At 39.5% G+C, this 72,089-nt stretch overlaps 1 protein-coding gene across 23 annotated transcripts; it reads right to left on the reverse strand.

Annotated features, from left to right (window-relative positions):
• Positions 1 to 20,274: 20,274 nt before the first annotated feature.
• Positions 20,275 to 54,509, reverse strand: tle3b (TLE family member 3, transcriptional corepressor b). 23 transcript variants are annotated; one of them, XM_077228716.1, is made up of 22 exons: positions 54,444 to 54,509; positions 52,747 to 52,949; positions 51,940 to 52,040; positions 51,501 to 51,564; positions 49,910 to 49,954; positions 39,891 to 39,953; positions 39,692 to 39,796; positions 35,067 to 35,099; positions 33,121 to 33,325; positions 32,964 to 32,980; positions 28,363 to 28,482; positions 27,568 to 27,618; positions 27,307 to 27,459; positions 26,755 to 26,887; positions 26,369 to 26,544; positions 25,811 to 25,902; positions 24,786 to 25,035; positions 23,775 to 24,022; positions 23,522 to 23,669; positions 23,079 to 23,229; positions 22,682 to 22,758; positions 20,275 to 21,846 (listed from the first exon to the last, which is right to left on the reverse strand). In XM_077228716.1, the coding sequence occupies exons 2-22, from the start codon at positions 52,768 to 52,770 to the stop codon at positions 21,739 to 21,741; spliced, it is 2,364 nt and encodes a 787-aa protein (XP_077084831.1). In that variant the 5' UTR covers positions 52,771 to 52,949; positions 54,444 to 54,509; the 3' UTR covers positions 20,275 to 21,738. The 23 variants fall into 23 exon arrangements, with proteins under 23 accessions (XP_077084831.1, XP_077084830.1, XP_077084840.1 ...); XM_077228715.1 differs by having other exon boundaries at positions 52,747 to 53,034; positions 54,444 to 54,508; XM_077228725.1 differs by lacking the exon at positions 54,444 to 54,509 and adding an exon at positions 53,444 to 54,342 and having other exon boundaries at positions 35,067 to 35,096; positions 39,722 to 39,796.
• Positions 54,510 to 72,089: the final 17,580 nt, after the last annotated feature.

Raw genomic sequence — 72,089 nt, forward strand, 5'->3', positions numbered from 1 at the left:
AATACATACACCTAAAAACCAATTGGTGCACAAAAATAATGCCATATATTCTACTCACTGACAGCACTCCACGTACACAGGAACACAATGCAAACAGACTCCTGGACCAAAACACAACAGAAAACAGGACATTCTCGGGATTATATGAAACATAACCTGCATAATTGTGGTGTTAAATTAGACATAACACATCCCCCTTAACAACCTTCCCCTAACAAACCATAACACAGTGAATGCCAAAACCATTGCTTTCCCATCTCATTTAACAATGCCTTGTCAAACACACACATAGTACAATGGTAAAACGTAAGGAAAAGCATCCCCGGATAGAAAAAGAGCAGCATTCTACTGCAGTGGAGAGTCAAGTACATGCTGTTTTTAAGGTGCTGTAAAATATTGATAAGGAAAGTGTGTGGTTTTTTTATTTTTATTTTTTGGCTAGCACCAGCCAAACCAACATGAGATGTGCTACTATTTTATGTTGAGTAGAAACCAGGGACTCCATCTAAATTTGAGTGTTAATTGCAACGTAGGAGACCACAGAGATGATCTCAGAAGAGGGTGAAAGGGATTGTGGGTAAACAGAAGGGCCAAAGGGCAGCTAATTTCTTCATGAAAAAGTCTGATAGTGGATGTGTCTTGTTACAGTGATGTGGGCTAACAGTGTCAGTTAGATATTTTATTCATGCTCCTGAATATACACTTTAACATGGCTGCTGCTCCCAACTGAACCGGAGTTAGTGTGTTTTATTGGACGGAGTGGACACCTGATAGGGGCTCTGAACCATTATCAGCAGCACTATCACAAGCTCTTACCACTTTATCTTACTCATCCAAGAGCGGTTCTCAAACTGCAACTGATAAGAGGTCAAAGTTGATGCGGATCACAGAGGAGACATTAGAATGAAACTTGAGATGGCCTGAGCTGCACAAAAGATGCTTTGCTGCACTTAAAAGCATTGAATATGATTTGTGCTTCATAGGCAGGGAAATACATCTAATTTATCTTCATTATCTATGTGCATAGACTACAAGCGATCATTGTGCACAAAGGTATTCAGAGAGCACAAAATGTTATCTTTCTCTGCAGCCTGAGGCAGGGGTACAGGATCCACACTCACATACACACACATAGATAAGCCCTGCCATTGACTACTATTAATCCTGGCTGATTTGCATTGTCAGAGTGCCTGTGTTTGAACAATGCTGTTGTTTCCTTGTTTGCTAATTTAGGAACAAACATTTGCCTGTGCAGCAAACAAGCTCTCCCAGGATGTGTTATTAATAGGCTAATTAAGCCAGCGGTAATGAGCAGGATTACAGCTAATTATGACAAGATTTGTTTTGGCGTTCCGTCTGGGAAGAAGCAGTGGAGTGTGTGCATCTACCTGGGAGTTCATTACTGCCATCACCGTGCACCTGAGTGCACAGAGTACACCGCTGGGGGAGTGCTGTGTGTATTTATGTAAAGGAGGACGAGGGGAAAGGAAGCATGAAGGTGTGTGAACGTCAGTTAAGGTGGCGGTGTCCTGGGCAATGATATTGATAGCGCATTCACAGTACACGCCTAACAATACAATTGTGTTGTTTGGTATTCAGTTACTCACCTATTGAGCATTTCAGCCATCTTTTTGTTGAGAGACGCGACTCTTCTGTTAGTGTCGCTAACGCAGACGAGCTTTACCGAACATAGGAATGAAGTAGGCTTATATTACAGCAAACAGCGCAATATTTTAAGTAGACATGTTGATGGCAACATTCAAAGGGGGCGGAGCATTCAGCAGGTGATCACAGGGGATTTGTGAGGTCATGCCCTTTCTTTGACCTTCGATTTTCGGTAAAATGTGGAAATAAAGTGGTGAAATTTGAGTGGATATTACTGAGATTATTTGTGACATTGCGAATAATCAGATGTATTTCTTATCAGATGTAAGAATTTCTTAAAGTCACCACTCAAAGTTATACTCTCAAACTCTTTATTTTTTATGGAGTGTTGTAGTGTTTATTATAAATGACTTAACAAAACAAAAAAATATCATAATAATAACAATAATATGAGCCCTCCTAATCTTTAATCAAAAACATAAACTTACCCTCACAACTAGGCTACATCCCTAAATTGTTTCTCATTCGAGAAGACGTTTCATGCAGATCGTCACAATCCGGGGAACGGCTGTTTCACACTAGCCTAGGCCTACTCCGTGTGCAGTGCGTATGCGTTGCGTGTTGCGGCGCAGGAGCAGCATGCGCTATTGTGCTTTCACACATGCTGCGTTTGCAGTGCGCTACTGATCTACGGTTGTACCACAAACACAACATTTATTCCCTATTTTTATTTCAAATCACTATTTTTATTATCAGCGTCTTTTATATAATACTATAAAAAAAAAGTACTTATAGGTCTACACTCTTTCACAGACGTATTCAAGTTTAAACTCAATACACTTAAAAAACATTTTTAATGCATTACTTCTGTATAGATGTATATATTTGCTCAAGCAAGTGGCAAAAAATTTAAATATGTATGCCTTATGTTAACACTGCAAACTTTTTAAATTAAAACATACAATTGACAAAAACAGCTCTCTCGTACCTTTTCTTTTGCATTTAAATCTTTTTTTTACAAGAAATATTGTGAGTCAAGTCAAGTCAAGTCACCTTTATTTATATAGCGCTTTTTACGATACAGATTGTATCAAAGCAGCTTCACAGTGATAACATGAAAATAATATAACAGAGTTTGTTTCTAAAAGAAAATTGAGTCAACGTCCACCTTAAATAAGGCAGATCAATAATATTATTGAATATTAAATGTCCCCAACTAAGCAAGCCAAAAGCCAAGGCAACAGTGGCAAGGAACCAAAACTCCATCAGGTAACAGAATGGAGAAAAAAACCTTGGGAGAAACCAGACTCAGTCGGAGGGCCAGTTCTCCTCTGGCCAACGAAAGAACAGTGCATGATTTATGATTCGGGCAGCATTACAAGGGAGATTGGATCGGAACATTTAGAATATTTATCCATTTCCATCTTTTGGAAGTCCAAGTAATCACGCCGGTGTTGAGACGAGTTGTTGAGGATCAGTGCCGTCCACCATAGAGGGTCCATATCGCCGGTGTTGAGTCGTCTCTTCACAGGCTTTGTGAGTCACAAATAACTTGTTTTTATAACCTCCACGAAGAGACGAGTAGGCTATCCATAATGTCCCGTTGTTGAGGTAGGCCTACTATGTTTTCCTTGCTTTAATTACCCCGGGCTTAAAAGTTAAAAAGGAAATGTCTGACATCACGTATCACAGTTTCCAGATTGGTCAGTTGCATAAAATGTATTAGGCCGTGTGGCCACCAAAGCGTTTTTTTCGCTATGAGCATAACGAGCCGCTGAGCGTGTATTTAACGCTCAAGCGCTGAGCGCCCGCCATTTTTTACTGGTCGCCAAGAGTTGAAAAATGTTCAACTTTGGGTAAAACGCTGTACTCATCACTGTCACTTTTTACACAGCTATCCAATCACAGTGGAGGAGGGGCGGGACAAAAACCACACCGACCAACTGTCACAACATTCTTTCTGTACAACGACGTCAACCAGCAGAGCTAACCGAACAAAATGGATGAAAAATAAATTTTTAGTATGAAACAAATTATCTGCGAAATCAGTTACAAGAAGCCTAAACTGTGCTGCGGATATTCTGTATCATAGCAACGAATCATCTCAACTGAGAAAACGCAGAGCAGCCAAAACGCTCTCAAGCGCACACAGCTATGCGTTTTCAGTAGAGCGTCCAGCGTTTTCAGCCGGCTAAAAACGCTTTGGTGGACACACGGCCTTAGGACGGAGCTTAGCAAATGGTCATCAATAAATTCAAACTTTTGCAATTGCACACACCAATACAATTTCTGATCAGTTGCTTTTTGGCAACCGTGCAATAATCTGAGACATCAGATACACATATTTTATGTTGCAAATGTTTTTTAAAGCTTTAAATCTGAATTTTTGTAATACCCCATGAAAATATGTGCCAGCCAACATCCCAACAAAGCCTACACATTTCTGTAGCTCAGGATAAGAAAGCTGAGATTGGGATTTACAACTAAGCTTCATATTTTCACCCTCGTCTCTCTAAGAACAGCCAACACAAATCCCTGCACCTCATATGCACAGAAAGGAAGAGCGAGAGAGAAGGGGAAAAGAGAAATGAATATACTTATGAAATCTCCATTTGAACAGGTGGATTTATTTGCCTGGATCAAATATTAGGTCACACATATAACCTCGGAAATGATTGCTCACATTTTTCCCAGCATTGAGAAAACATAAATCAGACACACATTTAACAAGCCTTCTGGACTTTCCATTAACCTCTATTGTTCTTAAATCAAGTTCATTATAATTACTATAGTCCAAACCCAAACACTAACAATAAAAATTTTCTAAAATTGAAGAGGAAAAAAAAGATTCCCTTTACGAGGTCTTTTTTTGAACCTATATCTTCTTTAAAGGATTTCCAGAGTTTTTTTTTCTTCTTGTGGGGACATTTTCAGAGAGAAAATGAGAGAGAGAGAGAGAGAGAGAGAGAGAGAGAGAGAGAGAGAGAGAGATAGAGAGAGAGAGAAAATTTACATGCTAAACTTGGACAACAGTTTCCCCAAATAAAACTGCTTTTATTCTTCTCGACATGTGTTCATGAAGATTAGGCCACTGTAATCTTACAGGGTTTAATAATACACAGAGAGAGAGAGAGAGAGAGAGAGAGAGAGAGAGGGCAGAAGTTAAACAGAAAAATGAAACAAGGCTACACTGCTTCAACAGATGACTTTAATCCTGTTTATTAAATTATAAAGAATCCGTGAGGATCAGGAATAGAGAGTCAAGGATTTAAGCGATTTGTGGATTTTTTTGTGGAGTTATTTGATGAAATGGGATTGTAGTGAAGTAGGGGAGCTTTGTGAGTGTGTGACAGCAGACGTGAACTGGGATAAATCGCTTGAGAAACAGAGCACAACCGACAGGATCAGACGCAGACCTTTATTTGTTCCAAATTCATGAAGTATTAAAGGGAATAATTCACTCACTCTCACACAGAGAGAGGCAGATCCTAGAACAGTATGATTGATGGAGTACTGACGGCCTATAAAACAATCAGAACAAAAAATAGCAATAATCAAATCAGAAATCTGCAGGCTAAATTTTATAATTGAACATAACACAGGAATCTAAGGTTTATTAATGAAATTCTATGTTTATGAAATAAACTCAGTTTTCAAAGTGAAAGCACAGGGATGTGCTGAATTACCAGCCCATTCTCATCCCTAGGCGTCATGAAACTGACGCCTTGGGAATCATTTTGACCATGCTTCAATATTCGACGCTTTAGGCACCCTTTAGCGTCAGTTACATGACGCGATCCTAGGGCGTCATCTTACTGACGCTTTACCTTTAACGTCAGTTAGATGACGCTATCTAATCCTAACCCTACCCCAGACCTAAACCTACCCGCGTCATCTAACTGACGCTTAGGTAAAGCGTCAGTAAGATGACGCCCTAGGATCGCGTCATGTAACTGACGCTAAAGGGTGCCTAAAGCGTCGAATATTGAAGCATGGTCAAAATTGTCATTTTAGTGACGCCTTGGGGTGAGAATGCGTTGTGAATTACAGAGACTCATTTAAATGGCTAATTTTCTTGCCACTGATTATAGGAGCACTCAGATATCTCATTGACACGCATTTAGGAACAATTGCGGAGGTAATTTGTGACCCCAATAATCTTCAGAGCGCTCTTTGTGATGTCTTTTAAGAGATACTCAGAGGTTGTGATTTGGGAAGATTAGAGCGAATGAGAATTAGCTGGGTGGATTCGCCCGTGGCTCTTGGGGACCTCTATGTCTCTGATAACTTCCACTGAGCTGTTTGCTAAGAGGATAGAACATGCTAATCCAAGTCAGAAGATATACCATGTGTATTACATCTCCAAACAGATTACTCCACACATAGATCAGGGTGAAAGCAATAAATCTTGTCATATCATTCTTCATTCTGGTATACGCAGGAATTAAAACTTGCAGATGAAGTTGAAATAAGTTAACATATTCAATTCAACACTAAGCAAAAAGCCATGAGAAAATCATCACATGCAGGTGTGAAAATTTGATTAGTAATCTGAAGTGCAGTAATGCTGGAGCATTCTTTGGTTTCTCTCAAACACTCTTAACAGGGGTCATCGGATGCAAAATTCACTTTTATATGGTGTTTGCATAGGGTGAATTGCCCTAATGTGGGACACTGCCTAATGTGGGACACCTAAGGTCTAGTGTTTGTAGGTCCCCCATAAATACATGAATGACAGTGAAACTATGGGTTAGACAAAGCTGTGGTGTCATGTGATGAAAATCATATGACCTCTCAAATGTCCAATCATATTTGAGGGTGGAGCAATCATCAAACAGGGGACACCTTGTGTGAAAAACATATGAAGGTTAATGACATGAGTTTTAACAAATTTGATGTTAAGGAGTTAAATAGATTTTAAACAAAGCAATCCTGCTACTTTTTAGTATAATATGCTTATGAAATGTTTGTCCATCAAATAATAGTGTAACTTTATGTGTATAAACTATATATTTTATATTTTGATCAAATTTCCTAGTGTCCCACATTAGGAAATGTGGTTTCCAAATCCGGGACAGCATGATCAGCCTAATGTGGGACAGTACTTCAATGAGTCAAAAATGTGTGGTGGGGCATGGTTTAATTATTATTTTTTTGTTTTTTTAAATTTTAATACAAATATTAATAATGTTTATATTAGACAAATATTAACTAAAGAAAAAAATGTTTCACCTAAGGCATTGATGAAATGGAAACAGGATTTGCATACCTTTTTTCAGATTCTGTGGTCAGATATGAATAAATATGTAATTCCTAATAAATAAGTCAAAGAAACTCACTTTAAAATAATAAATAGATATTATCCATGTAATGATTTTATCAGTAAGTTTAAAAAAGGGGTTTCTCCATTATGCTGTTTTTGTAAAGAGGAAACAGAAACAATTTTACATTTATTTTTGAGTTGTAATTATACCAAATTATTTTGGTCCAAAGTTTCTCTGTTCATTTGTTAGGTGTTTTAGAAATTCATCACTATAACTGATATAATGGTCTTGTTTATGGGTTGTGATACTAGTTTACTGGAAATGGATAATATAACTAAAAATGTTGTTATTTTAAGTTTCATCCATTCATAACCAAGACAATTACTAACTAAGATTTAAAAAAGAATCTAAAATAAAATAAGATTATACTATTCTACATTTATCAATGTGATTTTTGGTCTTTTATCATAGATTTGTCAGTGTCCCATATTAGGAACACAACTGTCCCACATTAGGAAGCTGCAGATTTTTTCACACAACTTGCAACAAGAGCACTAATATGTCTATAATTTCTCTTATGAATGGGTTATCTGAATTTTCTCTTTTGATTTGATTGACATCACAATATGTCACAGAAGTTTGAAGTGCAAAAAATGTCCCACATTAGGGCAATTCACCCTATACATGTGTCTTTGCAGTGTGTGGACACAACCACCATACAATGAAAAAAAAAAACATTCATTCCTTTTTTTTAATGATGTCATATTGCTCATGCTCCACCCACGACCACTGACGGACTGTCCCGTATTAAGATATTTCAGACATTTGTATACTGTCCACCAAGGCAGGTTGCCAAGGCAGCACTTTATGTGTCCTGTGTGACACCCCTCATAGAAGAAAGGGGTGGGGTGAGCAGTTGCTCAGTATCATTTAAATCAGAGGTCTTCAATCCTGCTCCTGGAGGGCCACTGCCCTGCAGAGTTTAGTTCCAACCCTAATCAAACACACCTGAATCAGCTCATCAAGCTCTTCAGGATCGCTTGAATATACAAAGGCAGGTGTGCTGAAGCAGGTTGGAACTAAACTCTGCAGGACAGTGGCCCTCCAGGAGGATTAAAGATCTCTGATTTAAAGAGACCGAAACGGGTCACTGTGAAAAGAGCTATTTTTGAGGAGGTAAAAAGGGTTTTGTTTTACACAACCATTGAGGAATTTTAACCAAAGTATGTTTAAAAACTTTACATGAAGACCCTAAAGAATCATACCAGATTGTGGAATATGGGCATCCGATGACCCCTTTAAATATTTTTAAGCAAGTATCAGCATTTATTTGGCTAGATTTGCTAGAAATTGGGACAAGTTTTGTCTAGTCTACAATGTTTTTGTATTTATATTGTATTAAGAGTGTGTTTGTACTCCAGAAGCCTAAAGGAAGGCTTTATTTTGTAATTGTTTGTTAAGATGTCGAAGCAATTTATTGTCTTGAGGTGTAAGAGGAAGAACATTAGGCTTGAGGCCCTAATATACTTCAATCCAAATTGAACAGACTGGTGGGATGTAATTTCAAACAAAATCAGGCCAAAACAAAGTTAGTTTTGTGTTCGTTTCGGGAGGTTGAAACCGCTTGACAAAGCCAACTTTCCGGAAAAGTTTGCTCTGGCTGGTAAACACGATCGAACTACCATTGGTCTATGGCGATGATGTAATAGGTAGGTGTGGCTCTGAGACTCCGCCTTCTTTAACTTGGAAATCTTGGGTTCATTTCTTGTGTTCAGTTCAGTAGAAACTGAAGTTGTAATTTTAATCGAAAGAGACACTGACACGGTTTGTTCATGTAACGTGCTATTTTTTAATGCAAAACAGTAGCATCCTCAACAGAAATTTAGGCGCCTATAAATGGGGGACGGAAAGTAATTATCTTTAGTCTTTTGTCCTCTCACACCTCCACTCTCCTTGCACTTACGGGTTTGAATCAAGTGAGAAAGAAGAAAAAGATGTAAGACGGGTGTGTAGTATTGTCTGTCTTGAGCATTTGAAACTGTGGCACCCAGGGAGTTCCCGGTGCACACATTGGCATAGATGAACACAACACATACCCACAATGCATGTGGTCACCTAACACCCCACCCAAAAAATAGCTTCACTATTAAACACTCTTTCTTTTCCACCTGTGAACGTGAGGAAGACAAAAGGGGAAGGACAAAGAGAGGAGTAAGAGGAGGTGTCAGATAGGCATGCTATAGGTCATCAAGATTCTCAAAGGCATTTCATCCGTCACACCTGGGTCACACGCGCTGGCATTCTGGGACTGTGGAGAGCAGGTGTGTGCGTATGACTGCATTTATGCGTCTTTGTGCAACCACATTGAGCAGATGGCGAGAGCAATAACTGACAAACCCTGAGAGGGAACTGAAAGCACCTAATAATTATCCCTGTGTTTTCTGCCACAAACACGGCAATTAGAATCCCAGCAACACCTTGCCAACACATATGTTTCTATGTCTGACACTGAAACCATGTGTACAAGGATACACTAAACACGCTATTTTGAACAAAGGGCTATTGTTTACACTCAAAGTAACTGTTCTTTCTTTCCTTTCTTCTCGGTGTGTTTCGGTCTCTCACTCTCTTGGGTCTCTAGGGGGTAAAAGCAGAGATGTAGCTGTAGATCCCAACAGATGGAACACTTGTTTGAACAAGAAGTGCACTTACAAGACCCACTGGGCTCCCAGAGGTCCTGCTTCTCAGACTCAACATTCAGATTCAGCTAACAGCAAAGTTCACACTGCTTTGTCGAATATAAAGCTGTCAGTATTTTAACATGCATAATTGAAATCGGGTTTTTGTGCGGTCAAGCTACAGTCATGACACAATGCATAATCAAATTTGAAGTATTACTACACACTACTACTATTTCTACTACTGTTTTAGTCCAGCTAAGATCAAACTTTTGAGGATCCAGCTCAGCTTTTGAAAAGCATTTTAGACCAATGGGCCACTGAAGATAGTACAGTATGTTAAGGTCTTTTTTTTTGTTTGTTTTTTGTTGTTGTTGTTGTTGTTGTAATAAATCACATATTTAGGCAAATTTAAAAACAGTGAGATTATGTAGTGTTTGAGGTAATTTAAGAACAGACATTTTTAATTATGTAACAAGCAACTGATCAATAGGCTACTTAGTCAATTGAGGCATATGGCAGGAAAACGGCTTGAATAACAAGACTGGAAACACAGCATTATGGAAAGGAAAACTGAATTATTTACAGACCAATATTGTGAGCAGAGTGCAGCTCTGGACTGGTGACATGGACAGTGAAAGGCCAGAATTTGGCCTATATGAGTTATATGAGTTACTATGTGAGCTAATCCAAAAAGGCCAAAAGCAATTCCACTTGTTCTTGGCTAAGCAAATAAAATAAAATGATTGATAATATAATAGATTGCTAAGAAAGTCACACACACACACACACACACACACACACACACACACACACACACACACACACACACACACACACACACACACACACACACACACACACACACACACACACACACACACACACACACACACACACACACACACACACACCTAAATCCCTATAAATAATTACAACTGCTCTCAGACATTCAGAAACCCACTTAAACAGATTCAATCAGATTAAATGACCTTTCAATATTTATTTGGTTTACTCCTCATCAAATTGTTCAATTGTATAAAGACAAATTACACACCCGTTATCTACAGAATACAGAAATTGTAGGAAAAAATTATCACTTAAAAAAATATTTTACAAACTTTTCTTTGCCCTAAAAACCTCCATTCTCAGAAGATTTTACATGTACATGTCTTCTATTTGTTCGAGATTTAAGCTCGCATTAGAAAAAATACTACTTGAGTCTGATCTGAAAGAATAGCTTCCCACCACCTAATCAACCCGAGGCCTGTGCTGTCTGTCCGCCTGGGTTCCTTGCCTTTGTTGCTCCCTGAATAGACGCTAAATATCCTCCCAATCTCCTTCCTGGCTCTGGCTGAGCTCTCAGGACCCGGGCTATTCACATGCTAATGTAGACAGGCTTGATTCCTTAATCACAATCCTGCTGAAATCCAGGAACAAGGAGATGTAATAGGGAACCATTTTCTCATTGTTATTTCATTTTTTCCCTCTCTGTAATTCTCTTACCTTCTCAGTTTTGCCATGAATTGCAAAGCAGGGCGATGAGAATGGAAAAAGTTGGAGTCTAAGATGAGCCGTTCTTTATTTTAGCGTTGGATGCTTAGTGGCAGCGACTCTCCGCATCAATTCAGTGGAGGATTTGATTTGTTTCTGTTGACGAGCTCTGTTAATTTCCTCTCCCGCCTCATTAAGCTCTAACTGCCAATTAATGTCTTTTGTTCTCAGTAATGGCTGCCTCCCAAACAGAGCTACACACACACACACACACACACACACACACACACACACACGGACAAGGGCTTACACAACAATAGGGGAAAAGTATCAGTAGTGCACCCCTACAGACGGGAAAAGAGAGCGAGAGAGGGAGTCGTTGATTAATTGGGAGCTCAGTGGAACAGCCGGCAGACAGGATCTCTCATTAGCTCCTCTCCAAACTCCACCAACACTCAGACACCACTCATAGCCCCTCAGGACATGAGGTCACGATCTCCCATGGCAACAGTTGGACAGACTAACAACGCCCTAATTGCGAAGACCTAAACAATAACACCATAAATTTATAAGTTTGCACACATAGACACATAGATACACCTTTGGACTATGAAAGCTTTGGAGAACAACATTATACGTAGACAATGGTTTAAGACAAAAAATAGATGGTTTGTGTAGTTTGTTTGTCTATGAGAATAGTTGTGCACCGCAGCACTCATCTCTGCGTTGAGAAAATCTCAACTATGGTTCCATTATTAGCAAAGAGTGGCTTTTTTGAAAAACAAGGCTCTTAGACTGAGTGTGGGGGAGAACCACGCTTCACCCTTCAGTCCATTAAGAAAGAATGGTTGTTTTTGTTCCGGCCAGGGAATAGAGATATACTTTCTGCAAGCGCTCCTATCGGGGCTTTTACGGGAAAATATGATTATGTTGTGATTCGGTTTTCAAAGAGATCCATCTGAAAGGTTTTTGAACCTTGCATTTTCAAGATGACCTTAATGAACTTTGGTCAGCCCAACTTCTGAAGTACTGAGAACAGTCATCAACTTTTCATTTGAGTCTGAGAGAGAGAGAGAGAGAGAGAGAGAGAGAGAGAGAGAGAGAGAGAGAGAGAGAGAGAGAGAGAGAGAGAGAGAGAGAGAGAGATCAAAAGAGAGAGAGTTCATACATTTTTAGAGCATTTTTATGGACCTCTAAGAACGAAGGCAGTGATGAGTGTGTGTGAGTGAGTGAGTGAGTGAGTGTGTGTGTGTGTGTGTGTGTGTGTGTGTGTGTGTGTGTGTGTGTGTGTGTGTGTGTGTGTGTGTGTGTGTGTGTGTGTGTGTGTGTGTGCACGTGCGCACACTGCAAAAATTTTATCTCATTCGTACGAAATTTCATTCGTAACCTGCTCTCATCAAACACAACATTCACCAAACCATGTTCTTGACAACAACGCTGTAAATATTGCATAGCCTTGCATTGCATTTTAAAGCTATATACATAATACTGCATATAGAAAGCACCAGCCAAAATGGCTGTATCAATCTTTCCAGTACATTGACCACTTTGACATACACAGTCACACAGTACAGGAGAAGAAGACAGGCTACTGATTAAAAAAAGATGAATGGGAGAAACCATAATGTTCAAAATGGCGGCTGTTTTCACACATTAACTGGACCAGCTAACAAAAATACAGCTTTATATCGCACCTATTAACACCCCATTAGGGGGTAGTTGAGGAGAGACCCCTGATATGATTGTAGAGCCCTTTGGGTGTACATAGTAAAGCACTATAAAAATCCATCCATCCTTCCATCCATTCATTCATTGAATTTATTCTTACCAATATATGCCAACAAAAAATGTCACCTAAAAACATATGGAATGAATCTGCTTTGATACCACGTGTTAAGTATCTCCTCACTGGCCTCATTTGATACTATTGGAGACATTAATGAGGCACAAGTGAGTGAGGCTTCGTGTCACTAAGCAGCTGTTGCTGTGTTTACATATCAAACTGCTGCATCATTAAACCCCTCCAAAGCACTCCACAGAGAGAGACTTACTGTGAGAAAGGAAGCTTTAAAACAGAAACAGAACACGCTTATGGCAGTACAGAAGCTTGCATTGGAAATCAAATACAGGCAGCTCTAAGCGAGATGATTTGTTTAAGTGTGTGAGAGCAATGCAATGTTAATGAATGCTTCGGCAACCGAAAAAAAATATTTTCTCACCCTTATGTCATTCCAAACCTGTATGACTGACTTTCTTCTGTGGAACCAAAAGAAGATGTTTTTTCTTTGTACAATTTTGGGAATCAATTGTTCTGGACACAAATTTTTCATGGTATGGATAAAAAATATCTTTAAAAAAAAGTCAGATTTGTAACACATAACGGTGAGCAAATAACAGAATTTTCCGCTTAATGGGAGAAATAAACCTTTAAGAAAATAATACAAGGAACATAGAGACAAATTGTTCATCTATAGGCTAACACATACTTTACCACATTTCAACTATATTTATTATTAATTATTTTTTGAAGAAGTTTTTTGGAGTTTCATGGAAGACTATCTGAAAATAAATGAAAGTTAGCTACTGAAAGCAAAACAAAGCCCGCAACTAAATCTCCAGTACAAGCATTCTCACATCCAGACACCCCTCTCACCCATTCTCTATCTCCACCACTGATCAGTGGATTACACTGATCAAATGAGACAGACAATATGCCCAACATGGTGGCAAAGCAGACATCCTGCTGTGCCATGGACTGACAGAACCCACTCACTCGCCTCTGCCAACCCATAGAGGACATGCAGTCTGGGGCTGGCACAGGTTCTGTGCCCTGACCACAGCAGCTTCACACTCATTATCTCTTCCTGTTAACACACATGCATGAAGCAAAAAGCACACACTTACACACTGCTAGCATTACCAAGAAAATACGTTGGCCTGCTAACAGAGTGTCAACAGAGCAGAAACAGAAATATCCATCTCTCACTTTCACGAACACACTGTTCTCACTTGTTCTACCTGGCTTTATTTACATACACTCTGTTTCTGCACACTCCTTACCACTACTTACAATACAATAAAGCCAGTGAATATTTTGAAACTTTAACAATAAAAGTAAAAAGTTGGTTATTATTAATATCATACCATACAATCAATAATGAAGCACAGTATAATAACATTAAACATTTAAAACTACCCGTATTTAAATTGACATTTGGCTTGCATTCAACCCTGCCAAAGTTATCGAAACAGTTATTTTATTCTCCACATAATTCCGTTTGGTGGGATTAACTGCTGTCATCAGAACTAAAGAACGGTCACCCATCTGTTTTCCATTTTTGAAATTAAGCAATTAAACTATGCAGTTAAACATTTATAGTGGTTAATTTTGTGGTCCATTACAAATCGGTGCCCTGTTTCATCACTTAAATTAGATAGGTGAAACTTTGGGTAAAACGCATCTGAGAGCATAGAATTTTTTTCGGAATATTTGGACATTATTTCATTTGTTTGTGTGCAGGTATTTGCTGAATATTCTTTTTTATTTTAATAAGCATTTTTTTAATGATAACGAAAATGATTTTTCTTTTTCTTTTTTTAAAAGGAAAATACTTTATTTTTATTGACATTTGGCTTGGCCTGTATACTATCATCATACATACTATTCAGGTTTGCATAAAGCTAAAGTGCTGGATACACAAAAACAAGGATCTGCCCTTGCAGCCAGATTTCAGACGTAAAGCAGTAGTACTGAAGATGAGCAATTATCCAAGTATCAAGTCTTCATTTACATCCTCACCTGACAAAGCAAAAGTTCAACCAGAACACAATCAACAATCTCCTTTTCTCTACTCACTCAGAAAAGAGGAGCACTTATCCCAGCGGGTTGCCAATGATCAGTTTATTCTTTCTACCACTTCCCTTTGCCTCGTTCACTCTTTCAATCTCTCTATTTCAGTCCTCTCTCTGCCGTCTCCTCCCTCTCCTGTTGGTAATGGTGTATAGGGATGGAAAGATGTCATACTGTGCAGTGGGATATTAAAGCTAAACATACTGCATGATTTCCTTGGCTTGTCTTACTGTTTTAGGTGCTGAAGGTAGGAATCTCCATGGTGATAGATTTCCCTGAACACACAGGCTTGGTTAAACAGGGAAAAAGGGAAACCTGACTGTACAGTGGCATGTTGTAAAATAATTTTAGACCTAAGCCTGAACATTTTCATTTCAATTCAAAATTACTTATAGCACTTCTCAGAATACATATGACAGATTTTACAGTTCCAATTTTATAGTGGGTTTTACTGTGCAATGGTAGTTTTAGTGCAAAAAAGATTAGTTTTCTTTTTACTGTCATTTCATACAGACCCTAGGCCTAGACCCCAGTTTGAAAACCACTGCTCTGACCATATATAAAATGTATGCAACATAAAAATAAGAATTTTACTCAACTTACTTTTCGGAACATATAATTTAGGATTTTCTCTTTCTTTACAGTGTTGTTAGTAAAGTAGAATAATCCAATGCTAAACTGTGCACATCAAAACCAACTTTGCATTATGTAAGACAAAAAAAAATGCCTTCATCTGCATGTAAACTTGGGAAATTAAAAGTAATACACAGTCGAGCTTATGAATGGCGTGAAGGTGGAGAGTATTTACAGACAGAAGCAGTTGTGCACCAACCCCGTGTCTCACACACACACAAACATCACCATCTGCTCCTGTGTGTGCTGTTAGCCCGACGTGAGAACATATTAGCGTTGTGAAATGTGTGTGTAGGTGGGTCAGCTCAGTCACGGCAGAGATCAGGGACAGAAACATTTTATCAGATTAGGAAGAAAAAGGCTTATGGTGTCAAGAAGTATGAATAACAACCAGGCCCATCTGTTATCACTCTCTCTATGTCATTATCATCAACTCTCTAATTATTCTCATTACGACTATTTATTTAGAGTCACAGTAGTCTGTCTCACATAGCAGCGTCATTCACAACGATCTCCAAGGGCATGACCACCGATGCCCCGCCGGTTCTGATATTCATCAATCAGAGCTAGCGTGAGACAAACAGGTCATTCTTTACTGGACTACTGAGGCTGAGGTCTTCAAGAACAACCTGCAACTGAAAATAATGAAAAGAAGATGCTCATGAATATAAAAACATTACTCTTTAAGGATTTAATGGCATTTTTGAGGCAGCATTGGCAACCGCTCAGTGCACCAGTAACCAAAGGAAATCATTAGCAGTGAGAGCTCATTTCAGTCCTGCTCCGTCTGATTGAGGAGCTAGAGGAGAACTTCATAATCATGTTAAATTAAAGGTCCTTTAGATTTAATCTCACCCTTTCCAATCTCTTAATTACTTATTTGTCCCAATTATTTGCTTTACTGAGCCCATTAACAGCCCTTCTCACCTCAGAATTAACCAGTAGCAGCTGCAATCATGCCAGAGTGAAGTCCTCTTCATTAGAGCGCGCGCGCGCGCACACACACACACACACACACACACACACACACACACACACACACACACACACACACACACACACACACACACACACACACACACACACACACAGGAACTTATCAGAGGAAGCTCTCACACTCTTCTGATGAAAACCAGCATTAAAGTCACTTCAGGTGGCGTTTCAGAGGAAGAACCCAACTGTGCTGAGATGATCTGTAGCTGTCATCACTCTCCTACACAACACACACACTCATCCCAGAATATAAATCATCATCCAATGCTCATGTTCCACTCTTTGTGTGATGTATCACTGCATATGTAATGTAATTTATGTGCAAATAAAATATTTTCTCAAACAGTCACCTTCTCAGCATGGTGCAAATCTTTCATATCTGCGGTGAATCATTCTGAAGATGCCTGCCCCGCTCACTCTGCCAAAACAGTATATTAACAATTAAAACAGCACCAATACATCATCATTTCTCAACACCCCTAAAATGTTGGTACATGATAGACATTTATCATTGTAAGAATGAAGATATGAACTGCATATGCAGCAATGATAAATCATTGGCAAAATGTGTGATGATAGCGTAAACTCTGCAGTGTTAAAAACCAAAGAAAGGAAGATTAATGTCATAGCGTAGCATAAAACCACTTCAAAAACATTGTCTGAATGAGGATTAAGGGGAAACCTTCCCAACTTTATCGGTCCATCTGTGCAGAACAGCGTGCACTGGCCTCCTGTGGTTATTACATCTGATTTTGTCAGAGAGATGAGCCACAAAATTGTTCAGGGCAGGCCGTTCAAGAATGAACGGTTTGTTGGCGCTGCTGCTAAATGACTTTAGCAGAAAAAGACTGAGCTCTTACACTTCTAATGACCACTGCAGGAAGTGTTCCCTTAATCCTGTCTGATTGCTAACGTTATACATTTCCACTTCCAACAGGTTAATGACCATTATGAACATACCTGATGATTAACCTCATAATAATCACTTCCTGCTTCTTTTACCTCTTCTGTCCAGTCTGTCAGAGCTCAATGATGGATGTAACTCTAGGGTACAATAGGATTTGTGCACATGATCCATCGATGAAATGGGTAGAAACAAAATTGTGAAGTGAAAAGTAATCACATTTTATTTCCCAATTTGATAGTTTTCACTGTTTTTGGCCATATAAATGCAGCCTTGGTGAACAAAGACTTCTTCATGAATCTTAATGAAGTGGTCTGTTTCTATTATAATGTCTCAGACTGAATAAACATAACACTGAACTGAAAAGAGATGTGGTGAGATTGCCATGTATAAGTTTTCGTCACGCATTAACTACTTCAGCCTCCAAATGCAGATGTCAGCAAGAAACTCACGTGAACATCACATACACACTAAACTGCCCTCTCAGTTTCTAATCAGATCGGATGAAACTAATCTTCTCACACAGAGTTCTCCTCCAGTTCAGTAGGAGTCTCCTGAAGAGCCGCAGGAAAGATTCCTGAGCACGCTCGTCACGCAGGAAGAGAGAGAGAGGGAGACTGCAGCGGAGGATGAGCGAGGTTACCGTTTCATCTGGCTCAGTAAGCCTGGACTAATTTGAGGCCTGAGTGGAGAGGGCACTTGTGTGCAGGCCTGATGAAAGCTCTTCAGAGCAGAGAAAAGAGTGGAGGATTGTATCAAATCGCTGATCGCTCTCATATAGAAGTCCTTCTCGATCTCTCTCTCTCTCTCTCAACAGAGCCTCTTTTCTCTCTCTCTCTTCCTCTTCAGCTGTGCCACTCAACAGGACAACCCTTTAATCTCCACCTATTCAGCTGCTCCCTTATTAAGAGTGAACCTAGGAAGAAACAAAAACACACCTTGTCAATGTACAGCTTTTTCACATCAGAGCAAAAGAAATGAAAGAGATGAGAGTGAGCGAGAGCAGAACGAGAGACTGCAGGAAAATCAGTGTGTTGGGATTTGGAGTGCATCTCTCCCTCTCCTTCATCCTCTGAAGCACTCTTTCTGAGGAGAACATCAAACTCAGGGCTGCCAGCTAAGAAAGGTAAGGTTTAGAGAGACCCAAGGAGGAAACCCAACAAGCAACCAAGAGAGAGAAGAAAAGAACAGGCTTCACAATTGCTAAAAGGCGCTCTGTCAGTCAATTTTAAACAGCCTTCACGGGAACTGAATTAGCTCTGCGTTTTGGAAATTCGAAAAGGGCTTTTGGACAGTGTGGATAATGCAGACGCCCGACTCTCCAAACAGGGAAATGGAGCAGGTCAGTCCGTCATCGTCTGAGGAAGACAACAGAAATCTGCAGAGATTAGTGCAAATCAATAACTCCCATTTGATTTACTGCCATAATGCACAAAGCCGGCAGCTCATTTAACAGGCTGGTACATCAGTCCAGGGCTGAATCACGAAATCTGCTGCTGACACTCCCTTTGCCAACAGCAAGAACAAGTTCATCATCCAGCATGGTTTATTCAGACAAGAAAGCCCATATTAGCAGCTCATGTTCAAAAAAGCAGTTCAAAAGCTGCCAGTGAGAGAACACAAGGTGTAAGGAAAACATAACGGGGGCCTTAACACTTCTCTGACACCTGTGAATAATCAGAAGTGGCATCATATAGACAACTTGTGTCGACCTACGCTAATCTCTATTTAAAGTTTATTTTTCTCTTTTGATGGCGGGACAGTAAAGGCCGGTTCACATCAAGGACAAAAACTATAGCGTTTTAATAATCTTAAAATTCTATGAGAATTGTGTGCCCACTACAGTTATAATTATAACAACACATTGGAATGATATCATTGAAATCACTTTTAGAATGATCTTTTTCCCCTGATGAAAAAAAAAAAAAAAAAAAAAACATTGACAGCCAATCAGAATCCAGCTCGGACATTTAAAGCAACAGACTACATAACTGCAAAATGCACTTATAAACAATGTTGTCATACGCTGGTGTGGATGCTAATGTAGTTATCGTTCTTGGTGTGCATGGACATTAAGAGAGGATCAACAGAGGAGGAATGCAATTAAAAGCTGGAGTCAAACTTGCATTGCCCAAATGAGCATAACCAAGAAATGTTTTGGAGCACATGCACTGATCACCACATAGACCTACGTGGATTCTGTGACCATAGAAAGCGCCACACATGTCCACAGAATTACAAAAATCTTCTGTACTTGAAAGTTATTTTAATATATATACAGCCTAATTTTGGTTATTCTACCAGTTGGCAATAGGGATAAGCAAAGCAATAACATGGCACATTTACTAGAGCTACCATGGGCAAACATTAATAGCTAAGCTCATGGGCAGAGGAAGAGTACCAGAGTGCAGGAGCAGGTGAGAGAGACATATGCTGAAATCACACCCTTACTGAAACCAGTCCAAACCACCAGAATAAATCAATTGACATGCACACGCTTCCTGGCCGATAATCCACTTGAGGTGAAGAAATCAAAAAGGTGTGTTGTGTATGTCACCAGCTGTGGCTGGGGGACCACAGGGCATATTTGAGTCAGCTGGGCCTGTAGTTACAACAGATAGCTGAGACAGCAGAAACTATGTCTCTTTTACACCCACACACACAAGTCTCAACTCTTCCATCAGTCTTTCATCAGCTTGACACCATGTGGGAACAACTAGATGACATAACCAGTGTTGCTGACCTCTTGTCATTAATTTCCATACTTAGACATATGGAGTTACCGTGACAGACACCCAGCCTGTGATTCAAATCAGACAATGGCACTTTTAATAAACCAGCATTAATGACACGTTTTACAAAAGAAAAAGTTTATTGAATTATTCACAACTGTACATGATCAGTGCTGACACAGTTTGCTACATACTTTGGTGTGAAGTTGAGAGGTTGTGAAAGGCAGGTGGGTTCAGGGTTTGTATTGTACTAAAGACGGAGTTTGCAGCGACCGGTTCTGCTGTGGCCCCATGAAGCGGACTCCAGTTCCAACAGTTAAAACAGTCCACATTTACACAAAAAGGTTTAAAAGAGCTGCTCTCTTCTCTCTCGTGCGCACACACTTTCACTCTGAAGCTTCCACCAAAGTCAAGTGCAGGCTATGAATATATTCATTAGAAAACTGTCTCAACTGGTACAGAAGAGAATCCCCAAATGACTCCGATCACTCACAAAGAAGGTTTACATCAATCTGAGTGAAAACAGGGCTGCAGGCTCATTAGGGTGGGGCTCTACAGCAGAAGTAAGCTGTCAATCACTGGAGTGAGTCACATCCCGTTTCAACAACAGTGAACTATAGTGGGGCGGCTTATGAGATCAGTTGGCAAGTTACTCATCGCAGCGTGCAATCCATTCCGAGTCAGCATGTTACAATCACACTTCATTATCTGATTTTCCTCTTTCCAACAAGATGCCACACAATGCAAAGGGCACAAAAGTAGTACAGTTAGTCATTCTCCAAGTTTAATATCGCCTTCAATTTACAAACGACTCTTCCCTCTCCTCTGGGCTGTTTCCGTCATATTCCAACTTCCACAGGATTCCAGTCTGATCCAGTTTCCACGAACAGCACACAGGTTCAAAAAGCACAAAAAAAAAAATACAAATAAAAAAAAAATACTAAGATTATTCAGGAAGGGATTTTCCAAGTGAGCCTTTTAGCAAATGCCCAGCCCAGAGAGTGTGCTTACAAATCAAAAAGTGTCCTAATCTACATTCATCAAGCATTAAGGACATGAGGACAAAAAAAAACCCATCACAAGTATATCAGGACATGGAAATATATATAATTATATATATTTATAAAACGTCTTTATTACTCCATATATACACTTTTTAACAAATTGTCCAGGGAGCAGGAGGCTAAATTTGAAGCACTGCTTCATATTACATCACAGATTGTTCACTTTTTGTTTGAAGGAAGGTAGGCGAGGGGGAAAAAAAATACTAAAGGAAGGAATAGGCACACATAATCCCATGAACAGACCGAAAGCAAAGGCAAGACAATATTTACTACATTAGTGCCATCAGGGAGTCCTTGGGACAGTTTAACACGTTTCTGCTTGGATCCGTAAAGGGCCGCTCCACTTCTGTAACAATCCAGGTGTGTTAAAAATCAGAATCTGATCCCAGTGGACCAACCAATTCCTAACCTGGGTTCCAACTATAAAAGGAGGAAAAAGTGGAGGAGTGATCCCTTGGATCTCTTCAAACTCAGGCCCAAAGCTCTATCCATAGGTCTTTACATGTGGTGAACCAGTGAATTTAGTAGATCACTTCATACACGGTGGCCTTCTTGTCTCCAGATCCCGTCACGATGTACTTATCATCAGCCGAGATGTCACAGCTCAGGACAGAGGAAGACTCCTTGGACTGTGGAGGGAGGACAGCAGAAAAACCATTAGCCTGACATAATCAAACAGAGACTCAGTGACATCAAAACCACAGAGAAGTGTCAACATCACTCCCTTATAAATGCAATAACTCGTATTATGTATAAGTTGTAATACGTTTTACCTTGCATAAATATCTGATTAACCTCATATAGATTTGGTTGAGTTAATTAACCCACTAACAAAGCATTTTTTTTGCCAGTGTTCATTTGCAGCTCAAACCCCAATGCTGTTATTTGAAACAGTAATATTATTTATTTTTTATTTTTTTACGAACAAACATTAATGCATTATTAAAAATAATATTTTAATGCATAATATGGTTCAATTATTTTTTTATACATTGTTCAATGACTTGTTTGCATTTTTAGGCATTATTTTATAGTAGCTTATAGTGAACCAGTATATGTTTGATTTATGTTAAAGTGCTTGGAACATGACTTTTAATGGTGAGACTTATCTGCCAATATAGCGGTTATTGGCTTTCAAATATAAAGAATTATCTGTATCAGATGATTTTGATGTGCATTATGAGCCATGCACCCTCTGAAACTTGCAACAAACCATTAAACTTTCAAACTTGTTTGTCCACAAAGATGGCATTTTCTGTACAGCTACAATTCCACAGCAAAAATAAAAACCATCACTAAATGACTCTATTACGACAGGGATTAAAGTCCCAATGAAAGCCTGAAGAGATAATCAATCAAATTCCCACTACAACTCACACAAACAAACATTCATTTCCAATGTAGTATGGACATTTGGAGCACCTCTGTAGCAAGGGGGAGGGAATGAGGTATTGACTGACATACCTGGAAAATGCTGGCACCATAGGGAGTCCTCCAGGCATTCAAGAGATTGTCCTTCCCAGTGCTAACAAACCATTTACCTTTAGGAAATGGAACAAATACACATGGACTATTGGATACAGAGTCAAGGTTGATCTAAATGACTTGATTCACTACAGCTCGACTTATTTGGAAGTAGAGTGGTGAGCCGGCCAGAGACACGGACAGAGATAGATAGAGATAGAGAGAGAGACACAGAGAGACAGAGAGAGAGAGAGAGAGAGAGACAGAGAGAGAAGTGGTACAAAGTGCAACCTGGCCCCACTAAAATGGAAAAACATCACTGAATGCTAAACTAAATAGTTTTCCCATGTCAGGTCTCAGACATACTTTACAGTAGCTCCCCCCCCCAGTGTCTTACCACAGTAGGCAAATTTGAGGGAGAGGACACAGCTCTCGTGCAGATGCAGCTGGTACTTGTCAGGCTTGGTATGATGAAGCACCTCCACATTACTACTCTCCATTCCCACAGCCAGCCACTCGCCCGTCGGACAGTAGCCCAAAGAGAAGATCTGCACCAGACAGAGAATTTGGAATACAGACCATTAGTCCTAATCTTTAAAGTAAGTCAAGAAAATACATTTTAAAATGTGTGTGTGTATGGGGGGGGGGAGACCTTTATATTATTGTATACAATTAGCATCCAACATGAATCAGTTCTTCTAGGGTTCAAACCTACAACTTTTGAGTACTTGCCTAGTTATTCCTCTCTATTTATTACATAAAAGAACTTTGGTAACATTTGACATTACATGTGCTTGTGTATCACAGGGCAACACATTCATTTGAGTGTGTGAATTTTACCTGTGAAGTGAAGTCATGCTGCTGGAGCTGTCGTCCCTCTCTCAGGTCCCAGGATCGTACTGTGTTATCCAGTCCACCTGTCCACAGTTTGGTGCCATCATGGGAAATGTCTATACAACTTGCCCCATCTGTGTGGCCCTGGAACTGCCTACATACATAGACATATGCACATTGTCTTAAAATGCATCAGTGTACACATCTCTATCCACAAAGATACACCATTTAATGTGGCATCCCCTGGTGTGCTTCCTACCTGACAAGGGTTTGGTTATGAAGGTCCCAGACAGCAATATTTCCATCACTGCAGCAGGAGAAGCAGACCTTGGCGTCGGGGCTGATCGCCAGCGCATAGCAGGCTGGGGCAGAAGAGGTGAGCTCGGCTTTGATCCGTGGAGTCTGAGAGGCTAAATCCCATATGGTCAGAGTGCTGGCTTCTCCTCCAACAATCAGAGTACGGCCATCCGGAAGCAGCTTACAGGAACGGATGTAGTTATCCCTGTTCTGAAGAGAGAGAGAAGAGGGCAACTCATGTTGAGAGACAGACATTTTTGAAATGCTGCCTTAGAGGATTTTGAAAAAAAATTAAAATTGTACAAAATTCAATTTCTTTTATTTGTATTTCACAAGAATATGTACAAATATCACTCTCTAGCCCCTCAATAATCAGCCTGAAGAGGTAAACCGATCAAAATGGCAGGGCTAAAAAGCAGTCGTTCAGCTCCCTGTTATTTGCTCTGGCTCTCTAAATCTTGTCTAACCTGTGTTTATGAAGGTTAATAGAGGAGAAGAGGCGGCCGATAAGAGGGCCCAGAATGGTAAGTGGGTAGGGAAAAGCTTTTAAGGGTTTTTAGTTGCAGCACAAAGATGAAGCACATTTTCAAATTAGCAGGAGAATTCTAGATCTGTTCCTAAGGGAGATCAATAACTCCAGGCTTTCAGACAAATTAAATCACTTTATAATGGCCAAACAGCTCATCAAATACACAGCTTTCTGCACTATGGAGCAAAGCGCAGGGAGATGCACACACACAAAAAGCAAGTTACTCTGACTGAGGGGGATAACAGAGAACCATCATGGTATTTTCCCTTAAAATAACTACACCTAGCCTATAGATTTGGTTCTTTATTTGGCAGGGGGATTAAAGGGAGGATAATGATTAAAATAGTAATGTTCAAAAAAATTAAAGTGGATTTGTACTTTAAAAAGGATTATTCAAAAATAAGCCTGGTAATTTGTGTGGACTGATTAGACATCAATTTTTACCAGACAGTCGAGTTGCGAAACGGGGCTCTTGCTGCCAGGCTGACTGATGTCCCAGATCTTCACGCAGCCCTTGCCGCCAGTGTAGACGTGCCGCGTGGGATTGCTGATAGTTACGGCACACACGACCTCACCATGGCTGAGTGTGTTGATCTGGCGGGCGTGACGGGGAATGCCTGGCCCAATAAGAGCGTCTGGAGGAAAAGGTACTGGTTGCATCTGGCCATCCGCACTAACGTGGAAGGAGTAGGCCCTATTTACCAGGACATGAAAGAATGAGATAAAAGAATAAGAATGATCAAAAATGAATAAGAAATTCTCTTACACTAATGCTCAAAATTTAGTAAGATTTTTCATGTTTTTAAAAGTCTGTTAAATTCTGCCAGGCTGCATTCATTTGATTAAAAATAAAGTAAAACATTAATATTGTAAAATATTATAACAATGTAACTGTGGAAAAAAAATCATTTTTAATATATATCTTTCAGAAATCATTTTTAATCTGCAGATCTGGTGTTCAAGAAACATTTCTTGTTTTTAATGCTAAAAACAGTTGTGCTGCTTACTATTTTTGTGGAAACTGATACTTTATTCAGGATTCTTTGATTAATAAAAAGTTCAAAAGAACAGCATTTCTTTTAAATTTAGATATTTTCTAAATTTAGATTAGATATTTAGATATTAGATTAGATATATATCTCTAAATTAGATATTTTCATTATAAATGGTCACAAGCAATTTAATGCCTCCTTGCTGAATAAATGTATTAGTTTCTAAAAAAAAATATATATATATATATATATATATATATATATATATATATAATTCATTATATATATATATATATATATATATATATATATAATTCAATTATATATAAAAAATCATATATATATATATGAAATATATAAAATTATATATATATATATATATATATATATATATATATATATATATATATATAACCTCAAACTTCCTACCAGTAGTGTGTTATACATAGTTATAGATGGCTCAATAACAGCACTTACGGTTTCCCTCCAGGTATAGAGGTCAGACTTGCTGGCAGACCAGGAGCACGCATGTGCGGATGAGGATCAAAGCCCGTCTGCAACACAGACATCTTAGCATAAAAAAAGTAAAATATAAAAAACACATAAGCCACAAAACAAACTTAAACTGATTTGACAGTCTATTTTTTCTCCTGCATCAGCTCTTTTGTAATACATTTATAATATTCTAGTTCAGCACTTGTTTGCACGTTATCTCTCCCCTCGAGCCTTTTTTAGAGACCCCCAGACAACCGTTTTACTTCCCATGCCATCAGCGCAAATAAAGAGATGCAGAACAAATCATTACAAACGCAAAAGGCAATATTTACCCAGAATGCTATCCTAACAGGGTATTCATGCTAAGTTACACTCTAGATCCTGGGGACCCACCTATCAGAATGTTTTAGATGTCTCACTAATTAAAACACCTGATTCAACATATCAGCTTCCTAGTATGTTGATTAGGGAGGACTAAGAACTTCTACAACCATTTAGAAAGGTTTATGTAGTCAGAAAATAATGACATGGGAGTCTAACCATTGGTGAGCGTCCATAGGCAGCAGCGGCTGCGGCGCTCATCTGAGGCGAGATGTGAAGGCCAGGGTAAACACCTGGACTGGTCAATGAGCCGTTCATCTCTGGGTGGTGTCCCATCATGGCAAACGGAGCCCCATACGGTGCCGCAATCGATAATGGCGTACGTAGAGCAGGTGCTGATGGGAATATATGGAGAGAAGAAAAGCTAAAGTTGAAAAGCCATAAATACACTCTCACACTTACAAGTTTGGCTGGTTAGCATAGATTAGCTCAATTGGCTCAAAAAGTTGTCCCATGATTCAAAATATGGTCACAACCTTTAGGTTTAGACGAATGGGAATGCTTATTGAACGGATAGCTCTATAACGTACGCATTTACTACTTACCCAGCGCTTCCATACCAGGTGGTTTTCCGGGTATGGGCCTGAGTCCAGGGGTGTTGCTGGTTCCTGGCGTGGGAGCGTCATTGCGTGGGGTGGGTGTGTTGGACTTTAAACCTGGGGTGGAGGACTTGTCGTTCTGCAAGATAAAGGAACAGAGATGGAATTAACGAAGCTAAAGCTACATACCACAAATTCTCAAATCCAGAGAGCTCTCTCGCACTAATCCAGTCAAACACTGACAGCTCATTATTGCTGAGGAGGATAAAGCTAAACTTCAGACCGAACCCTTCCCCGAGACCTCATCCTCTCACTCATCTTTAATCACTCGCTCTACTCTCTTTTCTCCTCTTCCCATCTGAGGCTAGCTAAGCGCATTGAGATATTAGCCAAGGCTAGCAACTAAGCCGCTGTTTGTCTGACAGTAGCTGATGTATTCATGTTACGCTTCAAATTGACATTTATGCTGCAGCTATAAAACTGCTGAGAGGAAGAGCGTTTGCAAATGTGCAGAGACTTGACAGCACAAACACCCATCCTCTAGTCCCTAATGCTTACATGTGGATGGTCCTTCACTTTAGAAGAGGGGGTGCTCCCAGAGGAGGCCACAGAAGCCGGGCTGTTGGGGGCATCTTTCTTCAGTGCTCTGGCCTTATCGAGTCCATTCTCAGGAGGAGAGTGAGACGGGCTGACCCTTGGAGTGGCTGGATCCTACAGTGGGAAAGAGAAACGTCAGTCACATTGGAAAGAGAAACGTCAGTCACATACGAAAGAGATGTTCTTCTCCAAACAAAAAAGGGAAAGACTGTTAGCTTTTACCTCGTTAGACACATCCACGACTAGATCATCACTTTTGTCGCCATCACTGTCCTGTAGTGTATAAACAGCAGATACATTTAAGACATTTATGAATTTTGTGGGGTTCAATAATACATTTACAGCAGAAATGTATACAAATAAAACATACACTAAAGTTTAAAAGTTTGTAGTCAGGGAGATATTTTATATGTTTTTGAAGTTTCTTATGCTCATCAAGTCTTCATTTGTTTCACTTCATTTGTTTTTTCAAAGCTCTGAAATATTCTTATAAATTAAAATAATCATTTTAAATTTTAATATATTTTAAAATGCAATTTATTCCTGCAAAGGCAAAGCTGAATTTTCAGCAGTCCTTACTCCAATCTTCAGTTCAGAAATCATTCTAATATGGTAGTCTAAGATCTAATTGGTGCTCAAGAAACATGTATTAATACTGTCAATGTTGGAAACAGTTGTGCTGCTTAATACTGTTGTGGAAATTGTGATGCATTTTTTCTGGACTTTTTGATTGATAGAAAGTTCAAAAGAACACCATTTATTTGAAACAAAAAATATTTTGTAACAATGTAAATGTCTTTACGGTCACTTTTGATCAATTGAATACCTCGCTGAAGTGTTAATTTCTTTAATAAAAAAAATATCTTACTGACTACAAACATTTGAACAGTATTATAGGTTTTTGCAAGAAACATAATTAGGGATGCACAATATATTAGTAGCATTGTTCATCAGACATAATTTATTGTAGATTACATTTATACTGTACAACTGGGGCTGTAAAAGACAAGCGCTTACATATCGGCTCATGTTGTCCTTCTCCTCCACTCTGCGTTTCTTTGAGTCCAAGCTGTATTCAGACGGGCCTCTGTGTTTCTCACTGGCTCTCAGACTGTCTGACGGTGATACTGAATTATTCTATTGAGACAGAAAGAAAAAAAAATTGATCAAAGTTGAACAAATCACAAATAGCCGCTCATCCCTGTGCACTTGCTGACAAAACAAACTCTTAAAATGTTCCCATGAAATAGCATTACATTTAAAGAATATGTACATTTCCCACTAGCGCATAATATGTCCGGATCCTCCCTTAAATGTGTCATCTTGAGAAACTCAAATAGAGATATATACAGTAGTCAAAATAAAGTGGATCAAAACCTTTCAAAGTTATGCGTGCATTTTGAACAATACTCATTCTTGTTTTAGGACAACCTTGATTAACTTTTTTTTGATCCACTTCAAATGTTGACTACTGTATATACAAACACTCCCAAGTAAAGAACTTCTTTCTCAGTATAATGTAACAGGCACTTTAGGTTCAGCTCATTAGCTGTAGACAGCCAGCTATGCTCAGAATGGCCCAGGCTCTCAGCAGCACAAATACAAATATCAGAGGTGTCATGGGGCCACTGGTGGCTTTGAGCGAGCCATGTGTGTAAATTCCTCCCTCGTACAAGGTAAACACGGAAAAGCAAGGGGGTTAAGCCCCAGGCCCTGTTAGATCACCCCATACTCCCTGTCAATGAGGAAGGGAGAGAGCGTGGGGCCTGCCAAGCAAGCAAGCCCAGGCTCCATGAAGCAAAGCAGGCGGGACAGCTGAGCAAACTATCCCTGAAGAGTGAGGCCTCTAAACCAGCCTGACCACACCACACTTCAAACATTCTGGCCTAACCCCGCAGCCCTGGGCAATCTGCACCGAGCATTACACAATGCGAATGCGCCAAACTGGACAGAAGTGTCAAGCGAAAACTGATCCATGCAGCCTGGAAATGGGGAGAGAGAGAATAACAGTGAAATGCACACACTAAACCAGAATAAACGGACCCTCACCCTGAGAATTAACAAGCTTGTTTTCCTACCCTCCCGCACATGCCCCTCCCAACTAAAACACAGCAAACAGCCACCCTTTCACCACAACTAGTGGGCCTTAAATGAGGTCATAGAAGAGAGAGCGAGTCCATGCATGGCCCTCTGCCAAGACCACTCACTATCTTTATTGTAGGGTTGCACGAAAACGCAATACTGCTTTGCGTGATTATCAAACTGCAAAGTGCAAATGCTGGCATTTAATTAAATATATGCCCTGTGTGTTTCAGAGTGAAGCGTGTCACATGACCTGATGTCTCAGCGAAACACCAGCCCAGCTTTCAGTGTCTCAGAGCAGCTTGGGTCGCAGTAAGTGCTGCTCCTTACAAAAACTATCTCTGCATAAGCTTTGAGTTTCTGCTTTTAAAAACACAACACGTCAAGCGTCTACTTGAACTAGTAAAAGACCTCTAAATCGGACAACAAAAGAGAATTAAGGGCTCCCTTCAGTTTCCACTAAAAAACATAATTGTATAATATTTGAAAATTAAGAAAGACAGCCATAAATTTAAGTAATTTAACTTGCAATTGCTCTGTAAAATATAATTATTATTATTATTTTCTGCTTAAATAAAAAAAAAATATTTTGTTTAACATTTTTAAATGGTAACAACAAAAAACTAATAATATTCACAATATTAATAATACATTATTATTCTAATTATAGTCATATCGATATATAAATCACAGTTTTTTACCAAATTGTGGAGCTCTCCAAATAAGCACAGCAAATCTGGGTTTTCACCACAAAAAAACAAGAGTGTACTGAAACTGAGAAAGTGTGTACAGGAGAAGAAAGTGAAAGCAGAAAGGACAGAAAAGGGAGAGCAGCTGGAGTTTCATTGCCCAGAATGCACTGACAATGGCAGCGGCTGAGTGGCGCTCCCTCTGTGAGCACAGCTGGGCAGACGGCACCATCTCTGGGCCAGAGAGTTTGGCCCTGCCAGGGCATGATCTCAGTGCCAAGCCCACACTCTCAGTATGACTGACAAACCTCTATTCATGCAGAGAGCGAAGGGGAGATAGATGAAAAGGAGGATGTGGCTGGGCCAAAGGAAGTGATCTCGAAGGCAGAAGGAACTCCATGCTCTCCTGGAGACGACACAAAGGAATCCCAGGAGCTTAAACCCCACTCACAAACACTCTACAACAATCTCAGTGTTGCTTTTGTCAGCATTAAGCAGCCCATTTCTCTCCCCACCCCCTTCTTCTGCTAATCCAAAAGTAATAAATAGACCTAGACTGCTCTCACAGCCTGACAGGGAGAGAGCGAGCAACTGAGCGTTTATGTGTGCATCTCAGCTGTGGGTTTAATAGGCTGACCTTTTAAGACAGGCTTAACGTGACTCAATAAGCAAAGTCAGAGCGGTACTATCAGATGACCCGTGACAACAGGAAGTCCTGGCGGGCAGAGAGCAGGATGGCCACTGCTGCTCTAAGTGCTAATCAGCAGCAGAGTCTGATTTCTGCAGGCATGACTACACTCATTCACACTGCTGCCCATTCAACACACACACAATACACTATTGCCAAGTCAAACCTTTCTGCATATCCAGTTTAAGAGGTGAAATGGGGTAATCCAGCAATTGGGAGATAGGGAGAATTTAAGTGGTTACATGAAAACCTCAAATAAACACAGCAAGAGGTATGCACAGAGGGACAGAACCAGAGCTGGGGAGGCAAAAAAAAAAAAACGAATGAAAGAGCAGTTAACAAAACTGTCGAAAAAAGGCAGAAGAAGAAACAAAGGAGGAGGTTATGAGATATGGTTGAATGAGCAAGGTTTATCTGAGCCAAGAGCTGCAGACATGAAGAGTGGGTGAGGACAAATCCTTTAAGATGGAGTCAAAGTCTTTTTTAATTGTGATGAAATTATAGCGCTGCTAATCTCTGGCCTGTGCTTTTGGGCATTTTTTACCTGGATTAAAAGCAGGATTATACAGCAGGCTCCTCTCTCTCTCTCTCTCTCTCTCTCTCTCTTTTTTAAAAAGCTTATTGTGCCTTAATGCTGCCTGCTTGGCTCTCTACACACTGTTAACGTACCACTGACTTCCCTCTTTATCAAACGTCAGGAAAAATAAAAATTCTGCCATGACATACTTCGTTATTCCAAACCACATTATTTTTGTGGAACACAAAAGGAATAATGTTAAAGAATGTACTAGCTTTTTTTTTTTTTTACACAAAATTAAAAACAACGGGGTTTCCAGCTTTAAGTTTGGTGCTAATTAAAAAGTTTAACATATTAAGTAATAAATCACGTTTTTGTAAAGAGTTATCTGATTGGTATACACTCATGAAATTTAGACTGTACTCATAATAGTTTTCTATAAAAAGCATTTCAATTTTTTATTGTGCAGGTTTTTCACTAAAGAGAATCCTCACGCACACTGCGTATGTGTATGTGCACACATCTATGTAGATACGCTAGCAGCAGTGTTGTTGTTTGGTGTTGCGAAGAGTGAAAACTAGTCTCATTAGCGTTAAAATTATCACGTATTATCATGCTTGACCAGCAGAGACCGCGGGAAATCGGACATCTAGCACAGTCAGAATAAAGTCACATGTAACCATGACCTTCGGAATAAATTTGCCAAATCAGTTTAAAATCTCATCTAAATTGTAAGGGGTGGTTTAAACTTGATCTAATCCGTTCAAGAGGACATGTAAACAGTTGATCTGATCCACCGAAACTGGAAAGGACTGCGCATGTGCAATGATGTAGAAAAGGAGTAATGACACGAGGTACGAGCTGTTGTTGTTGTTAAATGAACGAAATGACAAATGACTATCGTATCATTCTAAAGTTTTCCTTCCACTCATCATCTGTGAAGTGGAGCAGAACAAAATACTATCAGTCCTTGTTTCAGACTTTCATCCAAAGAGGCCTTGTTTTGGGAGCAGGAACGAGTGTTTTTACTGCTTGATTAATATAAGCAGCATGGCACAAAGGTTCATGTGCTCACCGTCTCCTAATTAGGACCCGAAATGGATACATATCAAGTCTGCTCTTTAAAACAAAAAAAAAGCAATGTAGGAGAATAATATGTGTAAACAGCAAGAAACTCTATATTTGGTGCAGTGTGCGCATGTAAAAAAAAAAAAAAAAAATTCTAATTTCCGTTTTGAAGCTTGTGACAAATGCCCACCTCACTTCATTTAGTGTTTAAGTAAACACTACGTTCGGATTCATCAATCGGAATGAATTTATTCCAATTGAGTAATCATAGCTACCGTAATTTACATCAAATTCAAAGATGATTATGCTGATCTGCTTCGACAGATGGCAGTGCAGAGTCTAACACCATTGTGGCGTCGGTACTTAACGGACATGAACAGAAATGCAAACGCTAGCAAAAAGCAACTGAATGCACGTTAACAACGGACACAAAAGTACCACTAAAGTAAAATGATAATTTTTTTTAAAGCCTTCTGTACTATACAGTAGTTTTGTGTGAGGAACAAATTACAACTAAAGTTATTCATGAAAAAAAAGGCAAGTAGACAGAGATTCAGAAACTGGCAGAACTCACCGTGCTAGACTCCCGTTCTTTATCCAAGGGAGAACGTTGAAGGAGATAAAAGAAACAGAGAAAGATAAAACATCAAGTCAGCATTTACATTTATTTTCTTACCAAACCATGAGCGTACATTTGTTGTGGTTTTCTCTTCAGTGCATGCGCGAGTTACCTCTGTGCTCCAGGTCATGGTGGTTCTTCTCATCTTTGACTGGCAGGTGTGCCTGGCTGCCCAGAGCCCCCAGCGCCAGCAGACCTGATCCTGAGCCTGTGACTGGAGGGATGCCTGGGGGCTGCAGCCCCGAGGGGTGAGGGGGCAGCTGGACCGGGGGTCCGTGGGCCGCATGAGAAAGGTGCTGAGCCTGGAGCTGCTGCTGCTGTCAACACACACATTTACATCAAGTGGGTCGGAGGGAAAGGGCTCATGGACAGCAAGCACTGAATAAAGGTGACTGGTTAAGCCCTTCTCTCACAGGATGCACAGAGAGGAACATTGGCACCCTAACACCTCCATTAGTGGCTGGATCAAAGCAGGACACTCTTCACAAGGACATGTCCTCTTTGAGCTCAGCGGGAACAGCTCACTCCAACACATACTACTGATTTCTAAACGTACACACTGCCTTTGAAAAACCACACTACTTAAGCATCTTTTTGCCGCAAACCAGGACATGCACAAAAGTGAACTATTACGAATTACATATTCAAACAGGTTTGATTTATACACACTCCCAGCTTACAAATGTGTGCATGATTTTCAGATATTTGTTCACTGAATATGTACACATACATTAATCCACACACACACACACACACACAAAGTCAAGTGAGTTTAGTGAAATGTTGGTAAACATTTGGCAAACACTGCAGTCACCGCACAATAATAATACATCTGAGAGTTTACACACAGACCCATGGTTATCATCACATAGGCTATACCACTCCTCCATGCCTCCTTAACAACAGCCAATGATATATGCCCTTCTCTATTTGTGTTAATTTAATAGTAAGTAACACGTGGTGTCAAAGCAGTGGCTATTTACAGCTGAGAGAGGAAGATGTGATTATGCAACATAATAGATCAGGTAAATTTGTGTTTCATTGTGTGATTTTAATACCATCCGAATCAAACACAGCATGTTGTTCCTTGCTTAATGTCTGAAATAAAATGGTTTCTTCATCTAATAATACAAATAGAATTGCACTGCTGTCGTTCTTCATTCATCTTAATTCCCTTAATTGTACAGTGTTATAATTATATAATTTATAACCAATATAATTTTGCTTTATTAACGGTTCTGTGACGCATACATACATTGCACATGAGCTTCCCACATAAAAAAACCCCCAAAAACCACACCCACATAAGTAATCACTGCAAAAAACCCAATTCAGTTCAAATCAGTTCTTAACTAATAACTGTAAATCAAACTAATTTAGTCCATATAGTGTTAACAAAAATTCTGACATTTATTGTCAGATAAAAAGCTGAAATACACTACAGTTCAAAAGCTTCAAACTTTCAAGGAAAATATTTTTGCTCAGAAATAATGCATTAAAATGATCAAAATTGACAGAAAAGGCATTTATAATGTTACAACAAAAGATATATTTGAAAAAATAAATGCTGTTAATTTTCAAATGTGTAATTTTCAAAGTTTCAAATGTAATTTTCCTTTTATAAAATTTTGATCAACCTTTATAAAAGGAAATATTTTGCTCACAACAAAAAATAAATAAACTTTTGAACAGCAGTGTACATACATATTAGACAACTAATAGTATTTTCAGTTATGCAGAATTGAGGCTCTAAATACAAAAATATTTCTCTCATGCAAAATGTAATGCATTTAATTAATGCATTCAGTTCTTTTAAGCAAACAAAACATGTATCAAATACATTTTATTGATGTCTCAGCAGTCCTGCATTCTCAATGTAAACAGCACTCATAAATATATAATATATATTTATAAAACTGTGAGCAAGCACTACTATTCTCGCAGTAAAAAGCCATTGCTTTGACTAAAAGAAGCACAATGCAGAACATAAACACACTAAATAACACAAAAGCGTTAGGATCTAAAGAAGGTTGGGGTCTCAGCTTCTTTAGCACTGACCATCAGAGCAGGGTAGACAGCATGAGGCTGCTGCTGATGAGAGAAAAGAGACGAGCATGTCATTACACGCTCACTCATGAATAACACATCAGTACTTCACAAATCTACCCAGGCACACCATGCTGACCAATACTGTTTTAGCAATAAAGGGTTCTTTTATTTAACCTCAACACATAGCTGAACACCCTTAACCTTCCTAGAAAAACACCCTGATCCCCATTAGTAATCCGCTAATATTTTAAAAATGACAAATAACTTGCTAAACATTCGCCTTTATTGTTAAAAGACATGTTTTGAGACAGACTGAGGCCATTTATGCTGCTAGTGTGAAATCTGAAATGCAAATGAACAGAAACAGTATGCAAAGTGAATCTGGTGTTCTGTATCAAAACAGACCAAACCAGCAGCAAACCCCAGAGTCAGCCACTAATGTTTTACATGAAAAGCATTAACATTCACATTGACTTATGAAATGAAAGTCCAGTTTGGCTTTATCACACCTGTTTTAATATCAATTTCAAGAGGTGATTAAGTTAACGAATTGCAATTTTTTTGATACAAATTGTGATTGCAATTTAAAATGCAACATAAAAGCTCCAGGTTTGCTTTGCCTGTCTGCAAGACTGCACAATTTGTTCAAATATTTTGTGATTATCAATAAGACTAAAACAATAATAATAAAGTTTTGAAATGTATTTTTATTACTACAACTAATTGAAATGAAAAACAAAAGGTTACTACAGTGTATTAGTCCTGAACCAAGCCACACTAAAAACAGTGAACAAAAAGAACAGTGCCATGCTTCACTCTGAAAAACACAGCGCACATTTAATTATATCGCAGCCCTTACATTTTGATAATCGCACTAAGCCATTTCTCGTTTCCAACTCTATTTTTAATAATCGCGCAGCCCTAACATATGTAACATGCGAGTGTATGTGTGTGTGCACGCGATATTCATACCGTTTCTACAGCAACAAACATAACGGCAGTAACTTACTAGCAAAGCCACATACATGTACAGCACTACCACTTTAACAGGTCAGTCGTACCGCAGACTAAAGCTTTCATGGGCGTCTCTATCCTCTTGCTAACCCACTTATTTGCCTCTGCCCCTCCCTGTGGATATCACTCCCCCTCACAATGTCTCTCTCCTTTCACAATCTTCCTTATCCTCTCTCTCTCCGTGCCAAACTCCGCTGGCTCCTGATTAACAGTGAATCTTTAATGACCCCCCCCTCCCCACCAGGGCTCTCAGATTGATCTCCTGCCATCTTCACTAGCCAACAAATAAAAGCTTGTCCCCCCCCCCCCCCCCCCCCAAAAGCCTATGAGGATGTGTGTTAATTCCTGCAACAGTGTGGCAAGTGTCTGCCTGACTATATCTATTTATCCACTATCATGATGACCATGTGACTGCTAAGTGTGTGTATGTGTGAGCAGCAGAAACAAGCCCTGCCCCCATGCCTCCCCCACCTCTTGCCAAGCTGCTCTGCTGAATGGCTAGCTGTTAAATGATGGAGCCCCGTCGACAGTTGCATTCAGGCAGATTCGAGGAAGCAATTACCTTGAAAACAGGGGTCAGAGTCTTGGCTCATTTGCCTTAATTGAATTCCAATATCTGGCTTTGGCTGTCCTTACCCAGCTCAGGACCTCCTACCCACTAGCCCAGCCAAGGCTAATCAAAGCTGGGTAACCACACTCACCAAGGGAAACACACGATAACTTTTACATGCACATTCAAGGTTTGATTGAACCAAAACAATGTTTTGTCTTTTGAAATAAAATGCAAACGCTTTAAGGCCTACTCACTCAAGGACGATATTATCCACCTTATTTTTCAATGCGGAGGTAATATATTTTCTGTGAATGTGTGAGACTTGATTCATTAGCCACTATAGGATAATACTAGAAGAATAACAAAGTGCAGTAAACAAACAATTTTCGCTACAAACCACTGTTTTTATGTTTAAATAATATATTAACACAATATGATAAATACCAGTTTGAAATAACTGGATTGTTATTGTTATTATATATTGTTATTATATAATAACAATTATATAATATTATTATTATTATTATTATTATAATAATGGATTGTTATTATATAATCCATTATTATATATAATGGATTGTTTTCGTACAGCTGAAATAACAGGATTTAAATGACACCAGAAGCCTTGCACATTCAAGTAACAAAATGGCAGCATCAACTAAAATTGAAAATAAGGTGGGTAATTTTAATTAAACTAAAAGGTTCAAAATTCAAAAAAGTTATGATGACAAAGAAATTATATTGTTGGAATCACTTTAAGATGATTTTTTTCCCAACTGATAAACGATAAAAACATTGACTGCCAAAGAGAATCCACCGGAATTTAAAGAGCTAGAGCATTTAAATTAGATTGCGGAATAACTGTGTGCACTTATAATAAACCGAGCATTATCATTAGTTGGTGAGGACACTAAGATTACATTACAGTTATCTTTATAGTTTATGTTTTTGATGTGACTGGTCCTTTTTTCTTGCAGAAATCGTACTAGTTTGGTTTTTGAAAACTGACTGTCAAGCATGTATACACGGTCAGAATACAACTGCGCTTGCTCTGAAGTACAAAGACAAGCACGCATCTTCAAATATTCAATTACACTTTGTGTCATGTATATTTGGACAGAAAGATGAAGACTGGAGCTGCTCGACTATGCAAAAACCTGCCGTGGCTTGCCTGACTGCGAATGTAAGAGAACTTCAGTTTATAGTCCACTGACCTACAGAAATGCATAATTTATATATATTTAAAAAAAATTTCATAGTTATCTCTAGATTACAATCAAAGATTGTAATTCAGGTAATGTTTGTGTTGCCCAAGTGAGTAGGAAGCTTCTCAATGCTCCTTAACACAAGCTCTTTAAAGTATTTAACATGGCTAATCACAGACAACCCTGACAGAATTAGACTTCTCCCTTTGTGTGATCAAAACAAGAGCTTAACTACACAAGCCCATACATGTCTCTCTCCACACGCCTCTAAAAAGATGTGACAAACAGATCGGCACGTATTGATAATAGGGGTGGGCGATATAGCCTCAAAATTCTATCACGATATTTCAAGAATATTTGCGATAATGATATTTATGACGATACAAAAAATTTTTTTTGAAAATTTTCTTATGTTTATCTCGCCTACATGTTTGCTCACTCATTGCGTTTTTACAATGTGGTAATTTTGTTGTTAAGAGTTTACACAACACAAGGAAGCTTGATTTCAATCTTTGAATTAAATGTTAAATGTGTGTAGGTCTAACACCAGTATTCAGAAATACTACAGAAACATAATAAAGTAATCAAATGTAAGATAACACATAGTCTTTTAGTTCTGTTTCCTGATTAAATTAAATACATAGGCTAATAATTCTCATTCATTACAATTAAAGCTATCTTTTGTTGTTTTGACGACAACATTAATGACAGACGCATAGCCTATGGCTGCTGTCACTTTTACAGCTAGTGCACGGATCCATTGCTGTTTTCATTATACTGTCTGTCACACTGTCACATGCGTTTTATACATAACCGACTGTGTTTATGAGTATACTTACCAAGACCGGAAGTTTTACACAATTTTGTGTTTTTCCCCCCATTAAAGCGATATAATCCGCGAAAAATAACTTCAGTTTCTCGCGAGCTGTACTCTATGTATGCACGCAGTGCAACTCTCTCAGAGAGTGCGCGAGTAGCTTACTGGATAGTTTAAACCCACTTGAATGTTTAAACTGATAAGAATTAAGAAGACTTAAGAATTAAAAACTTTAGTTACGATGCACTGATGGCCCGATTGTGCAAGAGACCATTCAGTCATGTCCCGACTCCTAAATGCGCGCGAGAGAAGACACGCGTCGGCAGCCCCGCTGAACACTCAAGCTGTTTGTGAAATTGCTAAATCGTCATCGGAGGCTGACAGGCTGCTCTCGCGCTCAGACAGGTGTTGTTGTTGTGCGTCCTAGGGAACGTAAATGCGCCATACGTCATCGCGTCGCTATATCATTGATATCGCGATATGACACTTTTTTATCATGTAAAAATGTATACCGGTATTATCGTGGACGGTATGATATGGCACACCCCTAATTGATAAGACAAAAACAATGGCATAAAAAGGCAAACAAAATGGCATAAAAAGGCAAACAAAATGGTGTAAACATCACATTACAAATTAAAACAAAGTAAAAATTAGACCATGAAGGGCAGGAGCAAATCTGCAGCAGGAGACTGATGGGATTAAGACACACCAACAATCCTGATCTCCTCCCATAACACTAGTATAAATGGCTCTAGCAATCACGGATTTGCCCTTGGACTGTTTAGGAGCTGCTGAGGTGATGCGTGTTGGATTGAAGGTTTTACACTGGAGGATTTCAACTGACGCATCACCTCTGACCCCACCTGTGGGAGTAGGCTAATTTAGCTGCTTATTAAAGAGCAAATTTGATCTTTATTATCACAGACTATAAATCCAATTGTCATTTCAGAGCCAGGCAGGAATGCATTAGTACACTGAGCTCCTTGTGTGCAGGTTTGTCCCTGGCCCTGGTCAAATGAAGGAGAAAGAGGGGTATACACACGGTGAGAGGCAGATTGGGAAGTCCACGTACCCCGATGATGGCATTCAACTCGGTCATTGTCACTTGCTTAGCACGTTCAACAGCCTGTGCGACCTGCTGTTGGTGCTGGAGGAAAGAGAAAAGACAAATCAATACACAGAAAATTAGCATGGGCTAGCAGAAATAATGGCAAACAGCTCATTTAATGAAGAATATTTACCTCTTGTGACAAAAAAGGCATTATTTGAGCGAGAATTGCATTTAGCCGTTTGGCAATCTCAGTCTGAAAGAGAAAAAAAGACATACAAACAGTACGTTATTGAATGTTGTCAGCTCTTCTCTAATCACTCAAATGTACTTAATTTCTGACAGCATGCACTCAAACACCCTTGCGTTACTTTCACGTTGCTGAATGCTCTAATCAAGCCTCCGCGGATCTAAACGAGGCATGATGGGATACCTCCAGAACTCCTGATTAATGAAGTAAAAACCTCAGAAACGTCTGTTTTCGCTAAAGTTGCCATGTGTCTGATTCGGGGCATAATGAACAAGAGGCTCTTTGAGGGCTGATATGGTGTGTGCGGCTCACAAAGCCAAACGGCACTCCAGCACACTGCTACTGAAACAGATCTGGCCAAATCCACAGCTTTGCCAGGCCAAGATGGGCAGAATGCCTGCAGTGCCCATCTGGCCAAAAGATCGAGAGAGAGAGAGAGAGAGAGAGAGAGAGAGAGAGAGAAGGAGAGATAAAATAATTGGGGGGGGGGGGGGGGGTCGTCTGGCCTCAACCCCCTCCACCACCCCCTCATTACCCAGACAGATTATTTCATTAAGATGCTGAAATATGCTAATGCTGATTTGGTGCTGGGAGATTAACGATGGCAATACTGAGCAATTACCATTTTTCCCCATGCTCCCATTCCAGCAGCGCAGGAGGCGAGGAACCGGAGCCCTACAGCAATATTCAAAATGACTTTTATTGATATGGAGAGACGGACAGGGTAATCAGCCAACATGCTCTGGTTCTCCTGCATTACTCACAGCTACCTGAAGTCCCCAAGAGCTGTATTTCATCATGAGCTATGCTAACGCTTCAGGATGAAAGGGAGAGAAGGGAAAGGAGAGCACGAGGGAGGGGGGAGAGGAAGTATGGGGCGGTGAACAAATTGATTATAGGTTGGAGCAGATGGCCCAGCAGGTGAGGGAGGAGAAATTTCTCTTTCTTTCACCGAGAACCACATTCCGTTCATTTTTTGGCAGTGTGACCTCTGTGCCTGTGGGAGGGTGCTGACCCTGGCACTCTGATGGATTCGGTCTCTCTTTAAAGCGGGTGAGAGTGGATGTGTTCTGACCTGTGATGAACTGTCTCTAGGGATGTGAACAAAGGATCTAAGCCCTCTCCACACCCCTTCAGAGTCATTGAGCTATTGATGCTTTTTCAGCTCAGCTTTGCTACACAAACACACACTACCTCACAAAAGAAATGCACACAACAACAATCTGTTGGCATTTGACTAAAAAAGAAATATTAGAGCATAAAAACACTGCCTGCCCTCATGCACAAGCCATACGCTGAGGTTCTTTTTCCTCGCTCACTCTATCAGTTCACACCCTCCCCTTGGCTTCCATTCCTGTATGCCACTCTCAGGTTGCCACAGCAACCGGCCCTCCCCAATCTCTCCCTCAGATCATTATGTAAATTGGAGCTCTGTTGACCATAACAGGCAGTAAAATCATATTACGCGCACAGGGGCAGGTCATTAAATTGAATTTTCGGCCTGTCGATCAGATCAACTCACCAAATTAATGTGGGATGAAAGGGAGCAGAAGGGGGAGGGGGGAGTAACGGCTTGTCTTTCATGGGTGGGGTGAAGTGTGTGTGTGTGTGTGTATTAAGAGAGGGAAGATTGAGAAACACAAACCCTACATCTGAGCCAAAAAAAAACCTGGTGATTGTCCAAAGGAGAAGATATTCCACAGTAATTATCAGAAGACACTTTTCCATTAATAAACAGCATACAAGACTTGTTAGTACACAACACACCATGTACCACAGCATTCAAATACAGGAGAGCAATGAGCACCTGCTTTAGCAAACAGCCTCCTGTTGTGATTCCGGCTTGGATCAAGCAATGCGGATTGTGGTACAAATATCTACATTTATAAAAATAAAAACACTTATGTTGGGCTGCTCGATTATGGCAAAAATCATAATCACAATTATTTTTGGTCAATATTGAAATCACAATTATTGTTATTTCACCATACGAGTCATTTTAAATATCAGTAAAAGTTCAATTATCAATACTTTGGCAAAAACTAATACTAGCTTTACTAATGTAAGATAAAGGTCCTAAAAATTATTACAGAATACAAATAAACAGTCAGCAATACAATGAAAACAAAGAAACTAGTTACAATCAAACCAGACAAATATACAACAGGGCAAAAATACAAATAAGCAGTGTTCTATTCATAAAGTAATAGCCTACAACAACCACCAAAATTAACAAGCAAATGTAAAAATAACACTGCATAGTTTTACTGTATACATTAAATGTAGATTTATCCTTATTAAAACAACTTAGGTAAATTCACTCACTGATCTTGACTGAATAACTTTTGTCATTTATCGTTTGATTATCATTGATTATCATTAATGACAGACTGCAGCAGGAATATTAAGCTGCATTTACTTTAAGAGCTAATGCACATATCCAATATACGGTTACACGCATTATATTTCTCAACTCTGTCGGTTTACTTAAGAAATAACCCACTGTGTACGTGAATACTCTCCAAAAAGGCATTTTTAAATTGTGTACTTGTTTAGGCGCGCATCTGAAGCCTACTTGCTTATCCGTGTGCGCACATAGGAACAGTGCCTCTTTTGAGGCTTAATGCACTTTAAATAACCCTTTTTAACATCAGTTAGCATTTTAGCAACAGCAGACTACTCACTTATTTGGACGTAACGTTTGGGCTTCTAGGGAGGAATGAAAGTGCATAGCTGTGTAGGAAAGGAAGATGTTCTGGACGGAATGCTCAAGCGGCACAATAAACCTCGATTATCTTGTTTTCATAATCATTGGAAGCCAAAATCAGAGTGGAAAAAAGAGCCCTATATCTATTAAATCACATTTTATCCTCTAATCTTATTATGATACAAACATATACTGTACTGCTATTAAAGACAATAATGATAATATTTAGGGAAGACTAAGGGAATTACCAAAGAACAAACAAAAAGTAAACAAAGGTGACCCAGGCATATTACAGTAATGATAAACTAAGAGGAAAAACATGATTGTAACAAATGCAACAATGCAAATACTCTTAATGGATTTTTCATTTTTACTTCATGCAAAAGATACATTTTCTTCATGCAAATCAAGTTCTTTTTTTCCCCTGAGGCAAAATGTGACCTGGGCATGTTTTTGTGTGATTCCCCCTTGATAGAGTCCATAAAACAAGCCAAAAGGATTTTAATCTGAATCACTTCACACAAACTAAACTACTACATACATTAACCTCAGATTAAACCACTGCACCATGTGAAGAGAACAGGAAGTGTGGAACTGCTGAGTGCCGTAAGCTAACAGAACAGCTCCCACACAGGCTGATAAAAAAAAAAAAAAATAGGGCCAGGGAGTAAAAACAAGGCCCTTCAGCAGAGAGAGGCTTTCTGCTCAGCTTCACAATCCCAGGTGCTCAGTGCTGTCAAGCAGTATGTGAAGAGCTCTCACACACAGCCCAATGTCAATGGCACGCCAGAAGCCATTTACCTGTTGCTGTGGGTACGAGCTGAGTGCAGGGAGACACTGATGAGGATTAAATATGCTACAAAACAACTGCACACTGAAGGAGAGCCACTCACTGACAAATGAACACACATACAGCTGAACTCTCTCTGTGACTCAAAGAACAATTACAGACAAGAGACAGGGAGAGAAAGTAAAGAGTCAGTTGGATGGTTGAACTTACATTTACATAAAAAGCCACATATACAGTACATTCTTCACAGATAACTCGCGCTAACAAATAAACAAAAGCACTCAATGGCATTTACAGATTTGAGTTCATTCCTTCCCGCCTGACACAGACTCCTCTAACCCTTGGGTCCCTCGCACTGAAAGGCTGCATTGAGCAGCAGTCGTCTGTACAGGGTGTCTCTGTCTTGCCCTTGCTGCATATGCAGCACAAATCCTGTTAGAACTGTTAAGTGATGTTTGTGTCTCTCTGTGCATTCATCTGCTGAAGCCGGACACAAAGGACACAGACAAGACCACCTGGTTCAGTGAACAGAGCTGAGAGACAGATGTGGCCTCAAATTACACACACAAACACTACAGTATCTATATCCAACACTAAGGACGCGATGTGGCGAGCACCTTAAAAATCTCCTACTTGTATCGGATTACATATTGCACCGTCCAATAACAGAACATTATTCAGTGTAGCCATTTCGAGAGAGTAAATAAATTAATGAATAATAATAATAATAATAATAATAGGTTAAACGTTCAATATTAGGGACTTAAAATGGAGCAGTTTTGGTGTCCATTTAAAATGTATGTCAGGAAATATTGTATTTTTCACTGCGAGTGATACAAAAAAGTCATTAAAGGAATTAATTAATAAACATTTAAAATAACTTAATAAAAAGGCAAATTCCATGCTGAAAATTATAATGTTGTTGTGACAGCAATTTACTTGTTTCATTTAAAGCAATTGATCTATCCATCTATTTTTGTTTAGATAAAATATAAATTGTGTCCCAACTTATAAAGATGGGCATACACTGTGAGAGTTTGGACACTCGGGAGGCCATGAGTCAATGCACACGGTACAAGTCAGTAGGGGTGCACCATATTGAAAAAAGCTGATACTGCGATATCGATAATGAATATTGCCATATCGATATTAATTTCGAGATTTTTAAACGCATGTAAAATTACAAAAGTTATGGGAAAACGCATCAAAATAGATTCATAACAAATAAAACAAGTTCTTACAACACAAAGTTTATTTCAACTGACAGTCATATTGGACTGGTACATTAAATAAATAATAACCATGTCCACAGAAGAGGACATGTTTTACTGGTTGTACAGTATAAAATAAATAAATAAAGAGCATGTCTATAGAACAGGACATGTTGTACTGGTTGTATGTACACTACAGTATAAAAAACAATAGATAAAGAGCAAGTCTACAGAACAGGACATGTTGGAAACAATACAAATAAATAAAAAAAAACAAGTAAAAAGAAAATGTCATGAGAAACAGGGCCCATCAACAACGTGTAAAAGGCAATTTGCACGTTCACCATCAAATGACAGGTAGAGGTTTTGCTGTATGGGCTGTTTACACCTGGCCACTTCATGCGTTTTCTCAGATCGGATAGCTATCTGATCGTGAAAAGACCAGGTGTAAATGCCCTCCGAAACACATTCGAGACGGTTTGAATCAAACCACTTCAGGAGGATGTCTGGGCCGCATTCCAGACGAAACTGGACAAGTGTAAATGCATCTGGTTGTTGAAACCACATATGTAAATGTCACTCCTCCCAAAAACGCTAAAAAATAAACGTGTGAGAGCCTGTTATAGGCTATATGTCTTGTTATAGTCAGATATGACGACGCTACTGCGGCATCACCACAGATGAGCAGCTGAGCATCTATTCATAAAGCCAACATACAAACTATCGCAAATCAAAGAGAAAGTAGTCACAGACACGAGACACGCCGGAGCCTCTACGCCGTAGACTACGCTTTGGTTTTAATTTATACTTCTACTTCGTTGTCCGCGTTGACGCACGCAGAGGGAGCATGTGAAACTCGAGGGAGCGGTTTGAGCAGACCAATCACAGCGCTTGCGTCCACGTAGAATTGACGCGTTGTTACATTTTTGGAGAGGTGCTCGTCAGGGTACGCCGAAGGGTACGCGCACTACGCACAGCCTACGACTTAGCTACGGCGTAAGTTCGACGCAGAAGTATAAATTGGGCTTTAACCAGTGGCGTAACTTTGCTTTAAAAAGTGGGTGGGACAGGTAGGGTGGGGGTTGGTTGCTAATACAATGCTAAATCATAAATCAGATGTACCCATATACAATAACATACCGATGTTCAGCAATCGATTTCAATAGTGCATTGTGTTTAATTTGTCGTTTAATGAGATCATGAAATGAGAATGAGATGTGTTGGTGTGAATTTTCATGTGAAGAAATACATAGATCCGATCCTATTTTTTTTAATGCATTTTAATGGTCCAGTGGCAGAGCTTTTGCCAAGCGTGTCAGAGGTTCTGGGTTCTAATCCGCACTCGTATAGTTTTTTTTTCCTCATTAAAACTGACTATGTTTATCAGTGGTTGTATATCAAGCAGGGACACGTTTGTGTGCATTGTGTTCACCGGAACGAATAGAGTCTCCGCAACAGATTAAAGCGCAAAATATCGAATAATTATCACGAGACTTTCGATATAATATCGGGCAACGTGATAGCGATATTGAGTCGATATATCGTGCACCCCTACAAGTCAGTTAACCTGATAATCGCGTCAAAGCAGCTGGTACACGGCACGACTGTCCTGACCTGCATGGCAATCGCTAAACACAACAGAGACCGTAACTTTCAATGCTGCTGCTGCTATAGGTTCAGACAGAAAAAAGAAAGAAAATAAAAAGACTAGTGAGCAAATGATTTGGGGAAATTTAACATGTTCGAAAATTAACTTTTAAATTACTCTGCACGCAATTCCTCTAAAACAATGCGAGCATCAACGATTTTCACTCAATTTCTCCCGAGAGGAAAATTTTTTAAAAATAAATATATAAAATCACCTGTGAGCTCCTACAACTGCAAAAATCAGCACACAGTGAAAATGACAATTATGACAGTGGACAATTGAATATAGTTGAAATTAAGGATTTAAAAGTGCAGTGTGTAATTTTTAGCGGCATCTAGTGGTGAGGTTACGAATTGCAGATAGAAACTGCTCATTCTAAGGTAATACAAATATAACGGTTCATTAAGTGAGGTCTATATATTGAAAATAACTTTTTCAAGGTAGTGACGAAACGCGCTCTGTAGCGCTGTTTGTTCGCTGTCAGCTACGGTAGAAACATGACAACACAATATGTCGACCTCCATAGAAGGGGGAGCCCGCGGTTATGGAGATATAAATGTCTCATTCTAAGGTAATAAAACATAACGGTTCATTATGCAAGGTCTTTATACACCATTGAAAACAGTTACAGATCTTATATTGCATTTTTGTCAATAGATCCTCAGAAATATTACACAATGCACCTTTAAAGTTGCAGAAATGCACACTTCAGAAGATCTCACAGATGGATTTCACCAAGTCTGCAAGATTTGTGAAATTAAACATTTATTAGATATTCAACAATGTTTAAATTATTCTATAAATGCGCATTTGCTGAACGCTAACGGTAAATGATAAAGTATTATAGTGTCTGCCTTTCTATTATTAATAATAATAATATAAAAGCAAACACCACAATTCTTTTTCATATACAATTTACTTTCTTTTTTTAACAGTTCTAATAACTTAGAGACCGTAAACTAATGAAGACAGAATCTGATCACTGTGTGCTTAGGCACTGTTCTCAGCTCTGTCAAAATAAAATTCCCCATTTCCGACACACTGGCCAAATAGAAAAACTTATTGGGCAACTCCGATATTAAAAAAAAAAAATGCAGAATCATATATATCAGCTATATCAGTCAACCACCAATTATAATATAACCCTGTCTGCACTTTTTGATTTAAGAAGCTCATGATTGTCTTTTAGGAATTAACTGGCCTGCCATAATAATGTGGGTGCACTTTGTCACCACTAGACATCTCACTCACATGTACACAAACACTTCTGAAGAGAGACTGCAGTGTGCTCTGAGTCAGTTTGCTTTGGCTCAGAATCAAATCGACCATCATCACCTTGGCAAACAATTCCTGGAATCCTGAATAAATTATTCATCTGAACAAGTTCCCTCCTCGCTGCCTGTCTCAACCCCCCTCCTCGCTCTCTCTCACACTCTCGCTCTCTCTCACACTCTAAGGCCACAGACTGAGCTTCACTTAATGAATCTGGCTTAGTGTGTGTGTGTGCACACAAAGAACTGACCAAATACAGCCACACCAATGATAACACACACACACACACTAGTTCTGCGTTCATTCAGCAGTGAGTACTTCAGGACAAAATGAGGAAGAAAATGAAGACAGAGGGAACTGTGTTAAACACAGAGGGACAGTAGTTCAGGGGCTTCTGAGGCTCAGTAGTTTAAAGGGGAACTTGGCAACTATTTCAACTTAATAAAACTGTTTAGAAATCATTTGGATGGTTTAATAACCTGTTCTGGTGAGAATGGTGACTTCCCCCGCTCCCCCCAGCGTTCCCAGGCGGAAAACCAACCTTGCAACATGGAGACTAACGTCCCGGTAAGTTGGAAAAAGGAAGTCTCGTGAGAAGCGAGAACGAGCGAGAAACGCGAACTGCTTTACGGCAATTGGACATTAACACACACGCCATATGACACTGTGTATGATGTATTACCCACCTCGGTAGACATAGCTCCACATGATAAAGTTGGCCGGCTCCGATAATAACAATTGCACGTGAGCAGCGGTAGAAAGGGGGAGGAGGGTGCCGCAAGTGAGTTTTTTTACGACAGTGTTGTGAAATATACGCCCCACAGCTGTAGGGGGAGCTCGTTGAGACATTATGCGACAACAAAAGTGAAAATCAGCGAAGAAATGGCTAGAGTTGCCAAGTTCCCCTTTAAGGGCTACATTGACAAGCACAGCCGTCCAGTTCTTGCCCCCACACAGCCAGCCCTCCCCTCATGGCCACATACTCACCATCCTGCCCAGGGCTCTAGCATACCGAAAGATCAGCACCACTACAAACTCACAAGCGCGTTTACATAAAACAGTCATTTAATAGTATTCTGAATCTGGTGGATGCTGAAAGCACATGGCAAATCTGGCACCTATGTAGATTTTCCTTCCGTTCTTTTCCAGCCAAAAGCACTACATGAAGGGCAGACTATGTGTTATCAGACTGCTGTCATCACTAACTCCAGAGAGAACAGGGAGTCCATGCTCCAATGAATAATTCATGCATTTCAGTCCACTCAGTAAGGGCTCTATTGATAAACAAAAGAGAGGCTCTACAAAAAAAAAAAAATAGGAAAAAAAGTCGATTAACCTGTTTGCGCAAAGCCCCTGCACCTACCCTTCCCTCCCTTTTCATTTTCTCTCAGTCTCTCTCACAGCTGGAGATAAGTGCCTGACAAAACCTTTCAGAAAATGCAGTGTCTGTGAGAGAGAGACATGTGGCCCAGACACACACACACACACACACAGAGTAGCTGATGGATCGTGCATACTGTTCCAATTCACCACCCTCACACTGATACCATTAACCTTGTGAGGCCTCAGGGTGAGAACCATAAAGGGCCTCTTCAAACTGAGCCCTCCTCATATGACTATACATCATACCACTACTAATGACATAGACCAGCCAACACCCCCATTTCCTCTATTTCTCTCTCCCTCTTTTAAAATGCATAAAACGAATTTGTTACAAAACCAATCTATCAGTTTCAGGAAGAAAAAACATTCAAACTGCCAACAATTAGGGCAGCCTGTGATGGCCACCATTCACATCAATTACTAAAAAAGGTTAAATAACAATTCCTGCTAGATGAAGCTGACCTAATGACCTTTAACTGGGCCGGCCTCCATCTTTGTCTTGATTTTCTTTTCTTTTTAGTTATGTTATATGCAGACACCTCTTTTGGCTACTTTTATTTATAGGGGCAGCATAGGAAACAAAAACAAGAAAGGGAAACATATTCAGGAACAAATTAAAACTTGCACAAGCCAGATTCAAACTAGGCACTAACCACTGCCTATGACCACTGTAATCATATGCATCACTACTCAGAACGTATACTTGCATGCTTTTGTGCACGCGCCTTTTACAGACTTTGACAAATAAAAAAAACGCTATTAAGCTGCAGAACATTTTTCAAAACCCCTACACGGTCCAAAAATGTCTGCAAAGACCCTGCTGTGTTATTGTCATCTCTTTGACCAGACAAATTCATTGACTGTCATGGTAGAGGACAAGTGCAAAAAAACACAAATGAAGCAAACACAATGCAAAACGAAAAGAATATGGTGTCAGAGTACATCACATACCTGTTTATGCATTTCAATGTTCAGCCCATAGGACATCTCATAGTACTGAAAGAGAAAATAAGAAATGCATTCAGCACACAAGTAATAGCATTATGATATTGCCTACAGTAGTTTCTCTCTCTCTCATATATATATGTGTGTGTGTGTGTGTGTGTGTGTGTGTGTGTGTGTGTGTGTGTGTGTGTGTGTGTGTGTGTGTGTGTGTGTGTGTGTGTGTGTGTGTGTGCGCATATATACACACACACACACACATATTTTATATATATATATATATATATATATATATATATATATATATATATATATATAAAATGCACCCAATCTATTTCCTAGTTTAACAGACCAAAAAAAAGCTAAGTACACAAAGCTAAGACACAGATCACTGCTTGATTATAGAAGTAGAGAGCAATGTTTATGAATCCCTCTGCTAACACTTATTTACCGACCACTTAGTATTTACTCAGTCAGCACCACTACCATTCATGGAAGCAGAGTTCTCAAAATAGTTACTAAATAGCTCTTAAAAACAAACTAAGCAAAGACAAATAAGCATCTCATCTGTTATCATTCACTCTCTCTCTTTCTACACCCTTTTCATCTCTTAGAAACATGTATTTTCCCCTCACAGGCATCTGTGTCCTTTCAAGATAAAAGTCATTTTTCAACACACAAAACAGTCAATCAGACTATGTTCATCCAAACAACTAAGGCAAACATTTGTTTTTCTTGGAGCATGTCTGTGTATTTCAGTTAGTTTATCTGGTAGTGGCCTTTTTACCACACGGCATTCCTCCGAAAAATAATATTTAACAAAGGTGCCAGCATGTTGAGTCAATACCTACTGCATGTTCAAATAAGATAAGAGAGAGTAGAACTCAGTTAACACTGTTCAACCTGTGCACTATTACATCACATTCTGATGGAATTCAGTTTCCACTCACTGGACTTCTAATAAGAGGTCTTCTGCCACACTAATATTAGTGTAATTATTGAATTGCACACAAGAGCCAACATAGAGTGACTGAAATCACCCTGAAGGTTGATAACATTTCACCTGGGTAATAATTTAAGTCAAAAACAACTATACACACTTAAATTGTATAAATGCATTGATTGTTTGATTTTCAATTGGCTAGCTGAGAAGATCAATGACAGCCCAACAATTGTCGCCCTTTACATTCACTGCACGCAATTATCGTAACATTCTCATTTAATCTTGACAAATTACTTACAATAGAGTAGACCCTTAAACGCCGTTCATAACAAAAATCTAAACCTGATTAGACTGAGCAAGCCAGCCTTTTTTTCTTACTCGAGTCAAGAGACACTCAGCACCTGGAAGATGGAACAAGAAGTAACTCCCTGTCCAAAACACCCTTCAGGCATTTTACAACAAATACCCACACCCACACTCTTATAATCTCACCACTGATCCTTCGGTGCAATCAATGCAAACGCTATTACACAATAAATAGAGGTAGTGGATACTAAACATTAGGTCAGATAGCTGGCTGGTGGCCCTATTGACGTTTTCAAGGAACAAAAGAACAACAGATAGCAAACCTCAGATTAAAAACAAACTTGCTCTTACCATGACATAATGTCGCTGCATCTCTGTCTTCTCATTTGCCAGTTTGTCATACTCCACTTTAAGACTGTAAGAAGAGAGAAAGAAAAGGAATTAGTTCCAATCGCTCCTGGATGGCAAAGTCACTTAAAAATCTCTAGGTCGTAACATAAACATGGGATTTATTGACACAAATGTTGTTTTTACAATCATTTACATGAAATTACAAATAAAACATTAAACCACTATTACAGATACTGTATATAATGGTAAATTACATAATACATCATTTAATATGGTTATAATTACTTATTAACTCTGTTATGACAACTGCCAGGCTTAAGGTTGCACTGGTGCTGCATTTGATTTATACAGACTTAAAGCAGCTTCAGAACCGGCTCTGAGTCTACAGGTAACAGGTGTGAAATGCGTCATCATATAGGTCATTAACAGCAATATTTACCTGTGGTACTGAGCTTGAAGGAACTGAAATTCATCTTTGATCCTGTCACAAGATTCTGCTACAGTGAATTTGAAGCCTGGCTGACCAGGCTGGTGAGGTGCCTGAAAAATATAGCATTCATTTATGTTAACTGCTGTAAAGCATAAAACTCACATTATCCATAATCTAACCGAGTCACTAATGCAATATGCTATTATACCAACTGTGTTTTAATGTGTCACTGCAGCTTTGACTTCCTACCACCATTACCAAAACAAACTACGACCTTCTCCATTTTACAGCAGTCCATAGGTCTCAGGTTTTACTTTCACTGTGTTTTTGAACAAGTCATGGGTATAACCACGGGTGTCAATAACACATTTCATGCTTCCCGATTTTCAAGGAATTTATATTTCATCGGAGCTGAATTGCGGTTTGTCAGAAGTGCCCAGGCGCTCCCTCGAGCTCGGCCTGTCGGTGGTTTGGACACTCTAGTGGCAACAGCCTCCAAACACGCAGCAGCGGTCGGCGCGACACAGACGGGTCACTGCGTCTAAACAGCCCCGGAGAAAAACTAGCAACTGATTCCCCTCCTTCCTGTTTTATCCATTCATTTTTTTTACTTTAAAGTGAGATGAAAATGTACCCCTGTGCAGAAGCAAGTTAACGGACATCCAGAAGAGCACATTATTGTTAAGTTTTTAGCAGAAATAAAGAACACAGAGAAACGTCACGCGACACACAATAGTGCGCGAGGATCACGAGCTCAACGGTCGAAAAGGTAACGCGCGTTGGACACAATGCATCAATATAATTTATGTTACTCACCGGATGCCGGCCCTGCGGATACATCTTGAATGTATCCTTTCTGAGGTGAAGATCCAGGGGAAGTGGCGTTCTTCAGTAATCCGAGTAGATGAGCGAGAGCCCGTCCGTCACCCCTCCCTGCACTCGCGGACACACAAAGCCCAGTCGGTCCACCCGATCCACGCGCTTCTCGCACTCCTTTCCCCCGGTTTAACCCCTTTATCCTTCACAGAGCCGATGAGCAAAACAAAAACACATCGCGTTGGCTCATTATCTCCAATAAGAGTCAAGCATTCAGCTGCGCGAGTGCTGTAAACACAGAATAGTTGTGTAGAGAGTCAAACACACATTTGCTGCTTGTCATCTGCGCTGCGAGCTGCGACTAACAAGCTGCTTACAAGTCTTCTCGCAATAACAAGATTACCTGACTGCTGTTTGCTTGAATGTAACCCGACAAGATTACAGAACAATGTCAAAAACGCGAGATAAGACCTACAGCAACCGAATCCCAATCAATTTATAGCAATTCCTCGATAAGCAGATTTAAAAAAAATCATTTATTCCGTTTAACACAATCGAGCCTCGAAGTGAATACGAAATAGCAGCTTTGCAAATTGGAAAACAGGAACAGAGAAAATAAAGCACGAAGAGCGTTCATTTGCTAAATAAACAGTCTAGATTACAAGTGGATTCTTTTGAAAGTTATCTTCCGCGTTACCTTTAGTCTCCATAAAATCCTTTTCCGCGAATGTAAATACAGCATTAATTCCTTTCTCCGCGGAAACGTCGAAGTCCTCCACTCGTGACCTTATACGATCAGTATTAGGCGCTGGTTGGGAATCAATCCCAACCCTAGAAAAGCAGCGTACAACCGCTTCGAGAATGGTTTCCTCTGAGACTCGTGTCTCGCTTGAACACAATTCGCAGAATTGTGGTTGTTGGAAAAATCCCCCAATCCCTATTTGCTTGCTTGTTTGTTTAAAAAGGTCTGGTTGTGAAAAGTTTGCCTCGTACGAGCCAGTCGCTCTCAATCGCTTTGCCTAGTTTCTCCAACACTCGCAGTACCACACACAGACTGCCCACTGACACGCGGGCTGAACTACCGCGAGAACAACCGAACGCGACCAATCAAATCTCGAAAAGGACTACACAGAAATCCCACCAATCAAACCTAGGATCCCACGTGGGTAACGCCTGTTCTGCGCGTGCTGATTGGCCAATAAAAATCTGACCTCATGTTCGCCATTTTGGCTCTAAAATAGGTTGCTTTCCCCGTAGACAAACAACTTACATGAGCGACGATTGTTCGAAGTCTAGCCACAAACTGAAATCTCTAGAGATAGATTGTAGCCTAAGAAATACTATTACAAGCGAAATTGTCTGTTGCGCGTCTATTCACTGATTTATGACCATGACTGCTGCTGTTTAAACGAAAATCAGTTGTAAGTTTCATTAAATCGCGTTTTAATTACTTTGGCGTTTCATAAATTACGTTTTAATGTCATATTTTTAAATAAACTGCGAACTCGTCACTGATTTTAAAAAAATGAGCGACTGGTATGAGCCTAAACATCCTTCAAATGTCCAGTTGTATCCCTTCCAAGGACGCCTATAACAGTGATGCAAGAGGGCACCCTCATTGCCAATGTATAGTTATGCTACCGATTCTGAATGTAACTCAAATTAACAGCATAATCTGTGAAATCAGCCCTCATTACTTGATTCACGCTGTCTGCTCAGCAACACCCTCCATGATGCCCACGTCTGCGACCGAAAAAAAACCCCAACCTATCATGTGTTGCTCAGACCCACGTGGGGCGCGGCTCGTAGTTCTGCGCCCGTCGACCAATCAGAACGCTGGCCTGCATCTGATTGGCTTAGAGCGACACGGGTTGTCAGTTCTAGACCTAAGTTGTCAATCAAGCCCACGAGGGGTAGAGCGCTGACAAATGCCTGTGCCTCTCAGCCTCCCGCCTGCGAATAGTGCTTGGAATGGCTGCTTAATTAGCTTCGAATGGCTTTTCCTTCCAGCTCAAACAATCTGTCACTACCATGTGGTAAAAAGAGCCCTGCGTAAAACAAAAGAGGGAAAAGCTAGTAGGGGCTAAATATCAGTTTGATTTTTTCCCCTATGTATGCAAGTCGCATTACCACAAAACACAACATTTATTCCACTTAAAGGCTGGTTCATCTTAGCCAACTGTTTCTGGCTTTATTTGTTTTCACAAAATAGGGACATAATCTGATATGTTTAATAATCCTCCACTGTTATTTATTTATTTTTAGTCATTTAAAAAAATTACAATATTAGACATTTGCTGTATAAAACAGAAATCTGAGATACCTGATCATGGAATGCATTGTTAAACTGAAGCTTCTGTCTAATTGGACACATTTAAGATGTGTGCACTCAGGGACTTCAGGGTCATTTCAATACAAAAGATCTGTGAAAAAGCCAACCATTGTTCGATTAAACTGTAAACTTTTGTCCATCCTATTTGGGAGGGTTATTGGCTGGAACAAATGTCAGGAGTGGAATCAGGGATGGAGCATGAAGTCACAAAGAGAGCCATAATTGATGCATTACTGTTTCAACACTTAAGATAACTGTGCATCATCATTTTTGTCTGTGCACAAATGTAATAATGATTTTTTATTTTTTTTCCTGGAATTACAGAAATGTTCAAGTAACTGGGTTAATGGCAGACATCCCTCTATGAAGAGTAAGCTATCTTCAAGCCACTTGTGTACCATTGGTGTGCACAGAGATAACAGAGATTTCCTGCTTGCTCAGTGACCCCTAAAAAAGGTCTATATAATACAACAAAAGTGAGAGTCAATGAGTTTTCAACCCACAGACAAGGGCTAACAAAGTCCTGTCAAGTCTATTTTGATGACCATAGTAACAGCTGAAGATGACAGACTGCACCCCACCCCTCTTTTCAAATTACTGCCCGGGCTATAAAACCAAGTATTTGTCATATACCTGCAACCGTTTAATTTCACTGTGTATTGTGTTGCTGTATGCTGTGTATGCAATGTGTTGCTATATAACCATTGCTAAAGGATCCAACTTATTTAGCCGCAATATGGAGAGTAAACGCACAACGAATTCTAACCCAAGTGCCTGTTCATTCGCGCCTTTGTTCTGACAAACACACCTTGTATTTTCATGCTAATCTCCAAATGATAGCTGGCAGGATTGTCCTCAGTATGTGAGAAATGCTTCTTTCTCATTCTCTGCCTTCCTGTTTTTTTCATCCACACAACCCTCCTCTACCTACCTCTCTCTTCTTTGCTTGATTTCCCTGGTAGTGGAGCAGAAAACTAGGTTTCGACTCCAATAGCATGCATGCATTGTGGGGCGCCTCTGTCTCTGGATTATTGACGTGCTTTCATACGTGGGATTGGGTCCTGAAAAGAGACATTCCTGCTTACAATAGCTTCAGTGTGCAGCGCTCAGCTGAATGGGCCATGGTGTATCAGAGTGACTTGTCAGACTGTAATCAATGCAAACAGGATGAAAGGCCTTATCAAAAGAGACAAATGCAGACATGAGCACTGTCGCCAAATGAAAACAAGAGTAAGAAAGATGGAGGTTTTGGCAGTTGGCCCTAGCCTGTTGTATGTGGAGTGTGTGTGTGTGTGTGTGTGTGTGTGTGTAAGATTATATATATAGAGAGAGAGAGAGAGAGAGAGAGAGAGAGAGAGAGAGAGAGAGAGAGAGAGAGAGAGAGAGAGAGAGAGAGAGAGAGAGAGAGAGAGAGAGAGAGAGAGAGAGAGAGAGAGAGAGAGAGAGAGTGAGAGAGAGACAATACGCACTTAGAAATTCTGCTTCTGTTCCAGTAAAAGTAATACCTTCCAATCAGGGGCCTCGGCATAACCGTGCTGACTCACACACTGCTCAAAGAAATAGCATATTATAGATGCTAATGTGCAGGTAATGAATGATATATATCCATATAAAAGGACTTAGTGCTTGTGGATCTGTGACCGTTAATCCAACACTTTGATTTGGGAGCTGCCAGAGATGATGGGTAAAGAAAAGCTTCTCTTTAGGGATTCGCCTCCCAATCCAATCTGCATCTGTACTGATGGATTCACTATAATCTCACCATAAAGAAGAAAGAGATTCCACACAGGAACCTGTGGCATATAAGCCTGTTGAGAACTCAGCTGGCTGTCACAGTGTGTGAGTGTGTATAAGCCTGTTTTGAGCGCAGCTGAGTGTGTGAGTGTGAGTGTGATTGGAGTGTGTGTGTGTTAGGAGAGGGTGTTATATGTTCATAAGCCTGTTTGGGACACAGCTGCCTATCACAGCTATTTGAAAAGCTCCGGGGGTAAGCCACAGGGGCATGAGAGCTCTCTTGAAAAAACTTGGCAGCAATACTTTGCTGAGTTTTTCTCCATGTTGTCTAAGGAATCAATAGCTGTGTCCACTCTTAGGTTCAGAGACAGGTTAAGTACACATTTAAAGAGATTCTGGATTTTTTTTTGAAGGCTTAAAACATTTATCTGGCCTCTTTGTGTATGTTACTCTCCATAAAAATGGTGTAATGGAGAACATTTTATGATCCATAAGAGTCAGACGTTTCATTGGTTATTGGAGAATGACTATTGCTTTTATACAACAGCTCAATAAACAAAAAGCTAGGGATTTGTTCACAAGCCGACTGGTCGGCTTGATACAAATATTTCACGATAGAACATACCGATCATCCAAAACAATGCTGTGTTCTGGGCTAAATGTGCCCCACCGTATGTGCGGAATAAAAATAGTAGCAGGAATCCCTCCGTCACACACAAATGAAGATCTGCTGCGAGGAGACGCTATTCTGATGCCTGTGCCGAACTGTGATGGGCAACCTCACAGGTAAGCTTGAGCATGCTGTCCTTTTTAGGGTCGCATCTTGTGACCCGTTTTTGGTTTGTTTACATGTCTTTGTTCCGTGTTGCGTTCATAGTTCAGTCAAACCACACCAGAGATTGCTTGGAAGCAACACCCGTCACCGCTTGTTTGGTGCGCACCGGGGTTCGGATGGCAGAGTTCACACTTATTCTGATTATATTGAACCACACTAACAGAGCAATCGTGCTACAGCTCGTTTTAATCGAACCAAACATGCCAAGTGTGAACAAACTGTTATTTTAGTACATCAACTAAATGAAAATGAGAAGTGTTGCCTTGGCAACTATCTTAAATAAAGTAAGCATATTATTACTATAATAACCCTAATGTGGAGTATCTCGGGGACAGTTTACACCTGGTCATTCATGTGTTTTTACTGATCAGATAGCTATCTGAATTGTTAAAATGGTTCTATTTACAATTGGTCACATAAATGTGTCTCCGCAAAACAAATATAAATACAATCTTCAATTCCTGCACTATATGCAGATTTAACGGAGTTCACATCAACAAAAGCAACAGATATGAGCTGCATTTTATTTTATTATCAGCTAATTTCAAGATCAAAGACCACAATAGGAGAGAGAGCAGCATCAGCACTTGTGACTTACTATTATGAAGATGATTGTGTGCAGAGCGTCTGCGACAACTTATCTGTGATCGGATAGCTATCCAATCAGAGAAAATGCATGAAGTGACCAGATGTAATTAGGCCCTTACATTTTAGGCACAATTACCAGTTACATTGTTTTTGCTCCTTCAATGTTCCAAACAAAGCCACAGCAGAAGTGGCATTATTGAATTAATCAATGTTCTTGAATGATTCAGTTGAGTGATTGATTCAATGTCTCATTTCATTCCTGAATGAATCAATGTGTTTGAATGAATCAGTTGAATGAATTAATGAATCAATCAGTGACAAGAAATGACCAGGGGACTATTATATCGCTGCTCGATGAGACTGAGATTAAATTATCTCGACTTTGATAATTTGTTATATATGTATACATTATATTATATTTTTGTAGTAAAATAGTAAACGCAGTACATAAGAACTTTCACACTTTGAGAGAAAAAGCGAGAGAAACACAGAAAGAGTTCTTCAGAGGGGTGCAGTTATTTTTGGTGATTGAGACAAGTGGATAGGGCTTTAAAAGCAGGTCAACAAAGTGGCCAGGTGCTGCAGGCAGAGTGTGGAAGCTTGGGGGGATGAAAAGTCAAGCACCTCCTCAACACCGCCAGTATCTGTAGTGCCAACCAGGCTATCATCTGACAGAGAACAGAGGATGAGAGGAAATATAGCTGGCTTTACACCTACACACACACACACATAAAAGCCCACAGATATACTTGTTCATGCTCACTAGCTGTGGAGTGGGTCTACTGTACACTCTCGCACATGGCACCTCTCATTAAAAACTACTAACTGTTTAATGAGAAACAATATACATGTTTCCTAATAAAAAAAAGACAACAACTTGATCTATAAGCTGATGATGGTAAATGTGAGGCTGTTTGTTGGAGACATTTATCCTTTGTTCTCAGCTCCTTTCGGACATTTTGTGAACAATTTGACAAATCACAAACACTCAAAATTTCCCTGGGGGGGATATTGTTCTTTGAGGAAGATGTCATTTAACATTTCCCTTATCCTTTGACACACACACACACACACACACACACACACACACACACACACCTGTCTAAATGCAGTATTGTAGGAGGCCCAGTGTAAAACAAAGGTTATCACCTCAGATCAGGTCTTACGGGAGACACGCCACAAAGAGCAGTAGTCCAGCCCAGCTCTGCCCTGAGGGTCTCATTAGCATGACACACCTGTGATCAAGTTAGCACACCCAATATGCCCATGCTATCAGTATATATATATATATATATATATATATATATATATATATATATATATATATATATATATATATATATATATATATATATCCGTAAAACTTCAAATAATAGCCCGGACTTTTATTTTCCCAAATCGTCGAACTGCACCGGCTTGTATTTGAGATAGACGTCTATATGAGACAGGCCTTTATAATTTAGTGTTGAAATGTTGTTCATTGAGTTGTTATTCCTAGTCTCTAATCTCTAAAAATCTCCAAATGCTCCACGTGAAACTGCGGTCTTCCGACCTTTTAGTATCGTGTCAGTATCGTGATTTTGATTAATATGCGCGAGCAAGGCCGGCGCTATGGGCGGGCCTTAGGGGGCCGGGCCCGCCTAGAGAGCTCCTGTGCCCCCCCTCCATCCAATTTGCATTTAATAAATTATTTTAATAATAATAATAATAATTTACGTGCAGTATTTATATATTTATTGATGTGTATTTAAGTGCAATGTTTGACTCATAGGCTAATCTTATAAAAAAACAACTCCCGGAAGTTTGACTGATTGTTTACAAAAAAGGGGTTTCCCGCTGAGCCGCTCTGACCGCAGCATCTCGGTAAAGTTATAGCGACGCGACGTGCTCGGTTTTGCCTATTCAGAAACGAATGGAAAGAGAAACTCATGAGATTCCAATCCCGAAAACGTCGACTTCAGCTGTATTAAGAACGTGAGTAGGCCAGTTGGTTTTATTACTCTTCGTAAGTTGCACCAGACGTGGTGTAAATTATGCATTTGACACTGATATGCAATATGTGTGTGAGTGTGTCGTAGTTGATTATGCATGGTTGATTTAATACTTAACTTGAGATTTGTGACTGGCTGTTATTATAGGAAGTTGACTTATACAGTCAACTGTATAAGCTGTAAAAATACAGCTGTTCATTGTTTGTTCATGTTAGTTCACAGCCTATAGGCTATAACTGTAACATGATATCTCATGATAGCCGAAATATGATTGGGCAATAGGCTAATTATAGTTAGGATATTGAAATCGCTGTGAAACTGTTGTAGCTAGTGTTGCCACCCGTCCCGGTTTTTCCGGGATTGTTCTTCTTTTTAACAACCTGTCCCGGGAAATTTATAAACTCTCCCTGATATACAAAAGGCTCATAAGAATTATGATATACAAAAGGCTCAAAAAAATTTCAAAAGGCTATGTGAATATGTCCCGGTTTTCGAAAGGCTACGAAGAATATGTCCCGGTTTTCGAAAGTCTACGTGAATATACGTTCAAACAGCGCGCACGGCAGAGAGGTAGAGAGCGCGAGACCTTGCGTGCATGAAGCGCATGTAAGCACCCACACACACACAATTTATTTGTTTGTCATAATTAGGCACCCCCCAAGAATATTAAATGCCCGTCCATTGATTTATTTCTGCCGCCGGCTCTGTGCGCGAGGGAGAGAGAGACAACCTTCGTTTTGTTTGAAGACGTGAGAGTGCGCGCGCGCGGCCGGGGCGCTCTCTCTGCTCGTTTGCGCCCTGTAAAGCGCAGCAGTCATTCTATTACATCACTCACCGATCAAAAAAGGCTTTGGTGGAACACAAATTTGCTTTGGCGGCCGCCAAAAAGCGGACGATCTGACGGGTTTTAAAAGATTAAATACAACCCGAAACTAAAAAAACAGACCCGGCCTTTATTTACCCAAACCTGTCTTTGGGACTTGGCTATTATTTGAAGTTTTACGGTATATATATATATATATATATATATATATTAGTGCTGGGTGGTTTGACCAAAAATGTATATCACGGTTTCTTTCAAAATTGTGCCGGTTTTCCAGTTTATGACGTTTTTTTTTTCATGCATAATCAGGTGTTCAAAGCATTTTCTACTGGTTGAGAGAGGAATTACTGCAGTAAATTGACTTAGGATGGTCTATTTTGCTGTCATTAGTGAATATTGTAGAATAGAATAGCGCCCAGTATAACCTAAAATTGTTATTTCATAACGTTCTTATAACCAGGAAATAACGTTAATACAACGTTTATATAACGGGAGAATTGTACGTTCTAATGACGTTTGAATGATGTTCTTATAACCAAGCAAGAACGTTAATACAACGTTTATATAACGAGAGAATTGAACGTTCTTATAACGTTTTGAATGGAGTTCTTATAACCAAGAAATAACGTTAATACAACGTCTAAAAAACTGGACATTTTGAATGTTCCTAGAGCACTGCTGTTTGTTTACCCTCACTCGTCGCTGCTTAGAACTGTCTGCAACATTGTAAAGGGTCCGTCTGAAACAGTGTCGCGCAGCGTAACGTTCGTTCCGAACGTTGTGTAATTAAATACACCGGTATGGCGGTTTATTCAAAATCAAAATCGTGACGAAAATATAAACCGGTTTTTGGTTTGAACCGGTTTACCGCCCAGCACTAACAAATATATATATATATATATATATATATATATATATATATATATATATATATATATATATATATATATATATATATTGTTTATTTGGGTTTTTTTTTACACATTGGTCAAACAGAACTTACTCTTAATGACAATTAAGAACAAATATTCCTTAATTTACAATGGTTTTTAACGAAACAACCAACAATTTTTTACTTGTTCTGCCCAATGGCCAGAGATCTGTTTGGGAATTTACGTTTAACCCCACAGGTTATTCTAAAATAATTTTAGCAATAATTATTTTGTTGAAAGGGCATTTATTTGCTTTTTCCAACTGTCATTCCATCGAAAAGATTTTTAATTTAAAAGGTGAGGCTTTAATTTGTGCAGCTTTCACAGATGGTTCTTTTCTTCAGAATTTTCTAACATCCAGCTGTCTTCTCCTTTCTTATTGCTCATTATCTCATGCCATTATTTTGATCAAAGATAAACCCCCAATTCACATGGCAAAAGGACTGTGCACATACAGCACTGTAAGTTTAGAACTGTGCAGAACTGAAATAAACACAAAAGCAGAGACCTGTGTGTACACACACACACACACACACACACACACACACACACACACACACACACACACACACACACACACACACACACACACACACACACACAATCAAATATATCATGCAAACAGTTCTGTCTTGAGCAGACTTATCATGTACTGTATAACATCTCTTTCTTCCTTACAAATCTACACAAATGGAAGAAGATATCATCACATCCTTGACCTGGAACTCCTGTGGAACTCTATCATGCTTTCAACATCTACAATCCCTTGCTCTCTCCTTCTGTTGACTTCACAGAGTGCCGCTACCTTGTTATCAGCGTCTCCCTGTAGTCCACTTAGAGAAAGGGTTAGGGAGCTTCCCAAGGTCCACCTAACTCACTAGAGACTGCTGACTATTCTGCCACTACAGTTCTCTCTTTCTTTATCTATCTCTCAGATAGTAATACATTTCACAAACTCTTGGACAAACTCCATCAGTGTGTACCCAATCACACTGTGAAACTCAGATAAGGGTAAGTACTCTTTGATAGTATTATTGAGTGAGTTTGACACTTATGCAGAAGGAGAGAGCTCACTGTCACGGCCCACAACCCACCATCAGGCACACATTTCTGCAGGCATTTTTCATAATGATATTCATAACCTCAAGACTCAGAGGATGGGTGAATATGTGAAAAATAGATCGATATCTCTTGTTGATGGTACTATTTTGTGAACTGTACATTCAAAGGGGGTGGGGGTGCTTTTTGTCCTTGGATTATAAGCTACTATGCTAGTCCTCTAATATGTTTTCAGAGTTAAATGAATAAATTATGTATTTAAATCTAACAAAAACAAAAAAACTATTTTAACATCGGTGACCTTAGTTTATGAGTTCATATTTTCATATAATCTTTGAGGGACATGAAAGAAAATATATTTGTCTTGCTGTCCTTGATGGAGGACTTGAGCAAAAAACTCGCCTTCAGTTTTTTAATCCAGACTATTTAATGATATAACATTTTAATGCTAATATAATTTTTAATACATAATAAAACTATTGGTGGAGGATTTTTTCTAACCTGTACTGCCTGCTTTATATGACCATCAACTCTGCTTGAGTGCTTTTAGAAAGCTCAACCTGCCATTTTGACCTAATGAACACTGCTGGAATAAAGCAGCCGTGCTGTATCTAATGCTCAAGTCTTAAGAGGTCTGTCCCCTTCTGTGAGGTGATGGTGTTTCTGGGAATAGTCTACAAAACGCTGTCTCCATACTTCTATGTCAATGCTACTGCTTTATTCAACTCACGTAAAGTTCCTCATTTTCCTCCTCCTTTCCTTCTCTCACTGCAGAAAGCTTTTAAGTCTGTGTACAGTTTGCCGCCAGCACTGAAAAGTGATGAGCGTGCCATAACCTGTTGCTTTTAGTGATTACCTTCTATTTGCATTATTTATACAGTAAAATCTTTTTGGTTGCTTTTTAAAGCATTATGTTAACAAGAGGAAAGAGTCACAGCAGCCACGGTTCACTCCCACAATAAAGAATTGATCTGAGCAGGATGTGCTGCTTTTAACCTTCCTTTTTAAAGGCTCCATTAATGCACTCACAGAGAAGAGTGGCAATCCCAGCATGCACTAGTGTTAATGGCACTGTGACAGAGGCCTGGGCGGACAGTGTGGATTGTGCGTCACTGACAGCCTACAACCTACAGGGTGTGAAATCTCTCTCTCCTGCCCTCTCTCAAACACACACACACAAACCTGACTACACACACACACACACACACACACACACACACACACACACACACACACACACACACACACACACACACACACACAAATAACTCAACAGCATGAGGTGGAATGACTGGGTGCCATCACAAGCAGAGAGAATAGGAAATGGTTTCAAAGGTGAATTCAGGCAAACAGATCCAGCAAACAGTCAAAACAGGTAGAGGTAAACATCACAGGCATTGTGTGTAAACCGCAGTTGATGGATTAGAACTGCACACTTGCTTTCATTATATTGAAGGGTGATTATATCACATTATAGGCGTAGCCGGTGTCATCACAACAGGTATTAGCCACAAATATCTGAGGACAGAAGAACAAAGAACAAGATCAGAGGAAAAAAATGAGGCCATTACATTAACACATCACTGCTGATGTAAGTATCGACGCAGACTGACGTGTGAGGAAAATGTTTGTATAGATTTGAGTAATGTCAGTTACAGTACGGACATACTGCAATGTTCCCACCAGGGTTATGTGCCATTTAAAATCGATTTGAGAATGCTTTTTAAATTACAGTTTAATTGAAGTGGCAAACATTCTTTTTTATTAGAATTATAATTTGAATCAAACTGTCAGGAAGGTAGAATTGAAACTAAAAGAAATTATTATTTTTTTCTTTTTTTTAAAGACAGGTTGAATGAATTTTTTTGAAGATGATGACAGATAGATAAAAAAAGAGAACAAACGATATAGCGAAAAAATGATGCAACAATAGACAGACAGACCCCCCTGATCTTCACAAAACAAGACAAGATAAAATTCTATTTGAATATAAAAGTTGAACAAGCACTTGTGTTCTTAGCACATGTTCCTTCAAGGCAGAGGGTGTTCAGCTTATGCTGATGCGCAGAGCAATCAGACAGCCTGTGCCTGCAAATGTGAAAACTAGAGTATCCGCAGGGATGGAGGATAACAATTAAAGAGCATCTGTCAGAGTCAAGCACCCCCTCTCAGCCTTTTTTCCCATTAATTGGGATGTAGGGAGGCTGAGGGCGGGCAGGTTCAAGAGGCTCCATGTGAATGACAGACCCACTCAGGGGCCTCTTCAGAAACCATCCAGAGCAGATGAGTTTCTGACAAAACGTGATCAACAGCATACGGTAACAGCTGAGGTGTCCCACCCTTCCCCCATACAAATACGCTTTCTCACTCACAGTTACAGCAGTTTGCCATCAGTGTTCAGTTGTGGAGTAATATAGTTTTGATTAGAATAAAATTTCCCAAAAAGGACAAAAATATTGCTCTTTACACATTCAGCTCTTTCGATGGATGGATGGATGGAGACAGACAGACGGACGAGGGATATTTGAGTTCCTACAGAAACTCGTTTCCATTTGCTTTCTATTTAATCGTATTTATGTGTACAAAAACATTTAAAAGGATAAATTAATGAAATTAATGAAAATTCGGTCATCATTAATTCGGCCTGGTCTTCGGTAGAACACAAAATAAATTATGTATGTTTTTGTCACTCTAAATAAAACAAAAAGGATTGTTTTATTTTCCTTCCTTTATCATCCTCCCATATGCATGTCACTAACCAGAAATGTTGAAAGTCTGGTATTTCATGTGGAGAAAGGAAAACAAACACTTGAGTTTCTTTGTAACTTTGCCATGGACAATGAGCAGAGCAGAGGGTGAGAAAGGAAGTTAAGAGCACTTGTTAAGAGGCCAAGAGTGTCAGCAGTGCGGATGCCACTTATCAGTTCAGTGCTAAATGGGTTCAGTGTCCACTGTCACCTCCCAAGACCTTGGACCAAATGCTTCAGGCTATAAAACTGAATACTGCAGTGTGTAAAACAAAAGAAATCTCTTATCCTAAATAAAATTAAATCTTCAATGCAGCAATATGATTGATTCTAGGATTTAGACGTGTAAATCCTGCTTGTTTCCTTTGATACAAACACAGAGTCTCCATGTTCTGTTCACTCTATGTAATTCACACACTTTCTGGAAGGAGCGGAGAGGAGATGGGAGCAGGCGGGATTTCCTTGACAATACACACCCATGTGTTTTCCTGTTGAACACAAAGGCTATCTGTCACAGCAGGCCTCTTCTGACTCACTCCTCCTAGATGCTAATTTCATGACCTTCCCAGAAAAAGAAAAAAAATATTGGGGAAAAAATGCTTTCCCTCTGGTACTCACTGCAACTTAAATCTCCCTCCAGGCGAAATTGACTTCAGACAAGTACTGCCATGCTCGCTGAATGACACAGTCTCTCTAAAAATATCCCCTTCACCAGCATTGGATTGCTGTTGAGCTCTATTTCCTGTCAGAACTCACTAGACTAGATGGTGAGATGGAGAGAAAGAGGGAGATGAAGGGAAAGAGCAAGAGTGAAGGAACAAAAACGCTTCAAACATGGAGTATTCAAAAAGTGCAGGGGTTGCGATACACAACACACACACACACACACACACACACAAGAGGTGCGCTAGCTCAGAGCAGTCAGTTACTCTGATTAACACTGATTAACCTCCTCACGGATCATGAAGTCTGCCAGGGCCTGATACAGGATTCATTGATCGAAACACTCAGCTGTTTCTTCCGGACTGAAAACGTCTCTGAACCCAAAACCTCGTAATCATCTTTCTATGATCTTACACACAAGAGAGAGAAAGCGATTAGCCAAATCAACAGAGATTAATGCGCTAACATTGTGTGTGTGTGTAAGAAATCCATTAGTCTGCTTTTCCAAAAGAAGATTAAAAATGGACTTTCTTTTAATTCTCTAATTATCAGACTGCTCTATGTTAATGTATCTCCAACAAGGCTGCGGCTCTCAAGCAATTATTATGAGTATAGCTGATGGGAAGCTAAAAGCAAATAGCATATTTAACTGGTGCTAATGACTTAATTACTGTACAATTCGGTGCCAGTGAACTTACTTCGTATTTATCCACTTCAAACTCAAAACAATCACAGAGAATGTATTTCAGTGCAGTCTTCAAGGTCAGTCTTGTTTAATTGCTACCCTTTAAAAATATTGTATCTATTACACCTATGTGTTCAGTTCACATTTCTCTCATGTGGTGAGTCAGGAAACAGTTGGATGTGTTTTTTATTTATTTAGGATATTTTTGCCAAGCGGCTCTGGGAGTCACACACCGTAATATCATGAGGCTTGCACGTCGCCATGTGAGTTTCTTTCCTGATGGTGTGAATCCGGACCTCTGAGTGAATTAGGGCAAAACTTCCCAGGAAGAACTGTATGGACTAAATGACTAACGTGTGGTGTTACTTTACCCCTTTCACTCCTGAACCATCTGTTCTTCCTGTCTAATGAGTGTCCAGTTTACCTTTGTATCCAGACAGGATTTTTGGTACCATGGTGGTGAATGTGTATTTTTCTGGTGTTCATTTACATGGTGACATAGACACCATGGAAACACTTTTTGGTTGATGGCACAGGTCATGCGTAAAAGGCAACAAACAGGAAAATATTTTTGTTCCTTTTTTCTTTTTTACAGAAGAAAGTCTGGTAAAACAATGCCATAATGAAACAAGTGATGCATATGCTTTTTGCAAAAACTATACTCTGTAAGAATACAAGATAGTAGAATAGATTTTTAAATGCAATCAACGAACCAGTGACCAGCTCTACCAGCTGGTGTGGTCAACTACCATAAGCAAGGGTTAATGGGGCCATGCTAACCTGCCAAATCGTGACCCCTTAGGAACAGACTGCAAACAGATATCGAACCAAACAGCTGTGTGCAAAGCGACAAATCTCTGGCACAATAAACACCACAAAATTAACAGACTCTTCACAGGGAAAGAATTTTGGAAATTGACAAAAAAATACAGCTGTCTACGATGATTATTTATTCAAGAGACAGATTTTAAGCAAAGGGAGTCTTGTATCTTTGTCAGCATATTGAGCCGTACATTAAAAATGCGTTATTGCTCTCTGTTTCATCATACCTGTATGCAGAGAGTGACGTCTCAGCATGAACTTGTTGCAGATGGTCATTCAACTTTTTGTTTCAAAACATTATGATGTTCCCCTGCCATTTACCTACTAAAAATAAAATATCAATAAAAATACAAAAAAATCTATAAAAATCCATATTAATCTATGACCAATATTAATTACATACAGCTAGCAAGATCATTCATATCAACGGTGAAATTAATTTTAGACTAACGTTTTCTTTGAGTGAGATTTATTTTTCTTAATACAGAGTCAAAACTAAGCAATCCAATAACATGTTTGGGATTTTAAATAGTTGCATCCCAGGAATTCATATTAGATAGTCAGGGTCGTGTTATTTTATTGTGCAGTTTAAAGTAGATTGAAAGACTCTGGAAAGAGTGGGAGAAAATAATCAGTAGATTTTCTGTTGTACATGATGAAATCTTTCCTCAAAGAGCTACTCACACCGTTGCCAAGACTGCAGTCCTAATAGTCTCAGAGCTAGTGTTGTCCTGGTAACATATAGGTAGGTGTCTAGTGCCCTGACGGTTGTGTCACATGACAGAGAGTGCGCTGCACTCACATGATGGCTGGCAGTCTGAACAAATGACTAAATACAGTTGAGACACCATCTGCTTCCTGTAAACGGATATACAGGACGGGGTTATGGCCAATGTAAACATATTGAATATAATATGAGCTTTTATGGGAAAACTATCAACAACAATCATTGGAGGAGCAGAGACGGTAGGATCACATACTTGTATAAAATACACAGTTATAATAACACAGTCATAAGGATATTTTTAAGCAAAACATCAAACCCATAATACAACTGAAAAGTGATTTGTTGCTTACAAAAAATTAAATGGGCAAACTGGCCAAGGCTAACCAGCCAAAACTTGACCCCATGATATACACACTATACACACAAGATGGTGTTTGCCAATCAGAATGCTGCATTTTAGTGAGACTCTGTCCTTCCTAGTCCAGTCCTTCTGAGGCTTCTGGGCTAGACTCCTTCTCAAAACAGAATGCTGGAATGAGATCATCTACTAAGTCCACTAGCTACATCAAAAAGGTTTCTGACACCCATGGTCATGTGAAAATACTAATATATAAATACTAATACTAATATATATTTTGAAAAATACCTTATATTAAAAATTGTAGTATTTTCTGATGTTCTATGAATGCAATACATTGAACAACAACCGCCATCATGGGAAGTTTAGTTTTATGTCATTCATTTCCAACACAATAAAAATTTATCATTTCTAAAAAATATATTTCGTCTTGCATTTCATAATGCATCCGGACAAGCTCAGTGCTTACAAATGTTTCACCAAATTTTTTTTGTGGACTGAAATATTGTGGGTGACCGCAGGATGCAAAAGATACACTTGATGCATTCTTCAAAATACGCTGAAAGGAGGACACAAAATGAAGGCTGACTTCCAGGGGTCCTTCAAATAGAAATGGCCTTTGATGGCGCTTGATGACATGGCAGCTGAAATATGCAGCTTTAGGATCCAGCCTTTTGATTGAGAAACACTCACAGAGACTTAATGATTTAACAGCAAAGGTACACCTGGAAACAAAATGATGGTATAATAATGCGCATTGTGTGTGGATTTGCTTTTTTGTTTTTTATTCAATTTATGTAGGTTCTGTAAGTTGAATTGTTATTTTATTGTATAGTACAATACTAGGGTGTTTTGGACATGCAACTTCCATCGTTTTATTGTAAATGGAAAAAATATATTAATTTTAACAAATTTATCATTACTACAGAATGTGTTAATTGTGTCCGAAATGTTTTCTAGCTGATATGCTCCCAACTGGGAAACTTGAGGCTTAAAGAAAAGTGAGAAAACTTTCCCACTTGTAATTACGACTTTGTGGTAATGTTGATGTGCATTCAGCTTGTAAATATGACCTTTCTGACATGGCTTCCAAAGCACCAAAATAAAGGTTTATTTACTTCAGACACTGTATATATGACTATGATTTCAACTCGTAGTTCAGAATCAGCACAAATGAATCCTGGCAGTCTGAGTGCTCAATCCGACAAGCACATACACACACACTCAGATAAGAGTGGTCTTTAGTCTTCAGATCATACACATACTCAGATAAGAGTGCTCTTTAGTCTTCCGATCATTCTCACAAGTCCTGAGAACATGGCTTTTGACATATGAACACACACACACACACACACACACACACACACACACACACACACACACACACACACACACACACACACACACACACACACACACACACACACACACACACACACACACACACACATATATCCTGTACACTAACATCAACCATCATACAGACACATGAAATTGCTTTCTTGTGCTTCCCTCACTTATCCTGTCTCCCCCAGGACAGCAAGTCCAGCCAAGATCTGAAAACACATTTTTCGGCTCTACTGAACAATCGACTGTGAGGGTGCAGAAATGCTTGTCCTCGCTGCTCTCTCTCTCACGCTTCTCCACCTTGTGTAAGGACAGTCCAATAAATCTATATTGCTCTGGCAACATGCCGCTTACACCTCAAGCCTGCTTTTTAGACAACCTTTTTTTAGTACAGACTTTTTCGCCCCCTTCACATGCCAGCTTCCTGTGGATTACTACAGACAGATTGCATGCTCAGCAAAGGACACTGAGTCTACAGCGCGCTAGCACTAATGAGCTATCTGGCCCACTGATGGGGTAACCGCACATATCCACGTCAAAGTCGCTCAGTGACCCTCACTAATTGGGCTCTGGCAGAGAACAGCTTCATTTGCCCAAGAGGCGTGTATGAAGCAGACTACCTGAACACGCAATGAACATAATAAGTATGCACTGCATTAATCACATAAACGCCACATAATAACTACAATGAGATGCTTCCTGTAACATACCGTGAGATTTTTTTCTTTCTTTTGTTCATTTTTATTCATACTGCACAAAGGAATTATGCCAATTATTTACACATCAGAGTGAAAAAAGAAAAAGGTAATTAAGAGATAAAGTTTAAAATAAAAAAATAGAGTTATATTGTTAGATATAGTGTCACAGTGTGAGATGTAAAAATAAAATTGCTAAATTTAAAAGTCGCATTGCGACGTACAAGAAAGAAAATTCACAGTTGTAAGATGTACACAGTTATTTCCCATCTGCCTTTCTGCTGTTATCTCGGGACGCTAGTCCCGAGGTAAATAGCGTTCGTCAGCTCCAGTTTGTATCCAGCCTCTCACGGAGACTTTAGATGCCCCAACGCCTGTGAAGAGACGACTCGACGCCTGTGAAGAGACGACTCAAAGCCGGCGATATGTTATGCCATAAATTAATACATGATTAACTAACTGTATTTTTCTATGTACATTTCCGAAATGCACTTTCTGTAAAGCTGCTTTGAGACAATGTGTATTGTGAAAAGCGCTATACAAATAAATTTGAATTGAATTGAATTGAATGTAAAGTTGCAATTACCTCTATTTTTTGTTTAATCCTGTCAAAACAGACCATTAACTACACTGTGTTTTAAGTTAATACGTTATAATAGGCTCTAATATTTAAAGCAGTACTATCTGCTAGTCTTCTTGGTTTTGTTTTTCTCTTATAAGGATGCTTCAGTAGCCACATGTTCCACTCACCATCAAAACCACAGCGAAGACGCTCATCTTAGGCAGGAAGTGGCTGCTGAGGCCAAGACTTTTCAGTGGCAGTAGATGGCAGAGCAAAGGAAGTGCGTCACAGATCAGACAGTTCGAACTGTGTCTTGGAACACCGCAGACTGACCACATTCTAGAACGTCTATCTGTTTGAGCACATCTGTACTTCACACAGGAATGTAAACAGGTCACACATCCTTGCACCCAGCGCTCCAAAACCTTGCAATTATCACATGA

This window comes from Siphateles boraxobius, unplaced genomic scaffold (assembly GCF_051911475.1).
Source record: "Siphateles boraxobius isolate OS27281-9 unplaced genomic scaffold, OSU_SipBor_1 130, whole genome shotgun sequence".
In the NCBI taxonomy this organism is placed as follows: domain Eukaryota; kingdom Metazoa; phylum Chordata; class Actinopteri; order Cypriniformes; family Leuciscidae; genus Siphateles; species Siphateles boraxobius.

Bases quoted from the DNA above. Each gene is read 5' to 3' on its own strand.
- tle3b (XM_077228716.1), bottom strand. From the start codon at position 52,770: ATGTATCCGCAGGGCCGGCATCCG. The intron at 52,041-52,746 runs GTGAGTAACATA...TATATTTTTCAG, and splicing joins ATCCGCAGGGCCGGCATCCG to GCACCTCACCAGCCTGGTCA. The intron at 51,565-51,939 runs GTAAATATTGCT...CTCTTCTTACAG, and splicing joins CTTCAAGCTCAGTACCACAG to TCTTAAAGTGGAGTATGACA.